Raw genomic sequence first — 72,089 nt, 5'->3', positions numbered from 1 at the left:
TTTCAGAGCAGAAAACCCCCAGGTAACCCTTCATCAATTCATAGATGACACTCTCCTGGTTGCCCCTAACAGAGACACGTGCCTCGATGGAACCTGCTGGCTACTAGCTGAACTGGAAAAACTAGGTTACAGGGCCTCTGCTAAAAAAGCCCAGATCTGCAGAAAACAGGTCAGTTACTTGGGGTATCTGCTCAGAGATAGAAAGCGATGCTATCAGAGGCTAGAAGAGACCGTTTCACATCCCCCCTCCCTCCAATGCCAAAAAAAAAAATAAGGGAATTCCTAGAGGCAGCAGGGTTCTGTTGGTTGGTGGAACCCACACCTCCATTCCTATATATGGCCCAAGATCTGGCCTTAATGACTAAAGTTGAAAAAGAGTTTGATAAGGATTTGAGGGTGTGGAAAACCCCAGCTAGAAAGATAATTCTGCCTTAGAAAGAGGCAGAGGAGATGGTGAAACAGATGCACCAGTAGACCTGCTTAGGAGTCAAGAAACTTGTGGCCACCATGATAAACACCAAGTTCCACGTACTTGGACTCACACGGCTGGTTGAAGATAACGTACATACATGTATGTCCTGTCAAAAGACAAATGCCTGCCGAATGAAGGCTGAACCTGGCAAACACCTCTGAGGCAGCAGCCTGGGAGCCTATTGAGAGGTAGATTTCACAGAGATCAAGCCCGTCAGGTATGGTAATAAGTACCTCCTAGTATTTGTGGATACCTTCTCCGGCTGGGTAGAGGCTTTTCCAACAAAGAAAGAAACGGCAATAGTGGTGGCAAAAAAGATCCTAGAAGAAATCTTTCCATGGTTGGGGGTGCCTAAGGTAATCGGCTTAAATAATGGGTCTGCCTTCGTTGCCCAGGTAAGTCAGGGATTGGCCAAGTTCCTGGGGTTTGATTGAAAACTTCATTGCATTTATAGACCCCAAAGCTCAGGTCAGGTAGAAAGAATAAATAGAAGCCTAAAAGAGGCCTTGACTAAATTGCCCATGGAGACTGGCGGTACAGACTGGGTGGTGCTCCTTCCTCTGGCTCTTTTTTAGAGTTAGAAACACCCCTTCAGAGTTTAGCTTAACTCCTTTTGAGATTCTGTATGGAGCACCTGCTCCTCTGACCACTTTAGGAGAGGTGACTGGACTTACTTGTCATAATAACAGTAATTTGTATGCTAGCTTAAAAGGTGCAGAAAGAAGTGTGAACCCTGTTGCCCCATGCCTATGAACCGGGGACCTGGAAACATTCCATAGTTTCCAGGTCAGAGACTTGGTCTATATCTGGCGGCACCGAGCTCAAACAATGGAACACGCTGGAAGGGACTATTTCTGGTGTTGCTGACTACTCCCGCTGCTGTAAAGGTTGATAGAATATTGGCCTAGATCCATACCTCTCATGTGAAACCAGCTCCAGAGGAACCATCGCCCAACTGGACAGTCCGGTGCACTCAAAGCCCACTTAAGATAAGGATCCAAAGACAGACTAGTGCTGACTAACATGAGGTACTCCCTGAGGTACTGGTGGTCTAGACTGTGATCCTGTTCCTGGCAGGAAAGCCTGGACTAGCCCTTGGGGATAACCCTTGTGCCCTCCAAAAGTTGATGCCTACCAGGTCTCCTCAGCCCACAGTACTTCCGACCCAGAAAGCCGTATTAGGTGAGACTCAGACAAATTTGGATGGGTCAGAACTCAGGGTGGTCTAGATAATAGAGTGGGCTTTTCAGGTGTTAAATTCTACTAACCCAGAGGCTACTCAGGCTTGCTGGCTCTGTTATGATGTAGCCCCTCCTTACTATGAGGCTGTGGGGCTCATAGGTAATTACTCAACCTCTGTCTCACCCTCAAGCTGCCGCTGAACTTCTCGAGGTGCTAAGATCATGCTAACAGTGGTCTCTGGATGAGGGCTCTGCCTGGGAAAGGTCCCACATACTCTCACCTGTGCAATACAACTGTCTGTGTAGCACAGGAAGACAGTGTCAGTTACCTACTCCACCCTGCCTCCCCTGAAGATGGTTGGTGGGCATGTAAAATAGGACTTACTCCCTGTGTTGATTCCAGGGTGCTGAACCAAGCCCAAGACTTCTGTGTCATGGTCCAGCTGGTGCCTAGGCTAATATACCATGATGAAAATGATCTCTTAGATGCCTGGGAAGGAAGACTCCACAGGTCCAAAAGAGAACCCTTTAGCACAACTCTCGAAGTCCTCTTGGGTTTGGGGGTAGCTGCAGGGGTAGCTACTGGAAGAACTGCCCTAACTCTACAGCCTGAGTACTGCCAGGGACTTAGAGGCTATTGATGTATATATCCAGGCTATGGGAGATTCAATCTCTAAATTACAGGAATCCTTGGCTTCTCTTTCTGAAGTAGTCATGCAGAACAGAAGGGGATTAGATCTCCTTTTCCACCAACAAGGCGGGTTGTGTGCAGCCTTGAAGGAAGAATGTTGTTTTTATATAGTTCATTCAAGAGTAATCAAAGATTCCATGGCCAAGGTCTGAGAAAGGCTAGCTAAGAGACAAAGAGAAAGAAAACAGAATCTAGGGTGGTTTGAGTCATGGTACAATAAATCTCCCTGGTTTACTACCTTGGTTTTGGCTATAACGGGATGTCTTATAATTTTGCTTCTATTGCTCACCTTTTGCCCCTACATTCTAAATCGCTTAGTTAAATTTGTTAAAAATCGTTTTAATACCATACAAGTGCTTATGCTTAGACAGCAATATCACCAAAATGATAGCTTATGATTCCAATCTTGGAATCAGCCACAAAGAAAAGGGGGGAATGTAGGAATTCGGTTAAACTTAAAAAAATTAACTGCCCCAGGACACATCCTGGGAGGAGCACATTTCTTAGTCGAGGACAGCTGCTGGATTACCCTGCTAGAATAACATTCAGAGGAAGAAGGGATCAACATTCCTCAGACCACAGGGAAGGGAACCCATCTGCTGGTAAGAAAGGTAAGAAAGGCCCAGAGCATATAGACACATTCCACAGGATGGACCAATCCTTGCCACTTACGGACAAGGGAGGTCCTTGCTACCTCATTCCCCAATGACCAATCAGTTTAAAAGTCACACTGTTCCACCAATCATATTGTGCCTAGTCACTGTTTCTCTAGTCCACCCTTTAAACTATATAAAAATTGCTCTTAACTTCAACTTGGGGTTCTTCTTGCCTGCATTTGAGAGAACCCCAGTGCACTGGATTATCATTATTATCATTAAACCTCATGTAATTGCACTGAGAAAAAAAAAAGAACCCAGAATAAAAAAGAAAGAGCTCCTGTTCCTCTGATTCTGGCTGCCACCCAGTTCCCATAGCAACAACAATAGCTGAGGAAGAGGTGGATATAGGAGCTGGTGGCTGTATCCCTGCCCATCACAGGGACCTATATAATGCAGCAGTCTCTACATTTGGAAGAAGGACCCTCCTCTTCAGAAGCAACTCAAATCTGCTCTTAGTAAAAAGTTTTAATTTCTAAGATAGCAGTAGTAACATTATACTTTAATTTAAAAATGTACCAGGCTCTTTGCCTGGTTTTCTGATTGGATGTGAAAAGTGTTTGCTGTTCAGAAAGGACCTCGTACCCTGCTCCCTTGAGTCCCAGCAGGCCAAGGCTCTACACTTTACAGCATGTGCTCAAGCTCTTGTGTCATCTTTCCAGCCCCTGCTATGTCTGTCTGTCTTCTTTTCACAGCTACAAGGTTTCTATTGCTTAGCACTGTGCTCCCTGATTACCTACATCCATCCACCAGCATCCTGACGTCTCTCTTTTCTCCTTTGTACGTCCTTGCATTTCCACTTTTTTAGAGGAGGGAAGAGATGCTAGAGGACATATGCTTTTAGATAGTACAGCTATGAGAACAGGAGTGTCCTGTGAAGCTCATGCTTGGGGATTTGGGGGAAAACTTCTGATCTCTCTAGGGAATGGATTCTCTACTTTTGTTCAGCTTTGTGTCCAGTTTGAGCTGATCTAGCATCTGCTTGGCTGCCTTCTGTGCAGTAATGGGAATGAGGAGGTGGGTAAGGGATCAAGAAACACAAGGGGTTGAGGGCACCCCATCTCCTAGTGGCTTCAGACACTGAGGATACCCCTCTAATCTCTCACCAGGTGCCACGGGAAGGTGTGCCCATGTAGAGAAATGATGACAACTAGGGCAGCTAATACCTGTTGATTCTTCTGAAAGATGACTCACACCTCTAATTATAGAATACATCACACATGTTGAAATGGTCACCTGCAACCGTTGTAACAGACTTTATACATGTGTGAAGCATTTCCCCATTTCTAAGAACTACTGGGAAAGAGATGGAGGTTAGTCCATATTATTCTGACTGGAGCCTGTTACCTTTCTTCAGATCTCCCATCTCTTTATTCATCTCTATTCTTCATTTGTGGATTTCTCTGGCTTTTATGTTCTAAGTTCGTGGAGTCTCCCTTCAGCCGTGTCAAGCTCACCATTTCACTGGTCATTTGGCGCCCATTTTTCGTATCTTGAATTTATACCTAAACTTTTTCAGATTCGGCTTGCTTTTTTTCCCCTTTTCATTTGATCAGTTCTTATTTCTATATCACTGACTCTTTTCAGAGAAAGAGGCCAAGGTAGTTTTGAGGAATGATGTAGATTGCATTTCTATAGTAGACACCAAAACTTGTTATGAAACACCCATATTTATCATTCCAAGAACAAATATATCAGCAGACAGATCATGGAGCAAACTTTCTTGACCTGGAATCAACACATGCTTACATTAGAAAGCCTGTGGGTGAAAGACAGTGTCATCTAGCCGGTGTTTTCACTGGTCTGGTTGGAGGGGAGGGAATTAGTGATCTACAGACAACGTAGATGCTTATTTCACTTTGCGAGGCTGAAAGAAACAATCCAAACATGAAGATGCCATGCTACAAGACTGTCTTGAGGGCACAATGATGAGAAAACCACGAAGAATTTGAGAAAGATGAATTCTCTACCCACCGATCCTTAACCCACACCAACTAAACCACAGAGGTGGAGAGAGAAAAACATTTCTGAATGGAAAAATCATAATGCGTGCTGTGCATATGTAATGGGTGACAAAGTGTAGAGACCACAGGAAATAAAGGGCTTTTGCAAGGATAAAACATACAAAACCATGAGTGATTTTACCATGTCGTGGAAACAGGGTTTGGAAATCAAAAGGCATTTGGAAGCTGTGAATGGGTGAGACCTGCCAGGATCTTGAAAGTACTCCTGAAGGTATGGCATCCATTTTTGCTTAAGCAAACCAGGTGTCACTGAAAGTTCCACCTAGGTGTGTGACTCAAGACTCTTATCACATAGTCCAGAGATTCTAGGCAGGTGAGGCTTGCACCAATACTCTGCCCAGGCTATGATCATTTCACTGGGATCCAGGATTATTCTGTCAGTATTGTCTAAGGCTCTACCACATGAAGGCCAGGGCTTTAAATAGTTGAGGATAAGGGCTCCACCACATGTGGTTCAACTCCTTCTTCAGGACATGACCAGGGATCCACAGGAGTATAGAAAAACAGAACAGAAAAGTCCTGGAACAAATGAAGGTCAAGGACACTTTGTGTCTGTGTCAGCTTAGATGGGGTACCTTCAAGTGCCTGGGGCATGGTGTCAGCCTTTGTGGATAATCTCAAGTTGAGTTGAAAATTGATATGGAAATAGAAGGACCTAGAAGGGCCAAAACAATTTTGAAAAAGAGCAAACTTGATGAGTTACAGTGGCTGAAATCAAACTTAATATGAAACTTATCAGTAGTGTGGGTGGTATTAGCATAAGAATAGACACAGAAGCATGGAATGAGATGAAGGGTCTGGAAATAGAATTACACATGTATGGCTTTGTGGCTTTCCTACAAAGGCACCGAGGCAATTCAATGGAGAAAGAATGTTCTTTTTAACAATTGCTTTTGAAAAATCGGAATATCTATATGAAAATGGAAACTCAACGCTTACCTTAGTCTGTGTATAAAATTTAACTCAAAATAGATCATAGATTAAATTAAAACTTCTTGAAGAATCTGTAGAAAAAAATAATTGCCATATTTGGGTTAGGAAATGATTTCTTAAATTGAACAAAGAAAGACTAAACCAGAAATGCAAAGGAAATAGAAAAATTTGACTTCCTGAACAATAAAGTGTTCGCTACTTAAAATACTCTGGGAAGAACAATGGCAAGGCCAGCCACGGCTGGGGGAGGCTACATCAGAACACGTGTCTGATAAAGAGACAGCATACAGGGTCAATGAAGAGCTCTTGCAAGTCAGTAATGATGATAGAAATGCTCTGAGAAAGTTGGAAAAGGACTTGAACAGACCTGTGCACATGTAGCCGGCAAGTGTGTGGGTGATGCCTGGTGTCATCACACAAGCTCAAATTGATGCAAATTATTCAGGAATACAAATTAGTAATGCCATTTACTCATCCACGTCAGTGGATCAACAAGCAAAGGAAATGAACCCACTGTACTTCAGATTTAATGCAGCAGCAGTGCCGGTGAGGGGTCACCCCAGTTGACTGCTGAGTATAATGGCTGACTTCATGCCTTCAGGCTAAGGTGAAAGGGACACTAACAAATACACAGTGGTATTTGTTAGCAAGTAGAAAAGATTTGGATGTGTTTTATGGAAATGTACAAATAAAAAATACATTTGGGGCTGGGGAGATGCCTCTGTTGGTAAAGTGCTTAGCCTTACAGGCACAAGAAGCCAAGTTGGATCCCCAGAACCCATATAATAAAATCCAGGTACACTGACACATGCTTGTAAACCCAGAGCCAGGGAGATGGCGATGAGAAATCTCTGGGGCTCATGGCCAGGCAGTCTACCCTATTTGCTCAGCTCCATGTCAGTGAGAGACCCTCTCTTAAAATAACCATGTGAGCAGAATCTTAAGAATGATAGCTGAGGTTACCTTCTGTACTCTGTGGGCACATGCACACACATGTACGCTCACCTGCACACATATGTGTACCTGAGTGTTCACACACAGACACAGACACAGACACAGACACACACGCACGCATACACCCACGCACGCATGCACGCACACACATACATAGTGATGTGGATAATGTTAGTAAGGTCTCTTACTTTGAAACAAGTAAAAAAAAAAAAAGCCATAGAATATTTGTTAACTTCAGAAGACAACAAAGCAGCAGAGAAACCTGATGGATACCACTGTGACCAAGGAGCAAAGCATATCACCCACACAGGTGCAGCTGGCCATCATGTGTCATGTGCCTCTCATTAGTGTACACTAAGAGCACATGGCACTTCCCAGTATCTCTTCCAAAATTATACTGCAAGGGCAAGGGTATCTTACAAAATAAATGGGCTGCACTTTTCCAAAATGTCAAGGTCAAGAAGAACAAAACAGATGGTGAGGTAGCCTTCATTAATGAAACCAGAGTGATAGGACAGTGAACACATCACATGATACAGGATTAGATTCTGGGAAGATTTTCTTATGGTGTATATATAACATTAGTGTGAGAATCAGTAGATTCTGAGTAAGATCTGGAAAGTAGGTAATAATACTGTAGCAACGTCAGTTTCCTCATCCCGATCACTGTGCTGTGGTTACACAGATATGCTTTTACTTCAGGAAACACATACTGAGTTATTTACAGCTGAGAGGACATTATTCAAAAATCTATCCTCTTACAGGTGAGAAAAATACTGTGAGAGAGAACAACGAGGCAAATATGGTAATTTGGAACATTTTGGGGAGATTTGAATGAAGGCAAACAGGAAGTGTCTTTATTGATTGGGCAACTAGGTTTGAAGCTATTTCAAAAGAAAAAAGGTAAAAATGTAAGCAGATCAAAGTATACAGATGTATCTCCCTTCTACATTTATCTTTTAAAAGGCCTTAACACCTGACTATGCTACTTCTGCAGATGCAGCTGAGGGTAGAGATGTCTTGCTGTGACCATCGGTTCCATTCTGTGGCTACTATGCTCCATGAGCCTTCTCAACACACATATGGGGTGCATCAAGACTGTTCAGGATCATGTTTAATGATAGCAAAGACTTGGTGGTAACTTAAGTGTCCAGTTGGGTGGGGTCATACATACATTGTGCTATATTCTTACAGCTGACTAACACACATCAGAGAAAGTGGATGGCTACAAACTACATCCACCAAGACACAGAATTATACGGAATCCTATGGCTTATCAGTGGTTCCAGAACATTCTGTGTGACATAAAACACAGGATGTAGACATTTTCTAAGTGCTTGTAAATTCACATCTTTCTATGGAATGGGACAGGTTAGAGAGGAGTAACACTGATTTTAATACTCTTTTAATACAGAGATTTAACAAATCTCTCACAGTATTTTTCTCACTTGTAAAAGAATATGGAAAATAGGAGCTAGTGGAAAGGAGATTTTGAGAACCTGGATCTTTCATGACAAATAGTGTTAATCCAATGATTGGTAATCTGAAATAATGGGGCAGATATTGAGATATTGAGATGCATCAGTCTGTGTGGAGAGTATGCAAACCCCAGTTCATCAGATAGCTCTACTTTCCTTTCTGGTATGTTAGGGCCATTTGCTGAATCTCAAGGAGAGCTTTGTTTGGCATGTCCCTTTCATCTGGTTCATATGCTGAGGCTATCTATGGTCCACCCTTGGGCTCCCTGCCCTCTGTTTTTACTGGTGTCAGCTCAGCTGCAGGAGGAGGGCAGGCGAGTTATCAGTGCAGTGTCCTGAGACCCAAGACTTTTAGAGCATTGGAAAGTCCCAGCAAATTAGGGTGAACCAGTCATCCCCAATCAGAAGCAGAGTAGACCATAAAACTCAACATCCGTGTCTCTCTTACCTACAGGTGATAAAACACCTTGACCAACAGCAGCTTGGGAAAGGAAAGGGTTTATTCGGCTTACACTTTCCTATCACAGTCCATCACCACAGGATGTCAGGGCAATAACTCAAGGCAGGAACCTGGAGACAGGAACTAGAGCAGAAGACATAGAGGAGCATTGCTTACTGCCTTGTTTTTCATGGCTCACTCAGTTTACATTCTTATATAACTCAAGACCACCTGCCAAGGGCTGGCACAACCTACCAGTGGCTGTTCCCTTCCCTATCAAGAAAATGCCCTGCAGACACAGACATGCCTAGAGGAAATCTGATAGACGTACTTTTTTTTTTTCCTCAAAGAAGGTTCCTCTTTAAAGATAATGTCTAGGTTTATGCCAAGTTGACAAAAGCCAATTATCTGTGTCCTTGGTCTTCCTCTTACTCAAGCAGATCTGCTTTAAGCTGGCTATGACACCTCACCAGAGAAGGTGCTGGGGCAGCCCTCAGCACACCTGCCTTCCTCATTACTGTCCCCACTGCTCAGCCCTCAGGCCTGGAGTGACAAAACTATCTCACTGTAACTTGCCCAGACCTCAGGCTCATCTCTGAATGGTATATATCCATAAGCTGTCTGCTCTGCGATACCTAGCTGGCAAATAGCACCAGCTCCCTGCTTCCTTTGAGTATGCTAGTTTGTGCTGTAAGTCCGGAGCCCCAGGTACCATCAACTCTGGCATGCTGAGGATGGTGCTGCCAGCTACCTTATGGTATCTTGGTTGATGATTCTTTTGTATACAGGGACCAGAATAGAGTGTTGGGGGAAGGGTGCTCTCTGCTTAGACAGGTGCCTCATTATCCAAGGATAAGGGGCCAATATGCCCAACTTTCACATAGGGGTCTGTCCTGGAGGGTATATTTTGCAATGTTTTGGAGGGAAATGCTTCCAGTTGTCCAAAAGTGCAGTGGGAAGCAGGGTTATGTCTTATGCTCCGAGCATGCCAGCTGGAAATATTCTTGACTGTCATCTGTTGTTTGTCCCTACCTTGATATTACACCAAGAGAACATATTCCCATTCCTTGGTGCTAAGAGGCTTTCCTGATGCTGGCACGTCTCTGCATGGGAGTGGGGGTGGAAATGGCTTGTTTCCTGTTAAGAATGAACTCAGAGCTAGCTCGCTCAGGAAGGGTTTGGCATGTTCCATTACAAAGAACAGCAAGCACAGCTTGAGACATTTTATGGAAACCTCTCACTAAAGTGCAGTAAATATTTCTGTTCAGAGCACTTCATTTTTCTGAGAGTGCTTTGTATTCATTGATGACCCAGGGAGCCCATACTTCAATTTTATCAGGTTTAATAGGTTGTAAACTAAAAATGGCAAATCTAAGGCTACATGAAACAAATGGGAATAAGCCAAACAGGTGCATAATTGACCTTGGAATGACTTTGAATCCTAACTTTCATGCAGAAGAACATCTTTGGCTGCTGCTGTGTGTGGCTAGCCATAGGTAATGCCATTGCATCTGCTGGAAGACACTCAGTTAATAGTGTCATTTCCATAATTAGGGTAAGCAGCTTGCAAGCCATTTCTATATAATGAAATACATGAGGTTCAAAATAAATTTTATTGAAACACCCATGGTGCCTTAAGTTCTGCTCAACAAAGGCCCATAGGAGATAAAGGAGGGACACAGTTTCATTTGGGGATGAAACTGTGACTATAACCTTAAGGGTAGAAGCTTTATTTTTCAAAGTCATGGCTGAGACACACAGGTTGCTGCTCGTTTTCTTCTATAGATATACGTATAAATGTGCAATTACTTACCATTAAAACCCCTTACAACATGCAGGGTTCTTAACTCCACAGACTCAGTTTTAACGGGATTGAGAACTTAGAGTGGATCATAAATCCAACGTTAGAAACTTACCTAATAAGTGAGCCCCTTTTCCCTGAGATACTAATCCCAACCCCAACCCAACCAAGGGAGTCCTACTTCATTCCTGGTCCTTGGAGGAGGCAGAGGCCACAGAGAAAGAGGGTCATGAGCATGATCAGAGTCTCCAGCTGAGCTGATTCACTTACAATTTTATCTTTAAACATTGGCCTATTGTCCTAGCCTGATTATTATTGAGACAAAACATGCTGACAAATAGCAACATAGGGGAGGAGAGGGTTTATTTGGCTTATAATTCCATGTTATGGTCCATTCTGTGAAGTGAAGGCAAGAAGTTAAGTAGCTAGTCACACCACATCCAAAGTCAAAAGCAGAGAGAAAGGTACACAGCCATGTGGCCTCTTTGCTTGTTGGTGCTTTTTGCTTTTATACAGTTTCGGGTGACACCCATGTGGGCTAGGTGCTTCTACATCAATTCACAATGAAGATAATTTCCCATAAGTATGCCCATTACGTAATTCCTTTTTTTTCTAAATGTTTGTATAATTTATTTTTATTTTATATACATTGATATTTTGCCGGCATGTATGTATGTGTGAGGGTGTCAATCCCCTGGAACAGGCATTAAAGACAGTAGTGAGTTGCTATGCAGGTGCTGGGAATCGAAACTTGGTCCTTGGAAAAAGGAGCAGCCAGAGCTCTTGGCTGTTGAGCCACATCTCTCTAGCCCCCATTACATCATTTCCCTTGAGACGTTCCTCCTAGATGATGATAGTTGTGTCAAGTTCACTTCAAAACTAAGCAGCACACTCATGTTGGTAACTTTCAGTAGTTTTAAAACTTTACTGAGCTCTGAATTGTAATGTTAATGTATTCAAAAGTCAGAGCCAATACCTTGTTTTAAAAAGTATGGCTTTTTCAAGGTGTGTGTGTGGGGGGGTGGGGGGGTGGGTATATTTGTGTTCCCTCACAGAAATATTACAACTACATGTAGAAGGAGCTAAGGTGGGAGGAGTACGGAGAGGAAGAGGAAAAGGAAGAGGAGGAGCAAGTCGAGGGGGAGGGCAGAGATGTAGGAGGATGAAGAGCCACGCAGGTATGGAGAACAGTCCTGGGTAACAACTTTTATTTAGGTTAGCTAATTGGGAAACACCTCTAATCGTATGGGCATGTTGTTATTGAGCATTACCAAACATATAAAGCCTTTGATTAATATTTAAGCATTAGAGTCTCATTTCCTATTGGGCCTGCATTGATGGTGGGATGGTCTGGGCACAGCCCAGCCTTGCAGAGACAGCACGGAAGATTGGCAGAGCCATCTCCCAAGCTGGCATCTTGTGGGTGACAGGGTTGGTGTCTCTGGCCACCTGAGCGGATGGCCTGAGCTGAGTAGTGGCAGTATGTCACCAACTCTCCTGGCTGCAGGCCTAGGCCAGTCGAGAACATGGTGGCTGATTAAGAAAAGCCAGATTGAATGTGGCCATTTTAAATATCTCCCACAACAACTACACACTGACATTGATGGCTTGTGGGAGTTCCAGAAACCAAATACCTGCAACAACCAAACGAGTGTTCAATCTACTAAATTCCACACAGGAAATAGCAGGAAGACCTAGGGCTCTCCATCTCCTTTTGCCTCCATCTCTCTCTATCTTAAGTAGATAGCAGGGAGGAAACTATTCAAATTCTATTTGTTATGGTTTGCATGGGAAATACCCACAAAGGCTCATTCTGGAAAGCTTGGTCCCCAGCTGTTGGCAATATTGAGAGGGTATTGAATCATGAAGGCTCCAACTTCATCAATGTGTTAATCCATTGATAGGTAATGAACTAGCAGCAGGACGTGGGACCTATTTAGAGAAAGTAAGTTACTGCCTTTGAAGGATGTATTTTGTTCCTGTTCCTGCCCCTTCCTGTGTCTCTGCCTCCCATTTTCCATATTGTTACCAGCATTATTTGAACATGATTCTCTGTGACAGAGTTCTCCCTCAAGAGTATATGTTTGGAAGCAATGGGGCCAGGAATCCTTTGACTGAAAGTTCTGGAAGCATGAGGCAAGATGAATAAACCACCTCTTCTCTCAGTAGTCATTTTCTCAGACATTGGCCACAGAGGTGAGAGATCACCAGGGTACTACTAACCCATGGACTGGAAGGGAAGTACAGAGGTTATTAGCAATTCTCACCCTACCTGGGCTCCCAAGGGACTGCTTCTGTAGTTCCCCACTAGGAGCTCAAAACAGGACAGATTTACACATTGGGTTTCTGCCTAGAAGCCTTAGAAGGCAGATGTAGACAATGATGGAAGCCTAGCAGATCCTAAAGGCCACGTATGCTGGAGGGCCAGAGAGGGCAGGCAAAGAACCTAGCCTCTGGTAAAAAGCAGAGTTAAACTATCATGGAAAATTAAAACATGTAAAAGCAGTCATGTATATAAAAGAATTTTTAAAAAATACATGTACAAGCCTGGGGATGAGCATGCCTAGAAAAAGTTGAGCAGATTTCTCTAACATTCAACCTTCCAGGGCTTAGTGAGAATCTCCCAATACAGAGCCAGAACCTAGAGGCCAAGGAAGGGCATTTGCCTTTTCAGATGTTCAGTGCTCAACAAAAGATCACACGGCACCCCCCGAAATGAAGGAAACATAGCCTATAGGAGAAGAAATATCTGTAGGCAAGAACTTCCTTACTTTCCTTCCATGTAGAGACAGCTGCACTGACAGAGGAAGAGGCAGCCCAGGAGACCATGAAGAGATCACAGACAGCAACAGCTCTCATCCCAGTGGGACTTAAAGTAGGGTGGACTGACATTCAGGGCTCAAAATAGATTCAGGGCTGAGTCTCAGGAAGATATCCAAATCCTTGCTATGTGACCCTATATAAAGTACTGGAGGACAGACTAGCAGGGATGAGATAAAGATTGTAGGCCTTGACCTCTCAAGGCTAATCTTTGTCCATTACTTCTCATAGCCATAGTTGACAGAAAAGCTTATCATCCAGTGCTTCCCTCACTTGCCTCCATGGTGTATCTACCACTCTTGGCCACTCAGTATCTATGTGGACATCCTTCTTATCCTACAGCATCTGGATTTGGGAGCTTCTGTTCACCTTCAGTTTTAGTTACTTTTCTAATATTTGTGACTAAATGTCTGACAAAACCTACTACATAGAAGAAGATCTTATTTGGGCTCACATTTGAGAGATAGTCCATCATGGTGGGGTGAGCAAGGCAGCAGGAGAATGTGAGGTGACCAATTGCTTTGCACCCATGTCAAGAAATGATCGAGAAGGGTGGGTGAGGGGAAAGAGCTGCTGATATTCAGCTCACTTTCCCCTTTTTGCCTTTTAATTCAGCCTTGGGCTCCAGGCTATAGCATGGTGCCACCCATATGGAGAGTGGGTCTTCCCTCCTCAGTTAAACCTCTTTGAAAACTCTCTCACAAACACCAAGAAGTATGTCTCCTAGATGATTCCAAATTCAGTCACACTGGCAGTGAAAACTAACCACCACACACTGTATTGGTCACGGTTCTTTAAAGAGGTAGGTAGTCCTACCCTAGAGGTGTGCTTGGCTAGAGACTCAGCAGGGCTGACTCACAAAGTACCCCTATCAGAAGCTGGCAAGCCAGAGACCCAGGATAGCCATGGTTTCTGCTCAAGTCTACCACACAAGTGCAGACCAGTCTTTTGCTCTGTTTTGGTCATCTAATTGATTGCTTCAGTCTATAGGTCTGTATCTCATGAGGCATGTTCTTTGGTATTAGGTCTGGGCACTATGGCTCAAGCTAACTCACACAGAGAATTAACCCTCAACCCCTGATATCTTGAACCTTATTATTATCTGCATCTCCCCTCTCCAATCTCTGCCCTCTAATCTTGTTCTCTAGACCCCATGTGACACTATCCTGCCTGTTTCACCACTCAGCTCTGCCCTTGGCCCCTCCATGTTCTATCTAGTGTCCATGATACGATAGGCTCAGGTTTTTCTAGGACCCCAATGTTGACCCAGCCTCAGAAGTAACTTAGCTGCTTTGATCTATTCTGGAGTCTTCCTATACAGGGACCAGGTGAGTTCTCCCATGCTCCTGTTGTAAATGTCTGCCTTGTCTATTTCTCAGCATCCTGTCACTCTCTGCTCAGGGGATCTTTCCTTTCCGTATCCCACAAACAGAAAACTCAATGCCTTTGAGTTCTGCACCCAGCTGAGCCTGGCTGCTTCTCTAGACCATTCTAATTATGCCAGTAATTCATGGCCTTAATTGTTAGGACTTTATAGCCATCCTCATTATAGGCTGGGGCAAGACGACACATTGTCTGAGGATGCCTATGCCTTTACTCTTACAAAAATCATTAAACAAGATTATGGCTAAGGCCAAGTAAAAATTGAAAACCAATAAAATGGAACAAAAGGAACAAAAGAAGAAAGCACAAGCAGGATGTCTTATTCATGAAGCTGGAGTCAATGTTATGAGCAGCGCTAATAACCACCCAGGCCCTCACTGCTATGCACTCCCAAACTAAACTCAGTGCAATAGATTCTTAAGAGAAAGTGGTAACAACAGTGGAATTCGCAAGAGGACTTTTCATGTCACTCTGTAAAGCAATGTGTGGGACTTACAGTATTCCATAAAGAAGATTTCAGCAATGTTAAACAAACTAGTGGTGTTTTATTTTGAAACAACAGCTTAGCTCTTGCTGGAGTTCCTGCCCCCCTCCCCCCCCCCCCCACTTAATCCCAACCCTGAGAGAGGGTTCCTCTGTGAGTGGCTTCTTTGAGATGGGGCTGAAAGTAATTCAAGAACGAGAGGAAAACAATATAGAGATAGGAGAAACCAGTATGGGGCTCGTGCCAGACAGGAGGTGCCTCGAGTGACTACAGCATCTGAGAGGTCCAGGAACTTCCAGGAAAGCCAGTTGTATATTATATGTTCCTCAGTTCCCCTCTGTGGCAATAGAGGTGGGGATGATGGCCTCAGATTCAGCAGGTAGGGATGGGGATGATGGTAACATAGGGCCCACAGACAAGGAGTGTTCTACTTAGGCCCTCAAAGGCCTTTGTCCTCTGGAAGCTGTGCTCTGGACTCAGGCTGCTAGTTTCAGTACTAATCTCTTGTTGACCATGGCTTCTGGGTTAGTTTTCCAGGATGTGATCCACCTTACCCACAGAGTTCACCATCCAGGATGTGCAAGCGAGCTGTAGGCAGCTAGCACTTAGTAACATTGTGGCCTCTTGGGTGCTGAGAACCTTCCTCTGCCTGGCTGAACAAAGCAGTGCTGAGATGTTATAGGCCTTGCTTCTGTGCCTAAGGGCTGGGCTTGGGATATGGTCTCATCATCCCTCTAGCTACAACTCTAGTTGAACTGAGGAGTGTGGGGAGCATGGAAGACTTGGGGTGTGGGGGTTTAACAGAGTTTAGTGGGGCATGGTGAACATTGTCAGGTATGGTGAATCTTGGTGGAATGAAATGGACATGGTGGGTATCTCAGGGCAGGGTGGAAAATGATAACATGGTGACGGTGATGCATGGAGACAGAGCATGATAGAGCATGGTGGGCTGGTAGGACATGGTGTCACAATGGAGCATGGTGGGTATGGAAGTAGCATGATAGAGAATGGCAGGAATAGTGGGGCTTGGAAACGGAGCCTGGTAAGCACAGTGGGCATAGCACATGATAGTGAACATGGCGGATCTTGGTGGAACAAAGTGTACATGATGGGCACAGTAGAGAATGGTAGGCAGGTGGGACATGGTGTCACTGTGCAGTGTGCTGGTGGCAAGGTGGAACATGGTGGGTATGATGGCATAGCAAGCACAGCTTGTGTCATTTGATGGGCTGTAGAGAACGGAGAGTCAAAAACTACGGCTGCACCAACCCAGGGATGTAGCTCCTATCTCAGCCCTGACAACATAGGTCCTGGATCATTAATGCCCTAAAGTAGGTAGTTCTCAACCTGTGGGTCATGATCCCTATGAGGGTAAAAATAATTTCACAGAAATAGCATGTAATATAGTTACATTATTATTCACAACAGTAGCAAGTTTACAGTTATGAAGTAGCAACAAAATAATTTTATGGTTGGGGGTCACCACAACATGAGGAACTGTTGAAGGGCCATAATGTTAGGAAGGTTGAGAATCACTGCCCTAAGGAAACCACTTTGAGCAGCTTGGAGGTCATTACCAGCAAGTTTGAATTGTATAGTATAGGCAAGATTAAACACTCTTGGAACGTTAGTGAAGAGGACTTACGTGGCTTGCAAAATGATGGGGTTGAAGCAGCTATGGAACTACACTTAGACCTGAGTCCTGGCTCCATAGCAGCGACAGTGCTGGTGATGCCTGCTGGTCAGTGCTCTGTTTCCCTATGGTAATGATGCTCACATGATGGAGTTGGTGCTCTGTTTCCTTCTGGTAATGATCTTCACATGATGGAGTCAGTGCTCTGTTTCCTTGTGATGATGTGCCCTTGGTGTTTTTAACAAGAGAAAGCCAAGTTTTTGTACCGCATTGTACATCAGAGTAATTTTTTGATATACTCGAAAAAGTTAAGTATAAAGATAATATTTATGGGAAAAGGAAAGCATGGTTAGCTGTTTTCCTTGTTTCAGACACACTGCCCTAAATCTAATGAGGCAGCTTTGATACAGGATTTACACAAACAGGACCTGAGATATTTTTATTCTAAGGAAAACAAAACAAAACAACAAAACACCAGATACCTTCATGCTTTCACCAAAAGATTAATTTATCATTGTACTTAACATTACATCTGAGGAAAATATTATTGTTAATTATAGTGACAAGAATTTTTCTGAAACCACACTTGAGTCTGCTTATAGAGGCGAATAATAAATCTGCAACTGTCATTTTTAATTGTATGTCTTTGTAAGGTTCATATGATTGGATCTTAAAATTTTTCTCATGGTTTCTTTTTCTTTTAGTTTACTCAGAGTAGCAGGTACCAGAGTTACCCTCTAGGACCAAAAACATCTTAAAAAGGTTAAAATATAGGGAACAATTGTGGTTAGGATACTGAATATTGGTTGGTGATGGGCAATGACAGATTAGAGATCAACAAGATTCTTGTGTTACCTGGTGGATTCAAGGTAGGTTCATGCAGGTGTGGGGGTCCCAGGCTGAGCCTCTAACATCTCCCTAGCATGTTAAGACAGCTCTAAACCTGCAGAAGTCCATGTGGCTGGAATTGGCTGACCTTCTGAAGCTAAGCTGAAGGCTGGTGACTAAGTGTATGAGAACACCAGGGACAGTGATGGCAAGAGTGCACAGAGGCATTTGAGGGAGCAGTGCACTTCCTGCCAACTGCCATGCACAGCAGAGGATGCAGGGTTCCTCTGCCATGAACCAGGCTGGTCTGGTTCATGTCATGTTGGTTCTTCCTAATCAAGCTTTCATGAAAGTCAGAGAAACAGGCAGAAAGAAACAAAGCAACATTTAGAGGGATATACAAATCAAAGATACACTGTGCAGAGAATATCTTGTGTATTGTGTGGATGCATCTCCTGTCAATTTAAAAAACCCATGTCCTATAGGACAGGGTAGAATAGTAAATGGGGCATCCAGGAGGCAGAAAGAATTCTGGGATAGAGCCATGCATGGGGAGATTCTCCTGGAAGGATGTGATGAGACAGAAGCATGGTACCTGAGCACAGGTAATCAGCCATATGGCAGAATGTAGGTTAGAATAAATGGGATAATTTAAGTTATGATCTAATAATGGAAAAGCCTAGCTATATGGCCAAGATATTTGTAAATATATTGTAAGCTTTATTTCTAGGAGCATGGGGCTGGGAGGAAGAATGATCTAAGTTCTAGAATACATAGTAGGATGAAAGTCACAATGTCTAGTGTTTAGTCAAAAAAGATTATGTGTACAAGGAAGCAGGCATGTCAGTTAATCAAAACTAATCTAGAGTGGCAGGTGATATAATAACAGGAATGATATTTTAAAATTACTGTTGAGACCACCTTCTAACATATATGAGAGTATGAGAGAGAACCGGAAAAGATGCAGAAGAAAATGGGGTCTACTTGAACTGGGCATAAAAACCACTGGAGATGAAAACACACCCCAGTGGGTCAGCAGCACATAACACCCTTTGCATAAGCAGCTGTGGAGCTGAACAAGTGGCAATAGAAATTCTCAGGGGAAAAATTTAAAGATCCCTAAAGGGATTAAGCAGCGTGAGTCAGGCTCTTCATATCACACATGGAAGGAAGAGCAAAGACAGCAACTGCAGCAGACTCCTCCTCAGAAATGTTGCAAGATATACGGGAGCCAGGAACTCTGTTTAGAATTGAAAGGGAAAATAATTCAGCCTGGAATTTCATAGCAAGTAAAAGTGCCTTTCAAAAATAAAGTCAAAATAGACTTTTCCATACATATAAAAGCTTAAAAACATCTATTCCCAGAAGATGTACAGACAAGAAACGTTAAAGTCCTCAGGCAGAAGAGAAATTGTGTTAGGTGTAAATATGACTTTGCAGAAAGGAGAGGGCCAGAATTGGGAGTTAGCCCTGCCATTTCTAAAGTTCTTTAAATTAATAACTATTTGAGACAAAACAATTACAGAACATGGTGGGGATCATACACTGTACCTGTGACAGCAGCAACTAAACCAGGAGGAAGAAATGCTTTGCTGTGTCATGGGAAGTTGGCCACTGCAAACCCCATATGAAGGAGACTCAGAGAAGAGTTACAGGTCACACAACGGCAAAACAGACAGAGGCTTTTAAAAATGCACTAAAACCCAGACTTCTAAATAAAAATCTCGGCAAACTTAAAATAAACATAAAATTCCATGACCTGATGATGACGCAGCCCTGGCCAGTTTTCACTGTCTATTTGACACAGCCTAAAGTCACCTGAGAGGAAAGCCCACTACATCCCTTGGGACCTACACAAGAGAGTACACCATTGGAAATAATTTTTTCCACTCTTTTCAAAATGGGTGCCTTTTGCTTCCTTTCTGTGCCTTATAACACTGGCCAGTTCTGGTTCAAGATTTAGTAGACATGGTGGGAGTAGACATTCCCATACTTTATGGATGATGTCAGTGGTAGATTTTAATGTCTTTCCCTTTTTGCTTCTTCTTAGAAGTGACAAAGCATACTGACAGTAGCAGCTTGAAGAAAAAGGGTTTCAGAAACTAAGGAGTTACTTTAGCAACATTGAAGACCAGGTCTGTGGGTAAAAGCCAACTGCATTTTCATTTATAAGCAACAATTCTGATTAATATTTTAAAATCCCATGTGTAATAGTCTCAGAATATGGAACCTTTAAGGATAAATCTGACCAAGGAGGTGCAATACTACAGAGTGAAAGCTGTAACGTTTTCTGAGAAAAACAAAAGTGCTGAATGAAGAGAGAGCTCAGGTGTATCTGTGGATCAGGAAATGGTGTATATTATGGTGTTAATTTTCCCTACTCCTGCTGATTGACGTGAGCTCCACAGAAATTCCAGGCTTTCAGTGTTTGAACTGGCAGCTTATATGTAAACTGACATGGGGGCTCTCAGGGGGTTAAATGGAGCAGCAGGAAAGAGTGAATCTGTAGAGCTAACTCACAAGTGTGCTCAACTGATGGTAGCAAAAGTCCACAGAAAACCTGGAGAGGAGCAGCAATCTCCTCTACAGATGGGGTTGGGATAACTGGTCAACCATTTGCCAAAATGAAGATGAACTTCAATATCTCATCATATGTAGAAGACAACTCAAAACAGATCAGAGACTCAAACCCAAGAAAAAGTAAAGAAAACTACAAGAAAAAGTAAAGAAAGCCGTTATAAATTTGGGTTGTGTTGAGAATTTTTATTAATTGCCATAAAAAAGTCCATATAAGAAGGAGATGACAGGGCCTGCAGCAACTGATCAAGCTGACTAAAGCATCCAGCATCCCAGTAGGCAATGCTTATTGGATTCTGTGAGTTACCCCCAGAAAGAGAGTTCATGCATAGAGGGAGCAGGCTGGGCCTGCCAAGGAAATTGGAGGGACTGGGATCCAAATACACTGTGTGCATATATGAATTTGTCAAAGAATAAATAAAAGGTGCTAAAATTATTGATAAATTGACTATAGTAAACTTTATAATCTGGCTATTTATTTTTGTGTGCATGTTTCGTGTGCGTGTGTGTGTGTGTGTACGTGTGTGCACAGGTGCACATGCTCACATATTCACAGCAGAGGCCACAGGAAGATGCTGATGTCATTTTCTATTATTCCTCACTTTATTTTGGACAAGTTCACTGAACCCAAAGCAGTTTTTATTAGAATGGCTGACCAGCAGACTCTTGGGATTTACCTGCCTCCAAGCCCCCCACCTTCCAATGCTAGGGTCACTGGTATGTGATCATTGTTGGCTTTTTATGTGGGTGCTGGGGACTTGAACTTAACAGCATGTGCTCTTACCTGATGAGCCATCTCTCCTTTTCAGCCCCAATAACTTGGCTCTTTGACAAGTACTGCTAAGAAATAAACTTGCAGGAGGTACTTTCAAAGTGACACATTTGAATAAAGGATTTATATATGTTTACACATACCCGGTGCTAGCAAGTGGATGCAGAGTAACTGGAGTCTATACACTACTGGTAGGAACTTGGAATAATAAGCTTGTTAGAAAGCATCTGACTGACTTCTTAAAAACTGTAAGCCTACACCTACCTCTAAGAGACAGTGTGTGCATGCGTGTGTATGTGTGTGTGTTCTTTTGTGTGTATGTGCATGTGTGTGAAACCACAGGACAACCTTGATTGACATTCTTCCAGACACTATCTACATTGTTTCTGAGGCAAGGTCTCTCATTGACCTGGAACTCATAAAATAAACTAGACTGACTGGCTAGAGGGCCCCAGGTATCATGCCTTTACCTTCCCAGCTCTAGAATTATGAACGTTTATAGCTAGGCCTTTAAAATGTGGGTTCTGGAGAATGGAACTCAAGTTTTCATGCTTGCAAGGTGAACATTTGACTGACTGAGGTATCTCTTCAGACTGCAGTCGCTCTAGTTATATGGAGTTATCTAAGAGGCATGAAGGCACATGCCTCTACAACCTGTGAATGAACACAGTAGCTGGCGTGGTGACATTGCAATGCAAACAGTGGAAGTGTATCAGTGGGTGAACTGGCTTGTGGCCATGCCTGTGATTGTCTTGACTGATGGTTGATACGGGAGGGCACAGCTCACTTTGGGCAGCACTATCCCTAAGCCAGTGAGTGTATATGAAAAGTAGCTGAGCAAGAGCTATGAAGTGAACTGGAAAGCAGCACTCCTCTGCTTTCTCCACTAAGTTCCTGCTTGAGTTCCTGTCCTGACTTCCCTTGATGATGGATTGTGGCTTGGAAGTATGAGGTGAAAGAAGCCCTTTTTTTCTACCAAATTGCTTTTGGTCAGAGAGGTTTATCACAGCAACAGAATGAAATGAGGACAACCACTTAGCAATAAAATGCAACAGGCAAGGTGATATCACAACTGAATCTCAAAAGAATTACACTGAGTGGATGAAGGCAGACTCCCTCCTCCCTAAAACACATTCTGTGATCCTGTGTGTATGCTGCCCACTAGAGCATCTTTACCTGTGCTGAGGGAGGAGGAAGAGGAGGGAGGAGGAGAAAGAGGAGGAAGAAGAGGAAAAAGGGGGAGGAGGAAGAAGAGGAGGAGGGATGAGGAGGAAGAAGGAGAAGAGGAGGAAGAGTGAAGAGGAGGAAGAGGAGGAGAGGAAAGAGGAGGAGAAAGAAAAGGAGGAAGTAGGGGGAGAAAGGAGAAGGAGGGAGGGGGAGGAGGAAGAAGAGGAGGAGGGACGAGGAGGAGGAGAGATGACAAAGGAATAAGAGGGACCTCTGAGAGTGACACTTGATAGTAGTAATGGATTTACTTACAAATATTGAATAATATACTCCAATGTGTATACTTTACAGTATGTCTGTTACACCTAAAAAAGCTGTTAAAATAAGCTTCAAAAATTCATGTGCTGTGGTTCTTCCTTCTATACATTGCCCACTGGTCTTAGATCTAATCTGGCAAAGAAAGGAAAACACATCACTTTTTTCTTATCAGTGTCTTGCTTTAGTATATTATAAAAGTTTAAAGCCAGGCTATTATAGATACAATTGTAAGTCACTCTGCCTATCACAGCCGTGGTGGAATTAAATGGTTTACAGAACACTCATGTAATTACACAGCTCTTCCATGATTAGAACCTGTCAGCTTGTGGATTCTAAGCCTCCCATGCAATCTGGGAATGTAAAGGGAAGCTGCCATGGTCTCAGCATCGGGTGCTCTTGACTGGTGAAACTCCTTTGGGGTCCTGCTTCTAATTGCCTCAGCTCCTGCTGTCTCTCTCCCATGGCGACAGAATGCAGGCAAGGTCCCCATCCTGAGCATATTAATTTGAAATAAGCACACTGGTGGAAGAACAAATTAGGGTGCCCCAAGCAGAGGGCATTCTGCTCTGCTGTGCTGTAGTAATGGCTCTGGACGTAACCTCATTCCATGCACTCTCTCTTGTAATTACCAGCAACACCCACCCATTCGTGTTTCCGTGCAGGTCTCCTGCATTGGCTTGCTTTATAAAGGGCACACAACAATCACACCTCTGAAATTGGAGCCTCCATTTTATGAGTGGTTTCCCCTCACACCAGAAAAGCCTCTCTCTGCTCAGAGACGTTTTGGAAGCCACAACTGTGGGAGAATCCAGCTCATGCGCTATGGAGTCAGGAGAGGGAGGGAGGAGGAGGCTATGGTCCACTGGCAGATGTCCCTGCAGGACTTGAGGCCAGCTCGCTTCCTCTGGATGCCCACCTGTCTTTGCCCTTACCATATTGGACACTGAGAACCCCCAACTAATGGAGTCACAGGGGGTTTGTTCTTTTCTGCTTCTGCCAAAGGAGTGAGCTTCTGCTTCCTATCCCTAACCCATGAAGCCTTGTTCTCTCTTTGCCCTCATGCATGCATGGCTTCCCTTGTTTAGGTGGTTTGGTTAATTCATCTCAGAGACACAGCTTATTGCAGTGTGCCAGGCTCTCCAGCTGGCTTCCCTGCCTCTTCCTGTCCTGTCTTCTGTAGCCACAACCCACTCAGGCTTTTTCAGGAATGCAAATCTAACCTGTAATGTGAGTCTCAAACCCTCTAGGTGAGTCTCCCATATAAAACTCTTAGCCACAAGGAACACGTGAAGCCCTTTGCGCCTTGGGGTGGTTGCCAAGGCCGGTGTATAACTTATGTGCACACACTCCTTGTAGTGACTATTGCCTAGCCCTAGGTAGCCCTAATGTCTGAAAATCCTGGTATAAGCAGTAAACACTGGGCATATATGGGAGTCTTTGCTGCTATTATGCAGATCTACCTCAGGGTGCTTGTGAACCTGGATTCTGTCTTGTCCCCTTTTCCTTTAATATAAGCATGTACACGATGGGAATAAACAGACATTCCATACACACCAGCAGGAAAGCCATTACTGGACAGGTGCTGGGGCATTGGTGAAGCCTGAGCCTCCAGCAGCCTTCACACATGGCTGCACAGTACAGGTGATGGGTACCTCTGGATTTCTCAGCCCGTGCTATTTTATACCTCCGTATTGCTAAACTGTAAACTAGAACAAAATTGCCTGCAGCAATTTATACAAAATGTGACTTTTAAGTCCAGGTCTCCAGAGAGGTTCTCTGCATTTTGATGCAAACTCAAGAGGCTACCAGGCTTCCAAGGTACTACTGTGCCCTGGTGTCTGGACCTTGATCCCTGACACTAGGTTAGGGTATCCACATGACCTGTGACTATCTGGTAGGATCCACACTCAGGCCATTGTGCCAAGCGGCTGCTGCCTTCCGTTCCTTGCTGCATATGGAATCACTCCTGTCAGGTAGGCCATGGTCATAGACAAAGTCTCCTCACATAAAGCAAGCCCAGGAACAACACAGCCAGGGCTGACCAAATTCCAGCTCTGACTCAGGCAGGATACAAGTCTCAGGAGAGGCCACTGTCAAAGTGTAGTGGGGAGAGTCCTTTGACCTTTACTGCTGCTTTGGGAAAAGCCCTCTGGCCACTTGTTCACTTATCCTCTGTCACCTGTGAGAGTGACTATAAGAAATGGGTGTGCTGTCACAGTGGCTTCTGGAACTGGAGCTCCTTTATGGTATTTAATGTGCTTGATATGGAATGTCCCAATGGGGACATATTTTATATACTTGGTCCCAGCTTGTGACACTATTTTGAGGTTTGTAGAGCCTTTAAAGGTCCTGAGTAGAGGAAGTAGGCCACTAGGCCGTCTGCATCTGGTCCTGGTCTGTGTTGTTATTTGTTTCCTAGTCTACCCCAGTGAGAAGTCACAGCCATAGTCTCTAGCTGTAGACTGAACCTCTCTTAAGTTCACACAAAATGTGACTTTTAAGTCCAGGTCTCCAGAGAGGTTCTCTGCATTTTGATGCAAACTCAAGAAGCTACCAGGCTTCCAGGGTACTAGTGTGCCCTGGTGTCTGGACCTCGATCCCTGAAACTAGGCTGGCCCACCATATTGAACTGCATCTCCTCACACTGTGAGACAACAAATCCCCTCCACCAAGTTGTTTTTGTTGGGTATTTTGTCAAGATAGAAAGGTAATGTACACATGTAATGTGCAGTACGGTGTAAGGATTTCCGTGTTTCCCTGTGACCCTGCCCTCAGTGCTTGTGGAGAGCCCAGTGGAGAGCCTAGAGCAGCTCATCTCTCTCTTTGGATCTTAGCTTCTGCTTGACCTTGACCTTCCTCTACTTCCCCAGTAGCACTGAAGTGACCCGAGGGAGGTGTGTTGGTGTCTAGATTTTGATGGCAGTATCTCTCTCTCTTCCTAGAGAATAAGTGTCTAGAGGGATGAGTCATGGGACCTGCTTGTTCACGGCAGGCTATGGCATCTGAACTTTCAGCCTCTGGCTTCTGGGGAGAGTAAACTCTGAATGCCTGGAAGGAAAGACTGTAAGGAGTATGTGGGTAGACATGAAATGGGGAAGTACCAGGGAAATCCCATCCTGCCTTCTTTTGTATTAGCCACTTCTGAGCATGGCTGTCTATAGCCCTCTAAGAGACTTTAGGAGTTTCCAGAAACCTGGAAGAAAAAAAAAGTCTCACCCATAAGTCAGGAGCAACCCAACCCCTTTAATCTGGGACCCTAAGTACAAAGTGCATCCTTTCCCCTTAGAAGAGTCAAAGAGAATCGTTACAGCTTAAGAACAGGTTGTCCACCCACCCATGGAGCCCAGGGCAGGTGACAGATAGAGCAGAGTCAGATGTCTGCTGGTTGGAGTGCTCATGATACTTGATGACAAGCCTTCTCTTGGCCCCTTTCTGTCTTGGCAGGCCATTTCCCCAGGAGACAAGGTCATCAGCGCAGAGTTGGCCACTCACAGTTAGCACTAGAGTCTTTAGGTGGCCATCAGCCCAGGGTCCAGACACAGGCACCAAGAGTCATCTCCAGGGATTGACCCCAGCTCCAGAAAGCATGCTACAGTCATTTGACCAAGACCCCTGTTCTCATGACTCAGAGTACAGAGGATGCAGCCAGGAGCTAGGCAAAAGGGGGCTGGGACCAGAAAAAAAACGGTTACGGAGGAAACCCAAGAGAGTAAGCTGGGTCTTCTCTGACCGGTCTCATTTTTAGTGGCCAGAGACGGGAGCTGTGCCCTGATCTGAACAGGTAAAGCTGGGAGAAATCGCTGTATTTAATGAATGATTGAATTAACTAAACATTTGACCGAATTCAGGCCATAAATAGAGAGGTCTGTTATAATGAGATTTTACTGTATCTCATTTAAGGAAATATGAAACAGCCATTCAAAGACTATTCTCAATACATTCAGAATACAATACACCCAGCTTCACTGCAAGAAGGTGAAAATGGGCTTTTACACCATCTAACTTCAATCACAAAGGTAATTAACCCGGCACACTGGTTGAGCCACTTAAGCCTTTGCAACGTGAATCTTCCTTTGAATGCAATAACACTCAATCGTAGCAGCCGTATATCAGAGCCCTGCGACAGCCCTGAGTTAGATTTTATAAGTGACATAAACGGCCATATGGATTTACGTTGGAAGAAGCTCTGTTTCCACAGTTCTTATTTGGGAATTGTGACTTATTTACATAAGAAATTACATTTGGGTCTTATTTGCATATCACATTGACAAAATGCTATTTCCAACAGTGGTGGTGAAGTTAGCATCGACGGATCTGAAACATGCCAAATGTCTCTGGGGTAGATGCTAACTGTGAGCATGCACTCTCAGTTATACTGGCTAAAACATTAACTTAGTGCTTAAGTGGCCAAACAGTCATATTAAACTGTTCCCAGTCTTGTGATCTCTCCACAGGCTAAAGTAAGTTTCACAGGTGCAGCACAGTTTTCCCACTGGACTGGGCTGGCTATGCTGTTGGAATGGAACCCAAGTAGCCTCTGGCTTCCATTCCTTCATGGGCTAGAACTTCTTGTCAACTACCTTGAGGAGCTTTTGCATCCCCACACAGCCACCAGTGTCCCTCAGGCATCCTGGGCACAGATGATGTCTGACCAAGTTGTCTCTATCTTTCCAATGGGACTCTAAGACTTCACAAGGCTTGGGTGTTCACTGTAACATCCATAAGAGTCATAGCTGGATCAGGTATACAGAGGTATACAGCTCCACAGGTATACAGAGTTGCTGAGTGTCTTAGTCTAGTTTTTTATTGTTGTGACTGGACCACCAAGACCAACAAAAAAAGTTGAGGAGGAAAGGGTTTATTTGGTTTACACTTCCACATTGCTGTTCATCATCAAAGGAAGTCAGGGCAGGAACTCAAACAGGGCAGGATCCTAGAATCAGGAGCTGATGCAGAGGCCATGGAGGATGCTGCTTACTGGCTAGCTTCCTCTGGCTTGCTTCCCATGGCTTGCTTCCCCTGGCTTGCTCACCCTGCCTTCTTATAGAAGCTAGGATCACCAACCCAGAGATAGTCCCACCTACCAAGGACTGGGCCCTCCCCCCATTGATCATTAAGGGAGAAAATGCCTTACACTTGGATCTCATGGAGGCATTTCTTCAACTGAGGACCCTTCCTCTCCGATGACTCTAGCTTGTGTCAACTTGACACACAAAAGCCGTCAGTACACTGAGCAAGTGGGAAGGTGAACTGGAAGTTGATAGCTTCTACAGGAACAGAGACTCATGTGTTCCCATCTGCATTCTCTTGAGCCCTGGGCAGGCAGGCAGGGTGAGTCCTGGCATGAATCCTGTGACATGGGTAGTCAGAGCCCTGGATCTTGGCATCTCAGTCAGCACTCCTCCTCTCTCAGCTCCCAAAGCGTCAGGTAACTGGTGGAGCTCTGTCCCAGAAAAATCTAGCCACCAGCTATTTTTATAAAGGATAAGGCTTGGCAGGAGGCAAGATTGATAAATCCCTTTTTAGATTGGTGTGAATTCTTCTCTTTAGGGCCCTGAGCAGAAGCCAAAGCTCAGGAAAATAAAGCCTCTATTCCTGTGTGTACAGCTGCTCCCAGGGCCTCACCACAACCAGAGCACGAGGCTCCATGCCTGGGGGCTGGGGAGTTAGCTCAGTGGTAGAGCACTTGCCTGGCTTGCGGTCCCTGGTGCTAGGAGCAGGGAGAGGGGCAGTGTTACTGCTGTGTTCTACGGAGGTGGTCTCCTGCAGTGGGCTTGGCTTCTGGGGAAGGTGCCAACTAGAGATGTCCTCTTCCACAGCTACCTTCACCTTGTCCCCAATTCCCTGGTTGAACTGAGTAGGAGGAGGCTTGTTGGAGACAGCAGCTCAGCAGCCTGTAGGAGTTTCCTTCTTCGGTTGCCCTGCCTGTCCCAGGTCGATGCAGCAGGCGGGTTCTTTAGATTCTAGAAGGTCTTCCAAATGTCACCCTCTGGACATTTCTGGGGCCTTGCAACTTGTCCAACTTCACATGGAGGTCTCATCCATGCACTCACATGGGCTTCCTTGCCTTCATCCCTTCTGAGAGATAGCTCTGACTTCCCTTTCTTGTCATTCTTTGCTTTACCCATTTGTATTTCTCTGCTTCTCCTCTACTGCTGCCTCCCTGCCTCCCTGCCTCCCTGCCTCCCTGCCTCCCTGCCTCCCTGCCTCCCTGCCTCCCTGCCTCCCTGCCTCCCTGCCTCCCTGCCTCCCTGCCTCCCTGCCTCCCTGCCTCCCTGCCTCCCTGCCTCCCTGCCTCCCTGCCTCCCTGCCTCCCTGCCTCCCTGCCTCCCTGCCTCCCTGCCTCCCTGCCTCCCTGCCTCCCTGCCTCCCTGCCTCCCTGCCTCCCTGCCTCCCTGCCTCTCAGTCTGTGTAGAGCCAGACTCTTCCCCTCCAGCTGTTCCCTGCTGGCTCTGTCTGAACACAGCTCCTGTCTCCTGCCATAGACCTCTCTGGTAGGCAGCATGGGTGTGTGACCAGATTTAGACCACACATGTAACTCCTGAGGAATGGGGAATGTTCTTCCCATGGCTCCACTTGACTGTCAACACCACTCAATGAGGTCAAGCTCTGTGCAGGGAGAGTGGCCAGTCTGCTGAGCTCCTGTCACTCAGAGGCTGAACTTTGGAACTTTCCTCAGTACAAGCAGCTTGAAAGCTTGATTCTTAAACAGTGTTCTCAACATGGAGATGGTGCCAAGAAGAGGGAGGGGCAGGAATGGGCTTCAGTCTTGGAGCCTGGCTAGGGAATGGTCCCTACTAACAGCTGTGTCTTCTCTGGTGGCTCGTTTCTGAGGGTGATGGGAATGTCTCAGAGATTGTATGACTCTGCACATGTGTGTCATCACTCCTCTATGTCTCTGCTTGCCAAAATGTAAAATGACGAGATAGCCCTCAGGTGTTGCAATGAACAAATGGAAACCACATGTGGGAAAAGATGACCCAGAAGGTGTCCATAGAATGGGAAAAGAGCCATTATAAGGGAATCAGTCTAGCATTCCTGAGTCACCACCAACAATCTGTGCCTCCTCCCCATGCTTTCATCTGCTGGTGACATCTAGTTTATATTTTAGGAATTACTGTCAGAGGGACTAAGGAATGTGTGCAGGACCACGAGTCTGGGACCCGAGACCTGCCCACGACTGGCAGGGAGAGGCCACTGCTTGGCACAGTGGGGCCCCAGGCAGGATCATTTCAGGAAGGTGGGGGCAGTGGGAGGTGGGTGTACTGCTGGCTGACTTTGCTTCTCCCCCCTTTCCTCAGCTATGTGTGTGGGATTTGGAGTTCCTGTCTTCTATATATGTCAACCCCGGACCACCTGCTTCCCTGCCCTGCCTTTCCCACATGGAGGTTGAGAGTCTTTCCTTCTACAATGTACCCTCACATTGTCTTCTTCCCCATGGCCCTTTCTCCTTACGTTCTATCTCTCTCTCTCCATTTGCCAGTCTGGTAGGCACCTGCATGAACAGGCTTCAGGGCCGTCAAACACTTGAACAAGAAGACAGGGCTATACAAATTCCTTACCTTTTGATTTTCATCTCTGGCTTCTGCTTGCTAGGCCAGAGGTGGAAACTCCATTATCTTTTTGTGCAATGATTCCTTCTGCCAAAAGGGGACACTGTGCTCATAGTGGCCCCTAAAAACCTGCAGAGTCGAGATGGTCAGCTCTCCATCAGCAAAAAGGCCTTGGCTGTAGCACTCTAATGTAGCCTCGACTTCTCAGTCATTGATGGCTACATATTCTGATGAAGCCTGCTATGAGGTGATAGTTTCTCCCTCTGACCTCAACTCTGTCCTTTTAGGCTCTGGAAACAGCTCATCACAAATCTGGCTTCTTTGGTCCTTTGATGGTCTCAGTACTTACTTAAGAAGCATGGGGCCATGCTGAGTCACTGGTTTCTGATGCTGCAGGTTTTAGAACTGAAGGTGAGCTTGGGAAGTCACTCTCTACCAGTGGGTCACTACTCAAAGTCACAGACTAGAGAAATTTTAACAAAGTCACAGGGTGACTTGAGGGTCAGCTTCCTCATGGTGACCATGTCTGTCCTTGGATGTGAGCCAATGTTCAATTTTTGTCCCTGCTATCTGTGACTTTGTCTTTTATGTGTGCCCATGCTGTGGAGTGTTGCTCTCTAGCACAGCATGGCCATTGGCTTCTTGAACTATCAGCTGCTATAATTACCAAAAGAAACCTCTATAAGTTGGGCTCATTAGTTTCCCATCATAATGCCCCTCCATTTCTTTGTCCTCACGATTTACATATAGATAGTTAACAGTTACTAGGTAAGGGCCTCATGAGACCACATCCCTTTCCAAGGATATATAGACAGATAACGGTTACTAGAGGAGGGGCTTTTACGGCAACAGCCTTCCCCAGTGATATGTAGACAGCTAATACTGGCTGGGAAGGAAAGAGATTGTTTTTCCTCAACAGTGGAGCTTACCCTTAAGTTGCCCACACCCTTGTAAATAACTCTAGGGAAACGTACTGTTTTACCAAGTTAGGCTTGAGTGGAATTGTTTCTTTGCTCTTTCTGTTGGTGCCCTATCTGCAGTGGGGAGCCATGCAAACAGAGAATCAGAAGTTCATACAACTGCCTGCCAGAAGCTGGCAGAACTTAGGGAGCAGATGGGACCTTGAGATATGTAGGGTGGAATATAACCCTGTCCCACAGCCCAATCAGAAAAGGTGAAAAGGTGACAGTGGCCCATAGAGAGGGTGGAGAGATGGCACTGCCATGAGAAATGCTAAAAATCAACTAGCAGAAATAGAAAAAAAAAAAAAAAAAAAAAGAGGCAGTACTGGCCTTCCTTAAATAGACCAGAGTGTTTAGCTTTTAATGTCAGCAGCTGTTTTAGGCAACGAATTCATCTTTGGCCACATGAGTACATTTGGTCATGAGTCAGAGTCAAACATCAGCAAAAGGTTAAACACTTCCTCGAGAGCCTCCTTCCCGGTTTCTTTACCTTATGTAATTTGAGAATTCTCTGTGCCAAGTAACCCCTGTTGAACAAGATCAAGATCAATGTCAGTCCCATGGGGTTTCCTGCAGGCTGTAGAACCATCTCCTCTGCCCTCAGCAGCTGTGGCACACTAACGTAGCTTCTTCTTGACTTCCATGTCAGTGATGACCACACACAGTGATAAACCCTGCTGTGGGGTGATAGTTTCTCCCTTTGACTCCAGCTTCATCTCTTTGGACTCTGTCACAAATCTGGCATCTTGTTTGCATGATCTCATGGGAATAGCAGTGTGGACTAGAAGGCTCATGACTGTGGGTTGTCACCCTCCTCAAACATGTCTCTGGTGATCTGATGGCAATATGAACATTAGTGTCCAGGCTGCCTCATGTCAAGCCTGGTTCTGTCATGCTAATCAAGGGAACTTTCCTTCTTTCAGGAGGGACTACGCCACAATTCTCTGACCAATCAGTTATCACACTGTTGGCCACTATACTCATTCTTGCTCTGTCGTGGGTCTCAGGAGGTGAAACAGGAAATTGTGGGCAGGCAGCAGCCCCCCTTGATAGAGCCGCCAACAGGTTACACAACATTGACACAGGCTGTCACTGGGCTCGCACTTAAAAAAGAAGAGAAGACGACAGATTTGAGAACCTCAGCATTTTGGTAATCCCCAAAAAGGTTTGTAGAGATAATTTTCCAGTTTGAGTTAAAAAGAGAAAAGACATGGGGAGAAAAGTAATTGAGCGTCGCCGTGCTTACTTTGCAATGAACCGAAGTTCCAGAGCGGAAAGCAAATGCAGCCTTAACAACCTGAATTTTTTTCTTCTTAAACTTTTACTCATTAAGCCTGTGGATTAAGTTCTAGAGAATGCAGGTTCACTAATAGTTTGCTGATGTACTGGTATTCTTTTCATCAAAATGGAGATACTGAAATATGAGCATTATCAGTTTATTGGAAGGCAGACACAACTGGGCATTGCAATCCTGTTCTGAAATTAAAAACAAATCCTCTGCATGAGTCCTCTAATCCCAGCTTTGTGGAGCTGGTGGGGCTTTTCTCCAGCAGACTGAGAGCTGGAATCGGGAGGAATGCTCTGCTCCCCTGCTTGAGATTGGACAGGGTTCATTCTTCTTCTCTTCCCTGAAGCCACTTTCCACCCACTGGATGTAGTCGGTGCCAGACAGACACTGGCATCAAGATTGCTGTTCCTGTGCACAGGAGTGAGGGGCTTTGTGTAGTCAGTGTTGGGAGACTCTCTGGGGAGTCTATTTTCAGAGAGAGAAGGGAACCACAGACAGAGAAATGATTCCATCCCTGTCCAACTTGGTGAACCAATGAGTTTATCATGACCACAGGTGGATGGGTGACGAGGGCAGCTGTGCATCTGCAAAGCCCACCTATACTGTCCCACTCCTGCATGAATGATGACTCAGAAAAAAATATGCCCAGAGCTCTAAGGGCTACACACAGGCAGTTACGCTATTGAACAGTCTCCCTGCCTCTAGCAAGTCATTGCTACACGCACACGCTCATGGCTTTTTGAGCCTTGCTTCTTTCCTGTGAGTTTTCTGAGCTTCCCCTCTCCCCTTGGGAAAGATTTCATGCTAATGAAAACAGCTACAGGAGAGGAAGATACAGAATTCCTAGACCCATCCTTCAGAGCCCTGGTGGGCCTTTCAGAGAGACCAGCATGAACACCAGGGGGTGTGGCCAGCTGTTGTGATGTGTGTGTCATCTGTCTGCACAGCACCCCGAGAGCATGCCACACTCTTCCATAGGACTTGCCACCATGGCAGATACCAGCACCTCAGGCCCTGCTCTGGGATGAAGCTGGAGAGGTAGAAGGCTTGTTCGTGTGTGGTGCTGCTTTGTACAAACCTGTTGCAGTAGACGCTGGAGGACATGGTCACTGATAGTCACACAAGTAAATGTGTCTGATTTACAAATTATCTCTGTACTGTCAATGTTTCAAAGTGACAGTGATAGCAGTTAGTTCTTCACTGACTGTTCAGGCTCTGGCTTCCATATGGTTAGACTGTGGATGTTTCCAGCTGGAATATGATGATGCTGGTCAGAGCCATGGAAACATGAAGTCCTGTCATGTCTAGTCCCGGGGTGGTTCTGAGAGCTCATTAGGTTATATTCTGTTTCTGGTCCTCTTCTCTTGAAACTTGAGCAGAGTTTTGAAGTTTGAGATAGAAAGGGCTCAAGATGTCCAAGATGTGCTGGGCATCCAAGATCTGGACAGCTTTCTACCCATGTCCCATGACACTGAGACTAGTTAGTGTCAGCTATAACACAGACTCTGAGGGGAAGGTTTCAGTTAGCACTCAGGACTGAGTCAAGTGACTACTACCTTGAGATGTTGGGATACGGTAGAGACCTCCCTCTCTTCATGCAGCTCTGATAAAGTTAGTCTGTGTTGATCAGGGAGTGGACCCTGAGTGGCAAGATCTCTATGGGTAGCATTGTGTGTCTTCCCTGTGAAGGGGTAGCATGTGTTTTTCTCAGCACAGAGTCTGCCCTCTTTTTAGCCATTATGTGCTGTAGAATATTGTTGCTGTAACTCAGCTCTGCAGTGTGGGTAATCTATAAGAGCAGATGTTTATTCTCCAGTAGTAGGAGTTGGAGAACCAGGTGTATATAGTATGTGCTCAGCATCCACTGGGGGTCTGGGTGGCGACTGGCATGCTAAGAGTGCCTCCCAGGAAGGTAGAGGAAACCTGCTAGCGAGGTCCGCTCTCTGGGAAAGTTACTCACCCTACAGACCATGAACCCTTTAAGCTGCCAACCTGCAAATTACAGCTTGTGTGGAGCTCTCATGACTCACCCTCCAGGGTCCCTACTTCCAAATGACATTAGTACACAGTTCAAGGACTAAATTTCAAATATAATTCAAACAGTTGTAGGTCTCCAAGACCTTTGCTTTGTTCTCTCCTTACTTTGCGCAATGTGGGTCTACCTATTTTTCTTAGCTCTCGGAAGGAAGGTCTAACACACCTGGCAGGGGGAGGGGGCATGTGATAGACTCAGTTTCTACCTGCTGTGATATTGAAGGGTGTGCCAAGTCACTCCCTTTACATGGTGGGGGGCAGCTATCATTTCCCAAAGGGCTCAAAACTACATTTTTCTTTCTTTGAATATTATTATTATTATTATTATTATTTTACTTATTCACTTTATTTCTCACTCACTGCCCCCCTCATGGTTACCCCCACTCACAATCTGTTCCCTCATATTCCATCCCCTTCTTCTTGGAATGGGTGGGGACTCCCTAGATATCCTTCCACTTTGGCACATCAAGTCTCTGTGAAGCTAGGTGCATTCTCTCCCAGTGATGCCAGACAAGGCGTCCCAGCTAAGAGAACATATCTCACGTACAGGCAACAGCTATTGGGTAGGCCCCACTCCAGTTGTTCAGGACCTACATGAAGACCAAGCTGCACATCTGCTACACATGTGTGGAGGCCTAGGTCCAGCCCATGTATGTTCTTTGATTGGTGGTTCAGTCTCTGAGAGCCCCAAGGGTCCAGGTTAGTTGACTCTGTTGGTCTTCTGTGGAGTTTCTATTCCCTTAGAGGCTGAAATCCTTCCTCCTTTTCTTCCATAGGAGTCTGCAAGCTCCATCCACTGTTTGGCTGAGGGTGTTGGCATCTGAGTCAGCTGCTGGGTGGGGCCTCTCAGAAGAAAGCCATGCTAGACTCCTGTTTACAAGCACAACAGAGTATCATTAATAGTGTCTGTGATTGGTGCTTGCCCACGGGATGGGTCTCAAGCTGGGCTAGTTATTGGCTGGCCATTCTCTCAGTCTCTGCTCCATCCCCCAGCCCTGTATTTTTTTTGTAGACATGATAAAGTTTTGTAGGTGGGTTGGTGTCCCTATTGCTCCATTGGGTTTCCTGCCTGGCTATAGGAGGTGGCCTTTTCATCAGAACTGCATTTCTTTGGACATTTTCCATCACTTTTAAACCTTGCATACCCTCATAGCATTTTGCAACCATTTATGAATGACTTGCCTGGCACCACAAAGGGAGTGTCATACCTGCAAGAGTCACATTCATCCCATATAACCAGAGAATCAATATTGCCATCCTCCATGGCATGTGTACCCTCCACAAGAGAAAACCTCTTTTTATTTTGGTGAAAACCATATAAATAGTAGGCCTTCTTGGGCTTGGGCTGTGGCTTCATTTTGGCTCTCAGAGTCCTCACAGTCCTCACACTTTTCCAAACATGATGGAAGGTCCAGTGTGGACATTTGTTTTGTTCTGGTTCCCACAAGGACAACATTTGCTGTTCTTTAATAACCAAAGTCCATTATTTGTTCTGATTCTATGTGCTTTTCCTACAAGAAAACACAACCAGGAAAGTCTTGCTGTGCAAATATAATTTCTACTTTATTGGAGGTCCAAAAGCATGCAGGTGGATGGAAGACAAAGGAACTCCGGGCATCTCTGCAGGGGAAGTACAGACCACATTTCTCTATCCCAGGCAATCATAGGCATGGGGAGAACAGGCGTGTAGACAGGGTCATTTATTACAAGGAGCACTAATTCTGCTTTTATTTGTACCCCATCTGTCTGTGGTGTCTCTGGTCCTCATGGTGTCAGCCTCCATGTTGGCATAAGGTATGTGGAGGGGGTGAAAGCACAGATCTTGTGGGTCCTATCTGCTCATGGGATCAGCCTGGTAGGAGCATATGGGCAGTTGTGGACTGCTGAATCTGGTGTTCCCTGCTACCCTCTAGACACATCCTCAGGAGCCAGACCCGTCTATGAGCAGGGCACATGAGTTCAAGGGCAGGTTTGACAAGTGAAAATAGGATGCTTTCCAGCTCTCAGTGCTGTTTGGGAAACCACATCAGAGTTTTCCAAAGTGGGTTTCCACGGGGACCTGAGGCCTGTGGAGGCTCTTGAGGGTCTGGTTCCTTGCCCTCTGTTACCTTGAAGCATCTTCATGCATGAGTGTTACCTTATGTTTCCTGGCGTTTGAAGGGGTCCTCTTGAGGAATGGGCGAGATCGGATTTTGTGATTTCTGTAGCTGTGCCTCTTCTCAACATCCAGCTTCAATCAGCTCAGGAAATCGATGGTCTAGCCTAACTTCTTCTTAAGATCAGAAGCTATCTTGTTTCAAGGTTGAAGTAAGCTCAGTTCTATTCAACCACAACACTTCAGTTGTGTTTCCTGGAATCTGACTTGCTGTACACCTTGACTGGGCCTTGATGTACACCCTCACAAAAGCCACAAGATGTTCTGCAAAGTAATCTTAGACTGCTATCTGCTTCTATAGGAGGAATATCAATGTCACGTGGTATAAATGTCATTGGCAATGTCATGCTATCAGAATGTGGATCTGCTCACAATCCAATGTATACAATCAAGGTACACTTGCCAAGAGCCTTTGGAGATCTCCCAGCCATTGGACTCCTCCAGTTTTGTGGGTTTGAGCTATAAAAACCCCACATCCTCTGTGTTCAGTGCTGTTTTTTCAAACCCCACTTTAGGGAGAGACAGCTGCTGGACAGGTTTTACTGTAAGCAGAAATAAAGGTTGCCTTAATTTAACCAACACTTTGGGTCAGTGGTCTTTCCTTTTGTTCAGTAGGATTAACAGAGGCACTATTGCCTGCCCACTGACCTGTAGCTTTTCCTACATTTAGGCTGCTTTTGATGTTCATGATGGATGCTCCTTACCTATGTCTCCTCAAATATCTCAATGCTCTTATGTTCAACAGTGGTGGTCCAGGGGCTCCTCTAGTATAGGAGGTCTGGGATGTTGACTAAGGATTCTGTTGCTGTATGTCTATGCAGAATGATTGTAACATGCCAGGTATTTTTCTGTAACCTGCCTATACATTGCCAAGAGAACTCCCTGGGTTTTAGAGGGGAATCTTTGTTTGATGCTTGAGGAAACACAGAGTGCCAGCTCTGGCTTCATGTAGCTATGATCCACCTGTGGGGACTTAAACCATGGGAGGAATATGAGTGTCACATGGAATAAATGTCATTGTCATTGCCAGGCTATCAGAATGTGACTCTGTTCACAACCCAATGTATATAAACAAGAAACACTCATCTCTGCTCCATACCTGTCCTGTGACTGTACATGAGGAACAATGCCTGGGACAGAAAAAGGCCATAGAGCTCTGTAAGCAAATGTTGGACTTCAGGAGGTCTTTCCATCCTTGAAGGCAGGGCTCATTGTAGCTGGACTCAGTCAAGATGGAATCATAGTCATTGAATCCTTATAAATATACACACATAGAGCTGGGGTGTGCGTGGCTGTGGGGATACAGAGATAAAGAACGGAGTGGTGTAGCTGCTCATCAAAGAAAAAGGGACCAGAGGTGTGGCAGATATGGGAGACTTCTCTCCATAGCCCTGTGCAGGAGCAGGTTTGGATTTTGCCTTAGTTAAGTTTTTCTTGTTGTAAGTCACCCAGTTTATGGTGCATCATAGCGGAACTCTCGGAAACTAATATAGTAAAACCAGTGTGTTTATAGAGTCATTTATGTGCACAGGTATTGTAGTAATTGAATGATTTACAGTTAGGGAATTCATTAATATAATTGATCACACAAATTATGGGGAGAGGAATGTTTATATAACCACCTTGGTACAGGGAATTGATTATAGCGATGACCCTGTTCCCAGAAACCCCAATCATTTTCATAAATGCAAAGCTTTAGAGGCAGTTGGAAAGTGTAATAAATAAAACGGCTTCATATCAGCTGAATGTAGAGTTCTGGAAGCATACTCCAGCAGTCTGCAGTCCCATATGAAGCGAGTCATAAAATTTTACGGAAAGGAATAAACTAAGAAAAACAAATAGAAGAGTTATTAACATGACATTATAAAGCTGTCATTTCTCTCCTAATTAATCTCAAAGCGTTATCTCAGTCAGCACCTCTAGGGAGGTCTAAAGGCCATCAGGGCAGCTGAGTGATGAGCAGGCTTCAAGCATGTCCACACTGTGGCGTAAGTAGCTCTCATAGGCATGAACATGATTTCTAGAGTCAAAGTAAAAATGGAGAGTGATTTAGGCCACACAGACAGTGGAACAGAACATAAAATCCTTCCCTGGAAGAGGGGACTTGTGCTCCTGGTGGCCTTCAAGGTCAGTTGTGGAGGCTGGACTAGCCTATAGGAAATAGCCGGCTCAACTTGTAAGGAGAAAGCCAAGTTTACTCCTTAGCATAAACTCCAAATCATTGTAATAGACAGACTAATGAGAAAAAACCTGAGTTAGGGAAGCACAGGGCTGAGAATGACGGTTTCTTCTCTGTGGCTCTGGAATGAGAGAGGTCCTCATGATTTTTCTAGCTGCAGGGGCTCCTGGTCCCCTGTTGCCTGTGATAAAGGGCTTCCAGCTCCCATCCTTGACTGTGAGGGTCACTGGACAAGGAACTCAGCTCTCTCTGTTCTGATCTTCTCATGTCTGAAATGGGAACAAGTCTCTGTCATGTAGGATTACCGTGAAGAGGAAATGAAAGACTGTATAACTGGCTAAGAACAAGCATGTGAGAGCCTCGGCTGCGCCATTGTTTATCTAACAGTTAAAATCCTGTACAATAAAGCCTACCTCCGTGCTGAGCAAACAGATATCTAAAGTGCTTTGCATTGCAGCGAAATGTGGCAGACAGGAAGTGGAGCTGGGTTTCTCAGCCCTGGGACTCAGGAAGGAACACAAGAGGTAGGAGAGTGAGACTTCGGACCCAGTAGCCTGCCTTATTCCTAAGCCTGGCTTGGATAGGAAGGAATACTGAGGAACAGAAATGGGCTGGGCTTAGTGCAAGCTAGGCTGCAGGCTATCTCACACCAGGGGCATGCATGCAGACTAGTGGGCACTGAGTTACCAAGGCCAGGAGGAGAGGCATCTGCAGGTGGTCAGTCTTGGGGACCATGGATCCTAGTCATGCAGTCTGGGCTGAGGTAGCCCAGAATCTTCCAGCAGAGCTGCTCCAGGCCTCCATGTAGGGTGGGATGGCTGTGGAATTGAAAGCAGTATCCAGTCAGCAGAGTCCTGTTCTAGTGTGGAAGGAACACTGGCTTTGATGAGAGCCAGAGAGGCCAGGGTCATCATTTTGATCTGAGTTCATAGAAAGAACTAGGCCACAGGCCACACCAGAGTCAAGAGTCAACACTTGAATCTCAGGCTTCAACAGGATGAGAAGCCACTATACAGGAGACCTTTGTACCTTCACCTTGGCCTCTGCCAGGGGCACCTGGTCACCATGCCCTCCATGAGTACACCTTCAGAGAGATGAGCTTAGGGCTACGGATCCTGTCTAGTTCAGTGTCTGAATTTAAACTGAAACGCCGTGTTTCAGCTCTTTAACCCTGCTTAGTCAGGAAGATTTGTGAAGTATGCCAGATCACATGGGTAAATAGACAAATAAATTCCTTCCTTTTTGAAAACTTCAAGTTGTGTGGACGAATCAATCATATTTTGCAAAGGGCTTATCCACGAATATAAACATCTCTTATTAATTAACAAGAGCACACAATTCTACAAAGAAGAATAAATAAAAAAACTAATATGATAATATACATACACAGAAAATAAAATGAAGTAACAGTTATCAGACAACCAAGATGGATGGCATGGGTTTGCTACATGCTAGCACCTAGGCATGCTGGGTAAGAGAGGACAGTGCTAGTCTCCGAGAGGGAGGATAAGCCAGTTGAACATGGCCCTTGCCTCTCCTGGCAATACACTTCTGGTCATATACCTGCAGGGTGGTTTATGCTCAGAGCAGAGACAGAAATAGCATTTCAGGTTTCCTATCTCAGCATCTAATACCTGGGAAGACCATTAGAACCATGGAGAGCAAGAGAAGTAATTACTATCTGCAACCAACCAGGAAAAAAAAAATAATCAAATGTAATGAATATCAGAGATAGCTAGCCTGGGGAATCCCTACCTGGTCTGGAGGAGATGGGGAGGACTGCAATGGTGGCTTCAACCTCTGCTTCAGATACCTGTGGGGAGTGATCATATCTTGGGGCTTTTGCCCATGAGGGATGCTTATGGCTCCAGCTTCCCCTCAGGAAAATTGCTAAGAGACAGTGGCTGATAGGAAACAAGGGCAGGGCAGGCCAGCATCCTGGCAGGATGTCTAGATAGCCAAGTAGTGAGGTAGCATCACATTGGCAGGCTGGGTGCTCTCCTTTGGGAATGACATTCCCTAGTGTTTTGAATGGTATTCCTGAATTCCCTGCACAGTGAGACACTATTAAAATAAGTGATCAAGTGATCGAGCTGCCACTCAAAGCAAATGGTGTCATACTCCCTGTGAGTAGCAGCAAGATTGCTATGCCGCCTTCCATGAGATATGCTTCACACACAGGGGCAGTCTCAGTCCCAGTGTAGGTCTCTGTAGACGTGTACCCGTGCACTTGGAAAGATGCCAACTGCTACCTTTCCAGTTTTCAGTCTTGACTCCAGTCTGGTCCTCATTCTGAGTGTCCCCACCAACTCTGTTTGCATATTCCCAGCTCAGGGTGTCTCTTTTTCCCTGTGAGACTAGAAACAGGTAGCTTGGCTTATCTGAGTGAGGCACTTTGAAGAGGAACCTGACTGTGGGTATCCTCCTTACTCTGACCACACCCCAAGTCTGCCAAGAAGATTCTAAGATAGATATACTGTTATCTATACAATCACTTTCTTTCTTCAAAACCTTTCCCCCCTTCTTTTTGAGACTAGGACTTTCCCCAAAACTTTAATGAATAATTCATCCTCTTATACAAAGTTTTGGGACTTTCCTGATGACACACCTTTTTTTATTGTTTCTTGTATTTAATCTGGTGTCATTGAATTTCTCTGTCCTTAGGGAACATTTTAGGAAGCCTGCCTGGAAATCTTATCCAAGTGAAGTTTTAATATAAACTGCAAACAAAGAGGACACGCCACTTCATTGTATCCAGAGATCATTTATTCTATACATTAGCAGAGCAAAGATAGAGGCAGAGTCTCAATTTCATACTCATTTGCAATTTAAATGAGCCTCTTCCTATTGAATCATAACGTATTATGCCACCGGGCCCCTTGGCTGCTGTTTAGAATAAGACACTACTTAAAAAAATGTAGTCTTTCCACCCACCTCAAATTCTGGATTTCAGTTACAGAAGGCTGCGTAATTTTCATGGTATAGAGATTCTTTTTAATCCTTCAAATGCATAACAGGTTTGCTTTAAAAACAGCCAGCTCCAGCACAAAGATGACTTGGCTTCAGCCTAATGATAAACACTCAAGCTCTTGAAGGCAGAGCAGGGCAAACTCACATGTCTGTCTGGCAGAGGTAAGGTGCCCTTATAGCAAAACACTCCATGCTAGAAAAGTAATTAATGCTGTCTTGTTCTGAGTCACCATAGGCTGCTGCAGAACCTTATGAAACACACTGCCTGAGTTCTCTACTGTTTGGAGGCAGGTGAGGACCAGGTGAGAGAGACCCACCCCTGGAGAGTGGGCTTAGCACCTCCCACTAAGCATAGCCTTCTCCTGCTGACTCCAGGGGAGGTAGACAGAGAAGATCAACGCGCCACTCCACACCAATGAAGACATAAAGATTGTCCTAGCTCAAGTGACAAGAGACCCATGTGACTCACGGGTGGTTGCCTTGCTATGACAGCTCTGATATTTGTCTTCTTACTGCCTCTGGAGAAGCGCTTTTGTTCGTTTGTTTTCTTAGTTTATGATTAATAATTCAACATTTTTATTGATTAGTGATTTTATACATGCAATATGTTTTGATCAGATCTATCCTCCATTCTACCCCAACCGCATTCCTCCTATCTCTGCCACTACTTTTCTTTCCAGGCTTTATATGTTCTGTTTTTTTCAAATCTACTGAGTCCTCTTAGTGTTGTCTGTGTATCTGGGTGGAGGACCACATATTAGAATATGAGTAGCCTCTCAGAGGCTGCATCCTTGAAGAAAATCGACTCTCCTGCCAAAGATTTTTAGGATGCTCAACTTCAGACCCACCCACACAGATTTCAGGAGAAAAGCTTGGCTACTCATCTATCCTCAGAAGTTCTCATACAGATTTGGCCACCAGATCTGCCCTAGCACCTCATACTGTGATGGCCCTTTTCCTTCATGGTCTGCTTCTTGTTGTGATGTGAAATGGACCCGCCTGCTCATCATCACGGGCCTTGGCCTGTCTAACATCTAGAGAAGGAGGCTTTCTTTGTTTCCATCACAGATGGCTGACTCAGGTAGAGTCTGGGGTCCACTCTGCTCTTGCTGCCTGGGCATCTGTTTGGATCCTTGTTAAGTATAGTTCTGTAACATCTTCAGGTGCCCACTAACCCTAGTGATGGTCATCTTGTCCCATGGGATGTGCCTGGGCTCTCTGAAAGCTCTTATGTCCTCATGGGTTGTCTCTTTACATGTGAGCCACTTCCCTGTCTGTTTAGGCATGGCCTATGGCTCTGGCCTAGGATGCCTCCCTGGGTTTTGTCTGGAAACACTCTCCTATGCTTCAGGTCTCCGTGGCATCTGGGGAGCCACATCTCCTTTCTCTCAGTGCTACCCTTTGCTACTCTGGATCATGTGATGTCTGCATTTCCTTGTGGCATGTTCTATTCCCAGATGTATTTATGTCTTTTCTTATTTGTCTCTCCACTCAAAATCAGGAGTCCTGGGAAGTGGGGATTGGATGCAGCCCATTCCCTGCCATCTCCAGTAGTCCCCGACAATTGCCTTTAAAAGTACTTTGTGTGTTAGTCCTATGCATCCCTCTCTCCAGCTACTTATACAAGGGTCCCCATGTCGACACACTATTCTCTGTATCTAGTAGGCTTTCAATCAAATCTCCATTAGAGTTCCGAGGGGAGCCAATGGTATGCAGAACTGGGGGAGGCTGGGTCATAGTGAACCTGTCACAGCAACCTGAGCTGAGGATTGGAACATCTTAGTGCCCTGCAGCTCTACGCCTATGAGCAGCCGAGATCCTGCATTTGGTGACACACATTATCAGGTTTCTACTGATCAAGGAACTTAGTTTGGTTTTTTATCTCTATGATAAAAAAACAAAGCTGAAAATAACGTTGAGAAGATAGGGTTTGTTTGGCTTATATATCCTAGGTAACATTACAATGAGTGAAGCCAAGGTAGGAGCTCAAGGCAGAAAACTAGGCAGAAACTGAAGCAATGGCCATGGAAAAACACTGCTTACTGGCTTGTTCCTACTGACTTGTTCAGTACTGACTTGCCTAGGTTTGGTACCATCTACAGTGGGCTGGGTCCTTCTACATTAATCACCAATCAAGAAAATGCCCCATAGTCTTGCCTTCAGGCCAACTTGATGGGGATTTTCTCAGCTGAAGTTTTTCTCTTCTCAGATGATTCTAGCTTATGCCAAGGTGACAAAAACAAAACAAAAACAATCAAACAATCAACAACAACAACAATAAATGAACCAGCCTATCAGGGTAATAGCATGCTTTACTTAGTGTCATCGGTAACTAGTCATATTGAGGTCCTCTGTGTTCAGGATACTACTCTTCCAGACAGATGGCATGCGACTGAGGGGTCAGTACTGGATGCTCTGAGCTCCTGATAGAGGACACATTGTGTGGGCTAGAGGAGCCGGATCAGAGTGGAAAGGAGTGTTCAAGTGCAGGAGCTTGCCTCTGAGAGGGAAGCTCAGTAACCGCGAATGTCAAGCCTGCTGTCACTGATGTTCCTATGTCAGGTGGGCTCTATAATTCTTGCCCTCTGGAGACCCAGGTTATCTGGGTACTTTCCTGCTTGGCAAGGCTTCCTCTGTCTTCTGAAAGCCTTGATAATTCAGAAGTGATCTCTCTGTCTTTCTTTCTGTTTCTGTCTCTCTGTCTCCCTCTGTCTGTATCTCTCTGACTGTTTCTCTGTCTTTGTTTCTCTGTCTCTGTCTCTCTGTTTCTCTCGCTGTTTCTCTCTCTCTCTCTCTCTCTCTCTCTGTATGTGTGTGTGTCTCTGTCTCTCTCTGTCTCTCTGTCTCTCTCGCGTGCTCTCTATGTGTGTCTCTGTCTCTCTCTGTCTGTCTCTCTGTCTCTGTCTCTCACTGTGTTTGTGTGTGTGTCTCTGTCTGTCTCTTTCTCTGTCTCTGTTTCTCTCTGTGTCTCTGTCTCTCTCTGTCTCTCTCTGTCTCTCTCTCTCTCTCTCTCTCTCTCTGTTGTACATGTGCTGTGTAGGCCAGAGGTCAACCTTAGGTCCTCAGGCATCATTCTTTACTGCAACTTATCTTTTGAGATGCAATCTCTCATTGGTCTGGGTTTGCTGATTTGGTCAGGACGATTGGTCATCTACCTTCAGGGAATCCTCTGTCTCTGCCTTCTCTGCACTTGGATTACAAACATGCACTACCACGCTTGGCTGGTTATGAGGATGCTGGGAGATTGAACATAGGTTCTCAAGCTTGCTTGCGAAGTTCTTTACCAGCGGAGCCACCTTCCTGGCTTGTCACTATTGTTTATTTTTATGTATTGATGGTGGAGTCCAGACCTTACATCTGCTCTGTTAAGCAGGGGCTCTGCCACTGAGCCAGTCTCACCCCTTGATGGCATGTTCTTGACATTTCTCCTATCTGACATGGATATCTCAGCCCACGCATGCTCTGGACTGGGCTGTGGCTGCTCAGAACAGGCCATTCCCAGTGAGGCTTTGCCTCTCACTTATACAGTTCCTGTCCAGGCTAGGCTCACAGCCTTTCTTCCTGTGCAACAGTGAACTGTCAGCTTCTTTGTCCTGTGTTAGAGTGAAAAAGGCACTGTCCGCCAGTCTAGTCTTACTTATTGATTGGATGAACTTGTGGAACAGGTGGCTGCCTGAGGTTCTGTAAAGGCATAAGATCTCCTCTGTCACCCTTCTTGACATTATCACTGTGAGCAATCAAAACCACTGCCAGATACTGGACTGAGAGACAGAAGTGGTCTAAACCTGATGAAGCCCATATAGCAGAGCGTGGGGAATGGTGGGGAGTGGCTCACTGTCCTTTGAGAGCCCCAACCAGAACTTGGTGGAAGATATTCTGTAGCTCCCACAAAATGGAGTCCAAGGTAAGCCAGTGGAGCTGAGAGGGGTATATGTTGAGCATTTGACAGAAGTGTTGAGCCTTTGGTCTAAGTCTGGCCTGAAGCTGCACTGGGTTCAGGACATCAGCAAGCTCCCTCCACATAGAACTGTGAGAGCAGTTCTAGTTGTCTTGTTAGATACCACTTATCAGTCAGGGTTTAGAGCTGATGCCTCCCTAGCACAGATGCCCTGGGCACTTCTATGGCAAGCATCACATTTTCCCCAGAAATGAACATGGGGAAGGTCAGACGAAGTCTAGCCTGTGACCATAATGGATGACACAGTTGCAGTGTGGTGGGTCAGGCTGCCCAGCATGGAAGCTGCCTGTTGTGTAAACACATGGAAGAGGTGCCTGAAGTGGTGGGCGATGATGTTCAGATGTTGCTGCTGCTTTTTCCATCCCTCCACTTCCATCAGAGCAATTTGCCCACCCCATTCCCCCACTTGTTTCTCTAGCTGCCAGTATCTTCCCCTCCAACTGCTGGGGACTGGATGGTGACAAGTACTAGCAGGTGGTTAGCTGGGTAGGTGCCACTTTGAGCAGGAAGGACAGTGGGCGAGAGACAACATGCAAAATTAAACCCCAAAGTTCACAGCAGTGAAGCCTCAGAGCAGAGTGATTAATGGTTTGTTGGCATTTATAAGAGTAAATGTTTAATCACTTATTACTACTGATTATGCTAATGAGATGGAATAATATATGGGAGCTTGGTTGGAGAGCAGAAAGCTTGCTGGGAGATACTGTGGTAATTGTCAGGGCCCTGCTCCTCTCCTGGGGCCCCTGGAGAGCTTGGCAGGTGTGACTGCCGCAAGGCTCCCTGGCTGAGTGTGGAGCACTTGGCTGCAGGAGCTGGTCTCCTCAGGTCACACCAGCACTGTTTTCACTCTGCCTACCACCTGGAGTGTACCGCACACGCAGGAGACAGGAGACGGGTGGCTGTTCCATACACCCACGAAAAGGAAAGATCAAAGAATACCACCTTTATTTCTTTCCAGGGAAGAGGCTGCCTGGCTTCTGAGTGGCTCAGCCCTTGGCTGTGGGTCTCTCTGCTCTATGTCAGACTCTGCAGGGAAGGCTCTGGTGACTGTGAGGGATGCGCTCACTGTGAGGTCTTGGTAGGGCAGAGGCCTTCTTTCTCATCAGCCCAGAGAAAGCCCATCACCATCTCCCCCTCAGAAATGGTGGAGGCTGGAAGCTGCTTATCACCTCTCCTACCCAGGCAAAGGCAAGTATAGACCTGGCAAAGAGCTGCCGGAGCCGGGCCCAGACCTAACAGAACCAGATGATGTGGACAACGCCCCCCACCCCTGGTGGAAAGAGGGGAAGGTTCCAGGGACACAGATTGCTGGAACTTGTTTTTGCAGGATCTCACCGGGTCAGTGTCTCATACTGCTGTTTCAATGGGAACCCTTGAGGCCAGCAGAAAAAAGTTCTGTTGCTTCCCTTTGGGAGATTAAGAAAGAGGTAGGGGAGCTTGAGAGATGGCTCAGTGCTTAAGAGCACTGGCTGCTCTTCCAGAGGACCTAGGTTAAATTCTTAGCATCCACATCACAGCTCACAACTGTCTGTAACTCCTGTTCCAGGGGATCTAACACCTTCACACGGACACACATGCAGCCAAAACACCAATGCACATAAAACAACAATGAATACATTATTTTAAAAAAGAAAGAGATAGCGGGGCCTGATTGCTGTCCTATCCCAGATTCCTAGATTTTTGTCTTCCCTACTTTGTCCTGGGGGCCTAGCAGCTTACCTACAGAAGGACAGCTCATACTGGCTGAGTCTGGCTACCTTTCCTCTGTCTATCACCCACATATGCTGTTCTCCTGTGTTTTCTCTTACAGCGCTGGCCTCAAGCCTCTCTGTCCTGCTGTCTTATATCCCAGGAGTAGGACAATACAGGTAATATGGACTCAGGGACGTGTACCTAGTGTGTAGCATCTGGTCCCCATTTTACAGGTAAGAAAACTGAGGATCAAGGCTGTTAGAAAAGTTGTCCAAGCTTACCCCATGTCGAAGCAAGGCCATAACTGGAAGCCACAGGAATCTAGCTCTGCCATGTGCCATGCTGGCTACTTCCATTACTCAGATTACACAGTGTGTTTTTAAGAGGCTCCTTGGGCAGCTGGCTGTCACAGATGTGGCCAGGCCATCTGAGGTATCACATGTGTGTTCAGGCCATCTGAGAAGTATCTCTGTTGCAGAAGTTGTCATTTGGCTTCTGGGTGCCTGCTGGTGAGCTCTGCTATGTTCTAAGACCTGAGTTCTCCACCCCATAGTCATTTCTAAAACTTCCATGTTAGCGAATGTACATGCCGGAATCACACTTGTACATAGTTACAAACATGCATGCATATACAGGGATGCCACGGGGAGGTACAAATGTGCCCATACATATACATAAAGAGGTATATATGCGTATACATAATTTTTACTTATGTGCATTTATGAAGACATACCCAAGTTTGTACATGTGTGCACATAAATGTACATAAAGAGGCCACATGTATACATACGTACACACATATGTATACATAGAAATGCATCTGTGTTCACAGACATAAAGAGGTATATACATATATACATGTACACATATGCATACAGACAGGGATGTACACGTGTATACATAAGTGTACATAAGAGAGTACACTTATGTATACACGTGCATGCATGCACAGAGATGTACAGATGTTCACACAAATACATAAAGGGGCATGCATGTATGCACAGGACTGCATAAGTATGTGTACACATACATAAAGGGGCATATGTATACATAAAGGGGTGTATATACATGCATATATGCACAGGAATGCACGTGTGTGCATATACATACACATAAAAGGGCCACAGATGTATATGCATACACACATAGAGGAATGTGTGTGTGCGCACACTTGTACATAAAGAGGTCATACATGAACACATGTACATACATGCATGCACAAGGATGCACATGTTCCCATACATACACATAAAAACAGGCATGTATGTACATATGTATATGTGTAAAGAAGTGGACGTTTGTATATGCACATATACATAAAGAAGCTCACACATGTATACATATATATGTGTGCGTGTGTGCATGTGTGTGTATGTATGCATAAATGAAGACCTGTGCACACAGATGCACAATACATGAAGGCATTATAGATATAAAGAAGGCATAACTACAGACCTTTCAGCTTTTTGACTCTATTTAAAATGCGGGTTAATTTCTCATGTGTCAGGTCTTCTACAACTAAGCTATGAAATGTCTTGTTACTGCAAGCCTCTGATACAATAATGAACATACAATTAAGGTTATTTGCACTGTCAGAATCTAAATTACCTGTGATTTGCATATTGGAAAAATTACTTTTTAAGATTTTTAATGTAGTTTTATTATTATTATTATTAGATGAGTTAACACTACGTACTCTGGTTCTAATAGGTTTTCTCCTTGGAAAATATATTTTAATTTCTTTTCTGTCCACACACATTGATGCAGATGTTACATCTGGGAAGGTTTATTTTCCTTTGTTCAGGATTAGTCCAAGTCAGGGATTTAAGTCATCTTTATTCTTCCCTACTTGATGACAGAAGAGTTGCCAAGGGAAAGTATACCCTGGAATATGAGACTGGTGTGTAAACCTCTGGCCAGGAGCCCCTCTGGTGGCTGCATGCACTGTGTAGTCACGGGGCTGAATTGTGTTAGCTCAGTGCAGTTGCAGTGAATGAAACAGGAACTCTGGTGAATGAACCTTTGTATATGTCTCTGATAACTTCTGTTATACAAACAGAAAGGATTAGACTTGCTAGGCATGCCTTTTAAGGGTTTTGTTAAAATACCAGTAAATCAACCATTGTAAAGAGAAGAAATTCGGAACATTTATTTTAGTAGCAATTAAACCTAGGGCCTTCCATATGCTAGGCAAGGGCTCTATCAGTGAGCTACACACCACACACACACACACACAGAGAGAGAGAGAGAGAGAGAGAGAGAGAGAGAGAGAGAGAGAGAGAGAGAGAGAGAGACAGAGACAGAGACACAGAGAGACAGAGAGACAGAGAGACAGAGAGCCCTTTAAAATTCTTTTGAGACAAGATCTCATTATGTTATTCAGGCTGGCCTTGAACTTGTGTTTCTCCTGCCTCATTCTCTCCAACAGCTGGAATGACCAGTCTATTGTACTGCCAGGCCCTGCTCAATTTTATACTTTTGTAAGCAGCAGAAAGACAATGGAAACCAGCTTTCCTAGGATGTACCCTTCAAACATGGAGACACTTGTTTTCCTGCAGCCATGTTCCATCTCTGATCTGGCATCACCTGTGTAGTCAGTAGTCAGTAAAAGGTTAGAGACTGTTATTGAGCAGGGGAGGGAGAAAGGTAAGACTAGAGGTTGAGAGAGGGGCTTGCAGGTAGAGAGAGAAAAAGGAGGAGGAAGACTGAGGAGGAGGAAGCTGCCATGGACCAGAACCATGTGGCCAGGAGAAACAGTAAGTAACAAGGAGCATCACAGCTGGCGTTATACTAGTTACTATAGTCCTTGATCTGCCCAGTCTAGGCATATGGTTTATAAATAAAATATCTGGACTGCGTGTCTCTTTTGCAGGCTTATTAGGACTGTAAATTCTTACTACAGCACTTGTCAACAACTTGCTCATTGCCCCCAGCAGAAGTGTCCTTTAGGAAGCTTGCCAGGTGCTACCATTGAGCCTGAGCTAATCCTGGGTTAGGCTGGGCCTGTCTGGAGAGCTGAATCGAAGCCAGAAAGATTCAGCAAAGTTCCATGCTCTCTTAGGAAAAGAAACACATTTGCTTCAAGAGGACCTCATCAGCTCCTGATTTCTAAGTGAGGCAGTTGCTTTCCCATTTAAGTAACTGAGGTGAGAAATTTGCTTATTTTCACCTGATTAAGAAAACAGGCAAAGAAAACTGTGTCTGACTGGGAATTGGTTGGATGGCCTGGTGCCTCTTCCTGTATCCTTTAGTCCAGTGTGAAAAGCTCCTTTGTTTCCTTGCCAGAAATACCAAGGTCCCCAACAGACATCCTGCACTCTGTCATTCACTCTGGATGTCCATCCTTTGAGGAAGAGAGCCCTTCTTCAGGCCTTATGTCACCCTTCAGCCTTCCCTCTATTGTTAAGCTTGTCTGCATGTGGGCTTGTGTCCCACAGACTCCACTGTTCTTTGACACTGTGCTTAAGTTGCCTACATCTGTGGTCCCAAGGATTCCTGCAATACAGGGTCAGGGTACCACAGGCCACCAATCTTGGGAAAGATCTGAAAACATTCTTAGACATCATGCCGGTTGGCTCTTTTAGTAGGCAGTGTGTTCCCACAGAGACTTCTTCTGACCCACATGAGACCATAGAGGGATCTCCAGTCAGGCAGCAGCACCCTCAAGGTGGTGGCAGCTCTTAGGACCTGACTCTTCAGGCATCTTGGCTCTCTGCCCCAGTTGTGACATCTAGGCCCTGGGATGATGCAACAATGGAAAAATCCTGCAGGAAGTCACTCACCGTACCGTGACTGCTTCTCCTGGATTAAGGCTCCTGAGCATCAGCTTCTGAGCTTTGGCAATGTTCTCCCAGGGATGTTATACGTGACTGTCCTCTTCAGGGAACCTGCTGTCTCAAGAGAGCCTGTCCTGAGATGCCTCAGGGGTTTTGACCTCTTTTCTTCACCCTTCTATAAGATGTCTGGCCTCTCAAATTTAATTAAGAGAAAGCAGTTTTGGTGCAACCAGTGGGTCAGGTGAACTGGTGGTTTTCTGAGTCAGACTTCATCTGAACAAGTCCCTCTGTTCTATTGTAGACTCAATGTTCTTCGAGTTTTATTTCTGATATAGGTCAGTCAGTCTGACCACCTTTCGGTGAACACATTTTCTTCTCTGGGGAATGGTGCTATCATTAGCTTCCTAGGTTAAGAGGAGAATGTGCCCCTAAGGAACTAGAGCTGAGAGCATCAAGGCAAGAGACCAGCTATTCTTTAAAATACTGAAGAGGGCTGTCTTGTCTGACCTCAGTGGGAGAGGATGTGCCTAATCCTGTAGAGACTTAATGCCCCAGGGTAGGGGGATATCTGGAGGGAGCACTCTCTCAGAGGCAAAGGGGTAGGGTCCTGGGGGGGGCAACTCTGCCATGGGGAACTGGGAGTGGGGCAATATTTGAGATGCAAAGAATAAAATAATGAATTAATTAAAAGATACTGCAGTCTGGTGAGGGATAGGGCTTGCTATTCCTAGAGAGGCCTAGGGCACCAGTGCTTTCGAGTCCTTGAAACTCAGTGTCCCCACTGTATACCTGTGGGGCAGTGGGCTGTGAGAGGCAGCTGGGTAACTGGCCAAGCATGCTTTGAACCCTGGGGACCCTCAGGGACGCTAGGACTTTGGCGTTGTTCCTGGGACCCCTGGTTCCTTTCACATAGCCACCACCCTCTACAGCCCTTCCAAAGAGAGGTTTGTGGCCATTGGTCACATAGTACAGGTAGCAGGCATGACTACAGGCCACAGAGCCTCTAGACATCTCCAAGTGTATGAGATACCTAGAGGCCAGAGGGTATAGCCAATTAAGCATTCCTTCCCAGACCCCCCTCCTTGCAAAAGATATTTAACCTCAGGCCTGCCCTGAGAATACGGGGTATAGCTTCATCCACTTTCCACCATGACAATAAAGATGTTAAGACCATATTTTAAGACCATGGACTACCTCTCCTTTTGGGGGCCTGCCGTGGGGAGCCGTGGAGAAGGTCTTCAACTACTGAGCTGCTGTTTAACCTCCAGCTGGAGACCAGTCTGTCCCCGACCACCCCCTTGGCTCGGGGATCCCCAACCCAAGAGCCCTGGCCCCTGTGCGGGCCAGACAGTTCTCAGACTGTATTCTCTCCACCCTGGAGTGGAGCTCTGCTGCTTCCAACAGCTCGACGTCCACCTGGCACAGCATGGAGTAAATTCAAACGATTTCCTGCGCTTCTGTTTCCCTGAGCCATGGCTCCAGCCCCTTGGGGCAGTAGACACGCGGGGGCCCACAACTCAACCCACAGGACCCAGGCCCACAAGCATGCTACAGCCCAACATACACCTACTCTCCTTTTGTCCCCAAATGTCTCTTTACTTTTCATTTAAGGAATCTGCAGAGTCTGTGAATGCAGCTCACTTTGTAACCCAGCAACCCAGGAGATCAGACCGGGCCTGAATTTAGTTCTTAGAAATGTGTTATTGTGTGCTGTGTTGAAGGTAATCACAGAACCTCCTCCTAATGACCATGAGCTGAGAAACCTCAGTTCTGAACTGTCCTGTATCCTCCCAACCACCCCAATGATCAAAAAGACAGCAATCGAAAGCCATCTCTACTGTTCTGAGTCAGGCTTGGCTAGATCACCTTCTCAGCTGTGTTGGTGACCCCTGTTTTGCAGCCTTTAACACACACTACAGCTCTGAGGTCTAAGCCTGTTTCTTGTAGGCTCCTTGTGGATAACATTTCTGAGAACAACCTCATTTGGCTCACAGGACCTCTCGGAGCTGGGGAGCTGTGACAGAGCGAGGCACCCTTGGGATCAAGCCCACCAGGATGCACAGGGAACTGTTACTAAGTTAAAGACCATTCTTCTGGGTATCTGCTGTTCTATGCTCTTCATTGCTACAGAGGGCTGTTTTCCCCCTGCTAGTTATGTGAAAGTGGTATTTAAATGGTGCATTGGAATGGAATTTATTGTTTTTGTCAGGGTCCCATCCAAATGCCTGGACTTCACATATAATGTGGACTATGGATTCTTTCCCAAGGCATTCCTTACTTCTCTGGTTGCACCCAAATTAGGAACAGTGAAAGATTTTACAAGGAATTTATGGATTTCTACATTAGGCATATCTATAGCTGTTTCTATCATTATTCACCATTGAAATATGAATTCACTATTTGTAAATTTAACATCATTCTCTCTATAGTTACGGCATTAAAGTTTTTATTAGCTCCAAGCACTTAGGAACTTCCTAGAATCTCCACTGTCTCTTACCATTGCATATGCCTTTAAGGACAAGTAGAACCGTCTACACACTTGCTCCTGAAGAAGGGAGTTGGACCTCTGCTCATTACCCCTCTAAAGCAGGATCGGTCCATGGAGCATAGAGAAAGGTGCATGGCTATCTTCCACTGTGGGAGCTGGCTGGATCCTGCTTTACAGGGACTGGTGTGAGATTCTTTAAGGCATTCAAGGATACCCTCCAAAGGTGGGATAGTAGTATCTGTGCCTCCAACTCACAAGCACATGAACTCTGGTCTGCATTTGGAAGGTTTTCATTTTAAGTCTCTTTAGGGTAATGGGGGTTTCTGGTAAATCCAGCTCCTTTGATTTCTTTTTCACAGCAAAGAAAATATGGTATCCTGAGGATTTGTCAGGCACTTGCTTGTGATTGACACCGTACTTTTTCAAAGCATCGCGTTTTATGGCAACTGTCAGCTCCTGCCTCGGAAGGAGACTTTTTATGCTTTGTGGCACTCTGTGTCATTTTCGTCAGTGCCGGGACCATGCTTATTGAGGGCTTATTAGTTCCAAGTGCCTGATTCACTGGCTGCGTTTTGAATATGATGTCTGCAAGTTTTTAACTTTTCTACTTTTATCTCCAGCTGGGAATTCCTCACAAGATAGACAGTAAAAGAATCAAACTGCCAGGAAGCAGCTTTCCTAGTGCATCTCAGCATTTTCTCAGCTGCAAGCGTCAGTAGAGACAAACCACCTTCACAGTGCAGGGAGCCCAGAGCGAGCCTTGCTTCTGAGAAGGCCCACCTCATAGATGGGTGGAATTTCTGCTTAGATTTTCTCCCCTGGGACTCTATTTTTAATTGATTTGTGCGTGTGCCTGCGGGTGTGTATTTGTGCATGTGCAGGTGTATGTGCAGGTGTATGTGGTGGTGTATGTGCAGGTGTATGTGATGGTGAATGTGCAGGTATATGTGGTGGTGTATGTGCAGGTGTAAGTGCAGGTGTATGTGCAGGTGTATGTGGTGGTGTATGTGCAGGTGTATGTGGTGGTGTATGTGCAGGTGTATGTGGTGGTGTATGTGCAGGTGTATGTGGTGGTGTATGTATGTGCAGGTGTATGTGCAGGTATATGTGCAGGTGTATGTGGTGGTGTATGTGCAGGTGTATGTGGTGGTGTATGTGCAGGTGTAAGTGCAGGTGTATGTGCAGGTGTATGTGGTGGTGTATGTGCAGGTGTATGTGCAGGTGTATGTGGTGGTGTATGTATGTGCAGGTGTATGTGCAGGTATATGTGCAGGTGTATGTGGTGGTGTATGTGCCTGTGTATGTGGTGGTGTATGTGCCTGTGTATGTGGTGGTGTATGTGCAGGTGTATGTGGTGGTGTATATACAGGTGTATGTATATGTGCAGGTGTATGTGCAGGTGTATGTGGTGGTGTATGTGCAGGTGTATGTGTAGGTGCATGTCTGTAGAGGCTAAAGGACAGCCTTGGATGTTGCTCTTTAGGAGCAGTCATCTTTGGCATTTTGAGACAGGGTCTCTTAATGGGACTTGGGAATTACTGGTTAGGATGGGCTTGCCAGACCAGCAAATCCCAGGGAACAGCCAGTGTCTGCTTCCCCAGATATGGGATTACAAGTGTGTGCCACTATGCCTAAGCTTTGAGATCCAATTCCAGTCCCCATGCTTGCAGGGTAGGTAGGGCAGGCTGAGTTCTCTGCTTTGGCTTCCTGTGATTTCAGGTCAGTGTGAATATGAAGTCTGAATCAGTAAGCCCAAACTAATACCCAACCTGAGTGCAGAGCAGGTTGGGTCCCTATTGCACCTGACTAGTGCACCTGCTTTAGCTCTGGGCAAGACCAAGACAGGGAATCCTGTCTGCAGCACCTGCAGCACTACTTCCTGAAGTCACCAAGAAAGCAACAGGAAAATTTCCGGACTAACAGAGATGGGAAGAAAGGACTGGTTTGCCCAATGTCTCCTCCCAAGGGAGGAGCTGCCTGTGAGCCTGCTGGAGAGGTAGATCTGAACCTCCATGAAATCTTGGCCTCCTGGACTCTCAGCAGCCCCTGACATGCTACTCAAAGAGCTGTCTCTCCTCTGGCTTTACACCACTCTTGTCTTAAGAAATTCATGGAAACTTCTGCTCACAGAAGCTGGGGTTGGCTGGCAGCAGAAGTAGACCTTGTCTACAAATATAGAAGTGGTGAGCAGAGGGTTTGTACACTTAAGTAACTGGGTGAAACTGCTCCTTTTCACACTCTAACTCCAAAGACGTCTTATCTGAATATCCGTCAGCTTCTAGCCTTATTTCATGGCTTCTCTTTGGCTGTCTCTAGCTTCCCTCTTCTTGCTTCAGAGATGACAAATCAATTTTTCTCCTTCTCCTCCTCCCTTCTCCAAGAAGCTTCTGAAATCCACTGTCTTCTGGTCCAAGAAGCTGACATATTCAGAACTAAGTGGCAGGGATGGCCTAAGACTGAGGCTGTATTTTGTGCTTCCATAGCCCTCCTTAGAATATTAACTAACACATTCTTCTTCTCATCAAGGCAACACCAGTGGTGAAGCATCTGCCAATCTTGCTGTTTGCTTTGGCTGCACATATCTGTCTCTGCAAAGGAGACTTAGATTTGGACCTTGAATGGTGGGTCAGTGGCGCGATGGATAATGCATCTGACTATGGATCAAAAGATTCTAGATTTGGTCCTTGAGTCTATCTGGGTCCAATTGTGTTTTGTGTGATCCCTGCCACAGCCGTGAAGTAGAAGCGTCTCTGCTCTGCGTTTGTTTAAGGCAATAGTAGGCCTGGTTGTAGAACATCATTTGTCCAAGGCCTTTGTTCAGCTCCATTTGCTTTGTCCTGTCTCTTTCCTGACCAGCAACTCTTTGGAAACTATACCGAGCGCAGCCTTGTCCTTTGCTTCAGGGTAGGATTCAAGTGGAATGCTGTTGGAGTGCTGGGTAGAACTTTAGAAAATAAGAATAGCAAAAAAGCAAATGAATATGCCTGTTGTGGGAAATATTAAAAAGAACAGCAAGTTTCTGCGATAATTCCTGCTACTCTCTGCCTGCGGTCCCAGTCCCGCGGCCTTGAGGTCTGCCTCTGTGCAGCCGTCTTCCCAACTCTGGTTTGCCTGCCTCAGAGTCACTTGTACCTTCTCAGCCGTCCACCTTCTGTGGTCAGCAGTCCCAAATCCCAGACCCAGTAAATCAAAACTCTAGAAGCTTATAATTAATCAGTCAGATTTATATATCAATAAATTCTCAATTCACAAGATGCCCACACAATAATTTTAGAGCCAATTGATAATGATACAAGCTGCCCACCTAGATTAGACAAGTTGTTCTAATTGTTCTAGCTATTTAAAGCCACATAGAGTTGGAATCATCCTGTTTTTCCTCTGTCTTGCTTTCGTCTTTCCTTTTTCTCCCTCTCCTCCTTCTCCCCTAAACTTTTCAGCTCCACCTTCCCTTCCACTGCCCAATCACTGCCTCTAGCCTTTATTTTACAAGTTAAGGTGGGGAGAAGATTCACAAGAAGTCACCTGTGTACGTGGTTCTAGACAGCCCTTCCCAGGAGAGTGGAATTAGCATCAAAATACAAGCAACACCAGAGCTCTCTACAGCATATGACTTTTTATCAAGTAGCATTAGGCATTGCTAATTTGGAGTCAGCTCAAGTTAAAAAACTTAGTAGGCTCACTGGGTTTCATGTCAAAAATCAACAGCATCCACAATGATAATTACAAATAATCAAAGTTATTTGATCAGGTTTTACTTTTGGCAAAAATATCAGTCTCTATTAAAAGCATGATATTCTATTAAACTTTCAATTTTTTTTTAAAGAAAAATAATCACATGGGCCATGTAAGCAAAAGAACTGTCAAATAGACTCCTGTTAATTTAAAGTAATCTTCATATTTTATCTTATTTTCTGAAAAGAAGACTACATTCATTTTTAAACTTACTTTTTAAAAAACCTGTTTTAGTCATTCCTAAAGAATGTCTGTCTGTTGGGATCTGACTGTCCTGTGTCCTCCACAGGCTCATGTGTTGAACAGCTTCATTCCCAGATGCTGGCTGGGAGGGTGAGGAACCTTTGGGGTGGGGGACATGATGACAGAGGTGAGTCACTGAAGGAGGGCCTGCGATAGTGATACCCCAGGCCCACTTCTACGTTGAGCTCTCTGCATCCTGTTTACCTGCTGCAATGTAACAGCCAATTCACTCTCCCATTTCCACAGGCAGCCATCCTCCCAATCCTTCCCAGCCACGATAGGCTCCTTCCTCTCTCTGAGCTGTGAACCAAAAGGAATCCTCCCTTCCCAGGGTGCTTTGGTCCAGTATTTGATCCCAGTGAAGACAGCTGTAGTTGTATTTCTGTTGCTGTGATAAAACACCCTGACACAATTAGCTTAAAGAAAGAAAAGACATACCCAGTCAAGAAGAGATGGTCATAAACATATGCGTGCTTAGTGCTCAGCTGCTGCCTTTGTCTGCTTTTATATAGTCCTGGGTCCAGGCCAGGGAGCAATGTTGTCCCTTTTCAGGCTGGGTCTTCTCACATCAACTGAGGCAGTCACAGAATCCACTCCCAGACCAATCTGATCTAGCCAGTTCCTCACTCAGACTCTTCCTAGGTAGTTCTAGTTGGGTTGAGTTAACAAAACGAACCATCACAGTAACCAATACACTTTCTTTGCAAATAAGGCTGGTAATTCTTGCCTTAATTTGAAAATATACAAGATAAGTTTAAGGTTTTTTTTCTTTTTAAATTAGCATCTCCAGCTTGTTGCTAAGCAGATGAGTTCAGTTATTTCTGGCTTTTCAGATATCCTTAAGGACAATAAAAGCATATGGCCCTGCCAGGGAACAGAGCTGCATTTGGCTTTATTTGGAGCAAAACATAACCTTGGACAGGGGGAATGATCACCATGTGGGCATCCAGATCCTTCTGGAATGAATGAACGTATTTGTCAATGGTATTCACCCTGGGAATTTAGCAGTGTGGGATGCCTTTGTGAATTTCTTGTTTTCCAGAAGTGAAAACATTGTTGTTATTTTTTAATTGTCTGCTCCTGCAAAATGCTGTCTGAATGCCTTCCCTTTCTGCATTGCTGTGAGAAGCGGCAAAGTCTTTTCAACTCTTCTCTCCAATATAAGGACTCTTTGTCTCTAGCACTCTCAGATACATGAAAAAGTTTCACCCTCCACTTGTTTTCAGTGCATTTCTCTGTCTTGAAGTAGGAGAATCATGATCTAAGTAATGGAACTGACCATACGGCTGAATGGGTACATACCAAATATTTCTCTTGTTCCCAGGGCCTACAGTATCCATCCTAGATCTCAGGGCTCTCCTCTAACACATGAGGTCCTCCTAGCATGTGGTTGTCAAGCAATTCTGGTGGAAAGCCACCATGCCTGGACCTGCTTGCCCATTTTCTTCTTAACCTCTAATGTGGGTAGCTTGTCTCAGTCAGTTGGAGAATCTGAGGCATCAGATGACAGAGGAAATCTTTCTGATGGGGCTGAAAAGATGGTTCAGTAGATAAAATGCTTGCCATGCAAGCATGAAGACAAGAGTTCAAATCTCCAGAACTTGGGTATAGTTTGGGTGGGCATAGCAGGCCACATATAATTCCAGTTCAGACACAGAGAAGACTTCCAGAAATAGCCATATAATGAGTTATGGGCTCAATGAAGAGGTCCTGCCTATCTTAGTTAGGGTTTCAATTGCTTTGACAAAACATCATGACCAAAAAGCAAGTTGGGAAGAAGAGGGTGTATTCATCTTACACTTCCATATTGCTGTTCATTATTGAAGAAAGTCAGGATAGGAACACAAACAGGGCAGGATCCTGGGGGCAGGAGCTGATGCAGAAACCATGGAGGAGCTTGCTTCTCCAGGCTTGCTCAGCCTGCTTTCTTACAGAACCCAGAACCACCAGCCCAGGAATGGCACCACCCACAGTGATCTGGGCGGGCCCTCTCCTGTTGATCATTGATTTACAACTAGATCTCACGGAGGAGGCATTTCCTCAACTGAGGCTTCTTCCCCTTGATGACTCCACCTTCTGACAAGCTGACACAAAACCAGCCAGTACAACTGACCCTTCTCAACTTGATACACACAAACATGTCATTATTAAGCCACAACCTTTCCTTTCAAACTCATCCCCGAGATCTTACATTAAAAACATGAATAAATTTAAAAGTCCCATGGTCATTACAAATTTAAACACATTAAAATCTCAGTCCCTTTAAAATAGCTAATTTCTTTTACAATACAACGTCTTTTAAAATTCAAAGTCTCTCAATTGTGGGCTCCAGTAAAATCAAAAATAGACCAAAGACATTCTTTCCTCAAGAGGAAAAAATCAGGGCAGAATTACAATCAAATCAAAACCGTATTCTAACTGTTCAATGTCTGGGATCCACTCACAATCTTTTGAACTCCTCCAAAGGGCTAAGGTCACCTCTCTGGCTTTGCCCTCTGTAGCGCACGCCTTGTCTTCTAGGCTCAAGCTGGCTCCACTCTATTGCCCTGGGGTCTTTTGCTACAACTGGGCTGTACTTTGACCAACAGCCTCTCGTAGCCTCTCAGGCCTCAGCATGACCTCTTCATTCTTGAGCCTTCAAGTGTCCCCAAAGCTTCACCTTCACTAATGGCCTCTCCTGTCCTCTCACAGTGCCAATCCTCAGCTGCTCTCCATGACCCCTTCATGCCTCAAGACCAGTACTACCTGAATGGCTTTTACTCTACCAAGTTCAGCTGCCAGTATGAGACACAACCTTGGCCAGCTCTGGAACACAGCTTCTCTGCGCTCAAAGGAAACACTTTCCAGAAGATTTCACCTCAATGATGCTGGTCTCTTCTCCAGCACTTCTAATTTCTTAGCTCCGGCTAACCAATGTCAATTGTCCCAGTACCACAAAGGTTGCACTTTAGTGGTGCCGGTCTCTTGTTAATCATGGCTGACTGTTCAGCCCTAGCTGACCAGAATGACAGAATGAATCTTAATTTGAAATAGCAAATAGCCCTGATAGAGTCTGTAAGTTTCCCTTTGAAACTTTATGAGCCAGGCCTCCATTGTCTGCTCTTAATATTCTTATCTTCCAAGCTCCTAAAGGACATCCCACTGAGCTCTCAACACTCAATGGTACTTCTAACCCAAAGTTCTAAAGTTCTTCTACGAACAGGTCAGGTTTGTCACAGCAATACCACACTATGCTGTTACCAACCTGTTTTAGTTAGGGCTTCCATTGCTGCAATGAAACACCATGACCAAACAGCAAGTTGGGAGAAAGGGATTTATTTGGCTTATACTTCCATATTGATGTTCATCATTGAAGGAAGTCTGGACAGAAACTCAAAACAGAACAGGAACCTGAAGACGGGAGCTGATGCAGAAGCTAGGGAGGGGTGCTGCTAACTCGCTTGCATCCCTTGGTTTGCTCAGTCTGCTTTCTTATAGAACCCAGAACCATTAGTCAAGGATTGGCACCACCCACAATGAGCTGAGCCCTTCTCCCTGCGATCACTAATTGAGAAAATGCCTTATAGCTGGATCTCAAATGCCTCAGGAGGCATTTCCTCAACTGTGGGCCCATCCTCTCTGATGACTCTAGCTTGTGTCAAGTGACTCAAAACCAACCAGTACACTGCCTCAGTGAATAAAATAGAAATGATTAAAGTATAATCCTGATGTCAATCTGGGGCTTCCTCACACATGTACACACATATGCACACATACAAACATTCATACAACTACCTGTTTACAAACACCCATATAGACATATATGTCTATTACACACTCACACACGCTAAAAACAACAATGACAAACAAAAACCCTTTTCCCCTCCTAAGGAATCTGGTATTTGAGAAAGGTAAGAGCACTTCTCCATTAAGATGTCCTTCATCTGCCTTGAGGGGTTTGAAGTAGGGGATCTGTATTCAGGGAGTCACAACAAGGGGAGACATAGAGTCACAGGCCTTTAGAGCTCTGGGGATACTCTGAATGCCTTCCTCTCAGAGTAGAGCACACCATGATACAGAGGGGACCTTTAGGTCTTCCAGCGTCTGTGGATGCTCTGTTTGGAGCAAGGCTTCCATGAGAATTTTTAGCCAATGGTACTTTCTCAGAAAAGACAAGGCAGGGAGGGAAGAGCCTGCTGCAGACACAAGGCAGAGAGGCAGCCCGATGCAGAGACGAAGCTGAGCTGACCCGCTGCCCTCCAAGTCCTTCTTCACTCAACAGATCCACTCCTCATAGCTCAGCAGTCAGCTCCTTCTGCCAGAGCCTGTAGTTCTGAGACATCTGAACAGCACTAGGAAAGATTGTAGGTGATGAAGTGGGGCTGATACCAGACACGTTTTAGAAGTAAAATCATCCACTAAGGTGATCTCAGGGGGTGGATGAACACCTAGCATGTTCCCCAGAGATAAGAAAATGGCACTAACACAGTTGAAAGTCCATGAAAGGAAGGCTTAGAAGGGTGAAGGGAGAGGCCTGCTTGGGTAGATTGACAGTAGTGTTCGGAATGGTGCACCACAAACCCCTCTTTATGTGAAAGTTTGAGGAAGGAGAAGAAACTGGAATGGAGAAGCACCTGTAAAGAGATCAGAGACAGACAGCAACCTGAAAATGAGGCTGGCCAGACAAGTCACAGAGGGGGTCCCTCCTGTTGTGGTGTGTCATGCCCACTCGACCAGCAAGGAAGACACGAACAACCAGATCCTTCTCAACAGCCTTTATTGTAGAAGCTCTTTTAGTTTTCAGGGAGAGACCTCGAATGCCCAGGGCGAGCTGCTTATATACCCTCAGCCCTGGGCGGGGGTCGGGGGGGGGGGGGGGTGGGGGAAGCGCGTAGAGGTGCTCGATTTGTCAGAATTGCAGTGCCTCATTAGCATACCACATTAGCATACCCCGCCCAGGAGGGGGTGATTGGTCAGGATTGTGGTACCCCATTAGCATGCCCTGCTCGATTGTGGTACCTCATTAGCATACCCCGATCAGGAGGGGTTTGGTGCCAAAACTGAGTTGCATATGTGCAGTGCACTAGTAGTTGGTACCAGAGGCCGAGGCCGGCGCCATCTTGGCTAGCCGGTGGACTCCACCTGGTGAGGCTTGTGGACCAAGGGTCACATCTAACAGTCTGCATATGTTCATGCCCATGTGCATGATTGGGCATTCATACACAGACATGCACATACCTTTTGTACCCTTGTTGTTTGCAATCTTTATTAGTCAAGCAGGGTTCTCTAAAGAAACAGGATTGATAAAATGACTATACATATATATGTGTGTGTGTGTGTGTGTGTATGTATATGTGTATATGATGTATATGTATATAATGTATATGCATATGCATGTGTATATATGTGTGTATATATATGTGTATATATATGTGTGTATATATACGTGTATATATATGTGTGAGATCTATCTATCTATCTATCTATCTATCTATCTATCTATCTATCTATATCCCCAGGTACCAGCTAGTCACAAGAGAATTCCCAGCAGTGACTCTGGGGTGATTACATGGAACCTATTGTTTTCCATATAACTCAAACAGGTTCAACAGGCCCTTGCATTCTATTTTCCTGTAAGGACAGTTTGGGGTTCTGGGTCAGCTTGGAACAGAGGGGTGATGAACAAGGTGTCCCATCCTCTCTGTGCTCATCCTTGGCAGGCTGAACACTTCTGAATAAGGGGGCTTTGTGCTGTTTCCCATGGAAGAGTCTTCCTGTTCAGACACGAATGTCTTCCATTGTGCAAAACAATGTTCTGAAATTCCACTTAGAAACAATTTCACTTTTCATATGCAAAACCAGCAGCTGTGTGTAGGAAGGCGGGGCATGCTTCATCCTGCCCACCTGGAGAAGGGCCAGAAGGAACAATCTTTGGGGACTTTGCTGAGGAAGTAGTGACTTAGTAAGTGACAGAGAGGCACACTGGGGACTAGGTTATGCCTATATGTCATATGAGTGACTTTTTGTACATTATCCCTTCACCATATCAGGTATAGCCAACAGCCTCTACAGGAGCTTCATGCCCATCCCTCTACCCTGGACAGGCTCTAGGGCCAGGGCATGCTGGGACACACACCATCATGTTTCTGACTCTTCATTGCTACTCTAGTAAGGGAGTAAACACACAGTTAAACTAATGTTTTCTAAATGTGGATGCTGCCAGTCTTAAGGAGGGCACACAAAAATAAATGTTAGGCATATATCTGCCCCACAGAACCTCTCAAAATCTCTGGTAAGCTCAGATACTGTAAGTCTTTCCCACTGTACTGTGCATTTTGATTCACACTCCAATCTAGAATGCCTCTTGTCTACTTACAACCTGGGCCTGTGTGGTGTGATGAGCCTGCCCAGCTGTGTAGCAGGCCCCTAAGCCCTGAATCCCTGGTGCAGCATCCAGTTGTCCTATGCATATTGACTCTAGGAATGGCTAAGTGGGTCTCTTCCACTTGGTTCTGGGTTGTTCAGTGGCCATCTCTCCGTGGAGCCTCCAGTATCAATGGTTATGGCCAGGCTAAAGACATGGCAGTGGTAACAGAGGTCAGCTTCAGCGTGCTGTGCTGTGTGCTCCGCTTGCCTCTCTCCTTCAGTTTCCGTGAGATGTATTTTATCACTACCCACATTTTTACAGAATCCTTGGAACCTGGAAAACTTCCCATGAAACTAGACATGTTTTCTGTCTCCTGTGTCACAAAGCTAGGAGCTGTGTCACATTTGCCAGGAAAAATCATATCACTAATGCTGTTGTCCCGAACACCCATTGAGCACCTATTGTTCATCCATTGAACACCCACTGGCTTGCATGTCTTCTACAGCCCCGGTGGGCAAGTATACTTAAGCAGGGAAAGCCCTTCCAGGTGCCCTGACTTCACCTGTATTGTGGCCTCACAATTCCAATGAAGGCTTTTCTCTCACCTATTGTCTACCCAGCACTCAGCAGGCACTGGGTGCTGGGTGCCTTTTGCTGAGTGACTGCTTAGCATTTCTCTTGTGAGAGGACTGAAAGCCAGCACTGGGCAGCAGGCCACTGGCTAGAAGGCTAAGTCTCATCCATCTACATCCAACCACTTCTACCTCAGGGGATTCTGGGGTAGCATGGCAGCTGCCTGTAGAAAAGGTGTACCCTCATGGCCTCCTGCAGAAGAGAAGACCAAGGGAACAGAACTCAGGCTTCCTTGGCCTCTTACAGGAAGTAGGGACAAGTAAGAAGACGAGAATGAATGCATGCTTACAGCATCATGCACACTTAGAAGAATGCATGCTTACAGCTTGGTACACACTTAGAAGATTGCATGCTTATAGCATCATACACACTTAGAAGAATGCATGCTTACAGTACCATACTAGAGCATGGTACACACTTAGAAGCCACCCAAGTACCCTCAGCTCTAAGCTATTTGAAAACAGACGTGTTTTAATATACATTTTCATGTCTTCCAAATTTTCCTTTGGCCCAGGCGATGCAAACTTATGCATAAATACCTTACCTGAGATGCTGCTTACTTACTGTGGCCCAGCTCTGCTGGGACTGGGATGAGGGTGCAAGGACTGCTCATCCTTCAGAGCTCACAGCAACGTTGTTCAAAATTTCACCTTCACTGTCTCTAAGCAAGGTAAAGATGGCACGAATCAAAACCCAAACCCAAACCAAACCAAAACGCTTGGCTTCTTTTCAATTCCTTTCCTTAACCCTTGCATATGAAAATGTCTAATATATTACACCAGTGGTTTTCAACCTATAGGTCACTACCCCTTTAGGAAGTCCATTGACACTTTCACAGGGTCACATAAGACCATTGGAAAACACAGATATTTACATTACAGTTCATATAGTTCAAAATTACAATTATGAAGTAGCAATGAAAATAGTTTTTTGATTGGGGTCACCACACCATGAGAAACTCTATGAAAGGGTTGCATCGTTAGAAAGGCTGAGACCCACTGTAGTAGACAATCACCAAAGCCCAGTGTCAAGGTCTTCAAGTGAGATTCCATCTGGAGAACCAAGGATAAGCTTCTTTTACCTCTATGTCTGTGATGGAACACTTCTTTCCCTGAGAGACACAGGGTCTCTCTCTGGTCCCGAAATGTCTCTACCCAGGGAAGCAGGGACAGTTTGGGGCTGGAAGAATCACCCTGAGACATCAGTCTGCGAGGCTGGCTGGAAGGCTGTGCACAGGGCTCAGAGATCACAGCTATCTGCTGTTCATCTCCACAGGGGATTCTTGGGGTTCTACAATAGACAGTGACAGTACCGTGGCTTGTATCCTCCTGCCTTGCCTGTTTTGGTTCTTTGGCTGTTTTTCTAAAATCTATTAGAAAACCAAGGAGAAGTAAAGCTGTATAGAACAAACATCATGTACAGAAATGTTGCTGCAAACAGTCTGAAACTAGATAGAATTTTAGGCGTGGCATCATATTCCTGTGCGATTGTTTGCAGATAAACTAATGGCCTGCATAGTCTCCTCTGATCCATTTAAATGCATTTGATGGCAGAAGGGATATGTATATGTTAATATTGAAAAAAAACCTTGTAGATAAGCAAAGAGAAAAGGGACTCTCCCATTGATATTATTGTTATGTGACTTATGGTTTCTGAGCGTTAGACAAGAGACTTGCTTTTTTGTACTTATGGTAGACAGCCATCTTTGTCACATCCATCAGCACAGAAACACAACTCTCACCCAAATAGAGTAAGAGAGGTTTTGTTCTTGAACCAAACATGAGTGGCCCTGGCCTGGGAACATAGATTCAGGTTGTTTTGGAAAGATCTGTTCCCCTGGGGAAGAGGTTAGTGAGGTTTTATTAGTCAGAGAGAAAGTCACAAATCAAGGCTTTGCCAAACACATTGGTGGGGATCATGGTAGTGGGTGACAGCTGAGCAGAGACAGCTCTGTTAGAGTTTGCAGGTGCTGTTTGATGACACTCTTAGCTTTTGGATTGATGGAAGCTGACCACCTGCTTAAGAATATTTAAAGATCTTGAAAGTCACAAGGATGTTAGGTCAAGTCCAGATGTAAGCAATAGATGGCTTTCAAAGGGACTGGGATTCTCAAAACTATTGGCTCTGCTCGGTGACATTTTAATACTTTGGCCATAATCATAAAGTTCAGTCATTTGGGCTTGTGGAATCTTTAACACAGGTGCAGTTCCCCTCTCTCCAAACTTCTGTTTACACCGTAAATATATACCTATATTTTCACTGCTAACTGTCAACCAGTGCAACAAAAAGTATTTAATGAGCTCCTTTAAAATTTTTTTATTGTGATAATAGGCTCCTATGCCTGGCTCCAGACTTTAATTATTTCTAATGTCTAGAATAAACTATGGTGCTACACTTAGCTCACTTTGAACTTTAGGAAACGAAGCCAGGAGTCTCATGAATTACCGGGTGCTTTTATGGAAATTGGAGAGCATATGTTTTTAGAGTTTTACCTTACTGACCAAATGAATTATATTTGCATAGTTCCCAGTGCACCAATTCTCATAGTTCTTTAATGAGCTTTATTCATGCAGATGTTAGCATGTGTACAGTCAGCTCAGCAGTACAGGCTCAGAAAACACAACCAGGAAACGGTTACACTGTGCAAGATCCTGTAACGAGTCTTACGATGGTTTCAGGAGTGAAATCAGAAAGTGTCCTCCGAAGGGCTCACACGTTGTTATTTTTTTCCCTTTTCTATTCCTCCTCACTCTCAGGGATCCAGGCCATGGACTCAGCACATTCAGGTCTGCCCACCCCACATCACCACTTCTTCAAGGCAGGTTTCACATTCTGGAAAACTGATCTTTTCAAACTTATAAATATTCACATTTTATTTGTGACCGGGGCTATGTTCTCTTTCTAATACCCTTTATGTTTTCTCTCCTGTTCTGATTCCTGCTTTTGAAAACTTTGTTTTAATTGCTTAACTGCTATTGCTCTTCATCAGTTCTCATGCCTTGTTTCTCTAGCTGCCTTTATCATTTCATTTGCATGTGTTTTATTCCTCTTTATAGATATTTTTAGCTAGCTAGTTTGCCTTTATTTGTATTGTAAGTCCCAGAAGCTCTAAAACTGCATCTCCCCCCCCCAATTCAATGTCAATTAATTTCGACTTTGTGTTTTGAGATAAGATTTATATATTTTTTTCAACAATCCAATTTCAAGTATTTGCATCTTTGGCATGAGGAGTGTGCTTTTAGAAGCTTGCTTTCCTTCATGTTATGTGAAAGATACATGTATACATAGAACAAAGGAATAACTAAAACCAGCATGGGCAGGTGCAGGGAATGGAGGAAGCCCTGTGTGCTGTTGACAAGGACATGGTTGTGTTAAGGATTCCAGTGCATCAGCCTCATGGCAATGACAAAGTCTTACCCAAGTGGCAACATTTTCTTTGATGATCCAAGTGTGAACAAGTGACCAGTGTGTTAAAAATCTAACAACTATAGCTGCCCCTCCCCTCCTAAAGGTTTATAAATGCCTGGCAGAGTCCACTCACCTGCCCTGTCCCCGCCCCCATCATGTGTATGTAATAAATACACCGAGGTTCCCAGTTGCAGCATGGTGGTGGTGGGTGTGCTTCATCAGAGGGTACACGTCCCACTCCATCCAGCTTTTCTGTACACAGGTCTGTGTGACTGTTCTTTCTTCATTCCCTTAAAGTCCCTAGTGAGAATCCAAGGACTCAAGTCCCTGGAATGGGCAAAGCCTGGAGTGGGCAGACCACCAGCGGTGGGATGGTCTTGGTGAGGTGAGAGGATCTGGCCATGAGATGGGTGGACGCTAGCATGGGCAGGACCTGAGATTATATCTGCAGTGGTGGTCCTGGGATTGGCTTTGCCAAGGAAGAAATGTGGTAGAGAATTGCATAAAAGGGGGGACACCTGGCTGATCCCGGGGGTGGGGGAGGGTTCCTGAGGAGAGAAGAGCAGGTGCACAGTAGGAATGGAGTGGATAAAATGGCTTGAGAGGAGAAAGTGTTTGATTAAGCTAAGGCCTGAAGTTGTGGAACACTCACCATGAAGAAACTGTCCACCCTACACTGCACATATCAGCTACTTATTCTTAGTGCAAGAGAGGAGCAAGTGGTCCTTCTGTCATATCACAGGCCCAAGGGGGACGTGACAGGCTCAGGTAGCCACTGACAAGCTGTGCTAGAGGCTAAAGTCGGGTAGTCATTGTGACATTCTGCTTTCCTGCCCCACACTTGCCCTTGGATCTGCAGGAGACACAAGAAAGTGTCACACACACACACCCCCCCCCCCCACACACCTTTGTCCTGTTTCCCTTCTCCAGGGAGAAAGGATGTTGAGGAGAAGCGTGCATGACTCTCCACTGACTCAGCAAGGCTGAGAAGTCCTGGGTGTCCTGGGCTGACCCTTCCGACATCCAAGGCTACTTAATGGTCTTCTGGTGCAGATTTCCAAGTCCCGATCCCAGCTTTTCCCATAGCACTTACTGGTCCAGTACACTAGGGATGTATATATTCAGATGGGATGACATATGGTATATGAGGTTTTCACAGGAGGAGTGAGGACTAGACATAAGACATAAGGCACATCTTCCTCAGTCCTCAGGGACCATGCCGACCCTGCCTTCTCAGTCATTAGCCCCTCCTATTCAGGACCATGCCTGGTTTAATTTGTATTTCTGGTAACCTAAGGGACAGCTCCCAGCCTTGTGGTATAGAGAGGAAGCTAGTCATTCCTGAGCTTATAGAGCTTGGCAGAAGGTCACATCATTGGAGACCTAGGTTCCAAGGAACTTCTACACACTTTCCTGGAGTCTGACACCTCCACTCAAAATAGCTTCAGGCTAACTATGTGGTGGAAACTGTGGGTTCGGATGCTTCCCTGGCCCTGCCCCTCCTTGCCTGGATGGAGTCACCTCTGGCCCTGCCCCTCCTTGCCTGGATGGAGTCACCTCTGGCCCTGCCCCTTCCAGCTTGGATGGAGTCACCTCTGGCCCTGCCCCTTCCAGCTTGGATGGAGTCTCCCTGTCTTTTCTCTGTTGAGTGGGGGAGTTTCTTCTGGTCCTCTCTCTCTTCCTTTGGATGTGGTCACTGCTGTCCTTGTCACTTCTTACTTTTGATCATAGAAAGTCCCTACAGTAAGTCCCTACTGAATAACAACACCCAGGGATGAATTAGCCAGATTATTGTAATGGTAGAAAGAGAGCCGGCCGCCTACCTGCCCAGGTGAGGTCAGGGATGGAGAGGTCATCAGAGGCGGAGGCTGTGCCTGTGCCTCAGGCTATATCAACCTGTGTTCTGGGTTGTCAAAGGGTCAGCATAGAAGCTAATTATAGCTGAGAAAAGTGCTGCTGGGCCAGGCCAAGATAAAATAACCTCCGACAGAACTTCACTTACTATGAGGAATGAACATATCACTGTGCGTGCGTGTACCCGTCGCTATCACCCCCGCATAGTAAGCCTTTTATTAGATTATCTAAAAGACAACAGTGTTTGTCATTAGCCACACCATGAATCACTTGAATAATGCATGGAGCTCCTGAGCAAAAACCGAACCTTAAAGTGCGTGATGATGTATCTTTGTAATAAAAATATCAAGTTCATTTAAACAATTACTTTTTAAAGCACTGCCTCTCTCCCAGTAGGTTTCCATTGATTGGATTATAGGAAAGCAGTGGCTGTCCTGATTGCTTCAATGAATTCTGAATATGGACAGATGAAGTGATGGCTCCATCAGCGCTATGGCCAGCTCCAAACTCGCAGCCCCAGCCAATCCAAACCACTAACGAATTGTGTTATAAAGCTGAACAGGGGGAAATTATGGCTGGAGTGAAGCACAGCAAAAACTGTAGTTAGATTTAAATTGGTGGACATTGTCCTTGGGGAGGTGAGCAGCACCAGGAGCCTGTTGAGCCATTCTGATCTTGTAGCCAGGTCCCTACCTGGGAGGTGAATTCTGCATGTTCTCTCTGCCCAGAACAAGCTGAGACAGTGGGTCTCGGGAGCATCACACGGCTAACTGCTGCTAGCAGGGGTAGATCCTGGATGTTCTGCTGAACTCTGAGCTGTGGCAGTACCTCTCTTTAGTCTTAAATCCTGAGCTGGAGGACACCTCTGTTTTGAGCTCCTTTGACTGTAAACTCTTCCTGGTTCCTGCACATCTGTCCTGAGCTGAGCAAAGCATGGGTCAATCCAGAAAAGAAATGGTCCTAAAGTCTGGAAGTCTGGGAAGTGAATTAAAGGTGAATAGTAGTCTTTCTTAGATACGGTCTCTCTCCTGGCTCTCTATACACATCATCTCAGAGCTGCCAGCAGGACTGTTAGATGCTCCAATCAATCCCAATGTGGAGAAAGGCATGAGCACCTATGTCCCTACAGAGGGAAAGAGGGGGAACATGGGGCTCTAATATCGGGATTTTGGGAACCCATGAACTCAGAGGAGGGCCGATGGAGGCCTGTGGGTACACTGTTTTAAGACTGGCAAGTCCGTGTGGTGCTTGATCCCTCCACTGCTACATGAAATGGAGGTCTGAAGTCCTGGGATTGCCTTGGCACTGGCTTAGCCAACAGAAATGCATTTAGCCATAGTTTTGGTGACCAAGTACCTGGACAAGAGGCAGCGGGTCCCTGGGAAGGATCTACGTGTCTTGGCTCTGGTTAGAGACAACTTCCTAGAGAAGGGCCTCTGAGATATAGGAGCCAGACTAACAGGTATTCCTTCAGGGGATCTGCTTCAGAGTCCAGGGAAGAATGAGAGGCAGTGGGACAAAATCTAGCATTGTGGAAGCACGCTCCTTAGGGATGTTTGTACGACAGGAGGATGAAACCACTTCCGTTTACACATACCAATAGGACTGTCCCATGAGGCCTCTTTTTACAGTCTCTGTGTTCCTTGCCTCCCAGGAGATGATGTGGTAGGGAAATGCATCAGACCTTCTTACCATGGTTAAACTCTTGGTTCTGAATCCTCAGCGAGCAATGTATCTAAGGCCCTTCCATCTTTTGCTGTTAACCAATGGCTGATGCTGATTGCACTCATATGTGCATCCCAAAGTATCCTTTGCTTTTTCTCTGGCCTCTTCGGTGATATGAGACCCTCTTCTTGGAGGCCAGACAAGATCTGGGAACAAAGGAGCTCCAGGCCGACTTTTGGTGGAGCTGTAGGAGTTGGCAGTCCCCCTCAGCCTCCTTTTGGTCTACCCCAGATTGCCATTGGATTGGCCCATGGATATGTCTGTGGGCGAATTTTCTTGATTGCTAATTCAATAGGAGGAGCTAGTCCACTGTGGGTGGTGTCATCACTGAGCAGGTAGTGCTGCGATACATAAGGAAGCTAGGTGAGCCGAAGCCAAGAGCAAGCCAGTAAGCCCTATTCTTCCACGGTCTCTGCCTCTGGGTTTTCGCTTTGGCTTCCCTTGATGATGGACAATAACCTATAGAAGCTGAAGTATGCTCC

The sequence above is a fragment of the Arvicanthis niloticus genome, chromosome 1, assembly GCF_011762505.2.
Source record: "Arvicanthis niloticus isolate mArvNil1 chromosome 1, mArvNil1.pat.X, whole genome shotgun sequence".
NCBI lineage: Eukaryota > Metazoa > Chordata > Mammalia > Rodentia > Muridae > Arvicanthis > Arvicanthis niloticus.
This window is presented reverse-complemented; position numbering follows the sequence as displayed.